Consider the following 72,089-nt stretch of genomic DNA (forward strand, 5'->3'; position numbering starts at 1 on the left):
GGCTGTGTGTGGTGTGGCTAGTGATGTTGTGTCCTTTGCCTCTCCTGTCAGCTGGGGTATGTGTCCCTTCTCTCCTGGAGTATTGCAAAGGATTGTGGTCAGGGAAGGGGCTGGTTTTATACTCAGCTATGTGGGTGTGCCCAATTGGGGTGTTGCTGTCAGGTGTGTTGTCCTGGAATTTGTATTTTTCTTTTTGCCATGTGGTTGTGTCATTGGGTTGTGTTTTGTGTATTGGGGGGCATGGCTAGTTTTCTGTGTGCACTTTTTGGCTTTCTTGTGGGTTTTTTGCTTCGTCGGCCATATTTTTTACGGATTGTCCGCCTCGGTGGCTGTGCTTCAACTCTTCCACTGGCTCTCCCATTCATCCCATTGCGCGACCGCGGCGGTCGGAGACAGTGGTACGTACCGCGGGACCGTCGGGGATATCCTAATTTCCGGTCTGCTATACTTGCGGCGGGTTGGTGTTTTTCCGCCTCGAATCCGACTGCGGCGGACGGATTTTGGCAATATCCGCCCGCTACGGGCAGTCTTTATTGGCCTTGTTCCACGTGGTCAGTTTTTTGGGGCGGTTGATCTTAATTTGGCTGCCGGTTTTCCCACGGTGCCGGCGGGCGGTTGTTTTCCGCTTCCATGGCGGTCGGGGTGCTTTTCCGCCCGCCATCCTGATGGCCCTCATAATGTTCAAGGTGTCATGATAGTGTGCCTACGAAGTTGAAATGTAAGCAAATGCAGTTTCAAGAAATACTATCCTGCACTAACACGTACACAAATGTATGCTAAAAGTCATAGTGTTGCAGAAAGAAGGCAACTTAAGAAACGTGAGCATGAAGATGGCGTTGTTTCTAGCTGGGCCACGTGACAGACTGACCAACTCACCATTGCACACCATATAAGACTAAATGTATGATAAATGTATGATAATTTGCAGCATAATGTTGTGGTCAAATTGTGCAGATAAAGCTGTGAATGGTGCATTACAGGGCACACTAAGTACATTTGACTTCTGTGCAATTAATTCTAGGTCCAGGACACTCAGGACACAATTGTAGGGTACCAGAAAATCACTAACACAAACCTCTATTGAAAGATGGCTTACTTGAGGACCCATGGGTTTCAGATCTTGAATATCACAAACGCTGGTGACCTTTTAGGCTGACAGTTGAAAAAGTATTGTATTGATGGTGGTGTACTTGGTTGTCTGGGGGTAAAATCGTGGTGTACCGTGTAGTTGGTGATGCATAGTGCTGCATAGATTTAAAGAAAGGTAAGCCACTATTGCTTTCGAGCTGGTAGAATGCTCTTGTTTGTGAAACAGCTGTATTTCTTGAGTTATGGAAGGTAAGTTTCCACCACTGATCTTGGTTCCGGCATGACAGATGGATTTCCCTGAAGAAAATGTTGACAATTCAGATCCTGGAGAGAAACTCAGAAGACTGCCAGTGAGAACCTAGTATAAGGAAATGGTAAGGTTTTTCCATTGGGTCCTTGAATATTGAAATGGTAGAGATCAACATGTCTAGGTAAATTATTGCAGTAGAGAGATATTGTTTGTGTAGGTACAACGCAATGAAACTGTGCATAGGAATGCTCTAGTACTGGTGTGAAGGAGACAATAGTTTATGCTGTTGTTACAGTATCAATTACTACAGCACTGCACTAACAGATGAACAATACTCATTTGTGCATGGAGTTGGCCCCTGTCTTAAATAGTGACATATGAGAAATTTTCCAAATCAATGTTGAATCAAGCAATTCAAAGAATTAACGGTATCAAACGACAGTGTCCTTAAAAATTCTATCTTGGAAGGCACTCAAAATCTCATAAAACCAATTATTCCCTACAGTAATCAAGCGTGGGCTCATCAAAATAAGAAATTGGAACATCTTAAGTAATAATTCTGCCTTAAACTCATTCTGCTTGGAGATAAGAATGGTGCCTCATACTAGAAAATGGAACATTAAGGAGATGTGTTGAAAGCGGAAAGGCATGCAATGCAATCAATATAGAGAACATTGAAGGAGCCGTATGAAAGGTAGGTACCCTTTTTCTGGGGTGAAGCAATTTTAGAGACATGATTTAAGGCGAAGAAATGCCACACACTTCTACTGGTAAAAAAACACCCAGGAAGATGCAACTCGCATTTTCTTAGCTAATCAAATGCCCATGTTTCAGGATCTTTGTACCCAGACCTCAGGAAAATTGAGTGGACTGTTGCTGCCCATTATGTCAGGATTGCTCCACATCCCCAAGCCTACCTTAAGAATCCTGCACCTGATACATTTCAGAGAGGCAATTTTGTCCATTTTCCCCAGGCATTCTAAAGAGTTGTGCACCCCAAGCATATATTTAAAGGGGATCAGGAAGAGCCTTGATGAAGTTGCCTATCTAAAGATCTGGGACTTATACATATCAAAACTCTTTAGTCAGTTCTGAAAGTGACCTAATTTGTGAATGCTCGCACACATCTACTACCGTGGATATTCGGATAGCATCCCATTGTGAAAAGCCCTCATGTTTTCTCACATGTGTCAGCCAGATACCATTCTACAAAGGGGTTACCTGTGTCACCCAGCGATCCTAGCCTGCACAACGATATGCCCTGTAACAGCAATCAATCACAACATTGGTGGCCTGCAGGCGCCGTCCGTGCAGGTAAGCACGGTGGGGCGGAGAGGGAGTGGGGCGAGGGTGGGTGGGTTTATAGGCATAATACAACGGGTTCGTAAACATAAAATAAATAAATAAATAAAATCACTTATCTTGTACTTTCCGCATCTCAGAGTCGGCCACACAGCCCAAGCCCCCCATACTTATAGAGAGCCTGGATCAGCCATTGATCTGTCCACCTGGGGTATCTAGTAAACATGAGTAAATTGTCTGGGGGGCGTGGCCAGCTGCTGACTGGAATGGGCGCAGCTTGAGACAGCTCTGACCGGCCACCGCCGATTGCCCCGTCAATCCAACTGATTATCCGAGGTGCACCACCAGTCTAGACTGCAGAAGCAAGGGCGAGACCAGCGGTATCCATATGAGCAGTGAACTGGCAGAAGAAAGCCCCCGGTAGGAAAGTTAAGATGGTGGTCTGGCAGAGACCCCAACGCGGCGCAGAGCGTAGCCGGCCGGAAGTGCAGGCACGTCGGCTGGGGCACTGATGCAAGTCCGCGGTCTGCCGGGCCTTGCCTAGGAGCCCACTGACAGTGGAAGACGGTGCAAGACTGTGTGATCTGTGGGACTTTGAGGCAGGGAAGGCGCCCTGGGAGTGGTGGGATTGAATTACCTTTTGAAGTGCCGGAGGTGAAGGGGAGGTGAGGCCTCAATATCACTACCAGACCGCCCCCCCACTCGCGAGCAACCCCTGAATCACCGGGGGTCTTGGAGCTCTTTCGCCCCCCACTCGCTGGAAAACCGAGTCTGGTCAGGCACTGTTGAGGGGGCGGTTGGTGGACTTGAGTAGTCCCTGGCCTCGAGACAAGCTCCATAGCAGAGATAAGGAAGGCTGGAGACGCTGCTCAAGATGCCGGCGAAGTGTGGTGTGACATCACCAGCACCACTGTGAATTAAAAGAGGGCTTGGAGACAGAAGCTGAGTGGAACGTGGTGGTGGTGGAGAGACCCCGACATGCCACAGGTGATTGTTTTGCACCTGGTAGGCGGCTGGTGCTTACTTGCTTTCCCACCGACCTCTCCCCCTCTTACTAACGACAAGCAGCAGCATCCAGTGATGACTACAAAGGAACACGGGACAGCCCTTCAAACCAAAATGGAGAAATATGCCCAGCCGAGGGTAGAGGCCCACACTGGGGAGGGAGATACCAATACTTCCCCTAATCAAGTGCAGAGGGCGAACAAAGAGCGCTCTCCGACCCTTCACGACGTCATGGCTGCAATTCAAAAAGTGAAAACCACTCTGGAGAGCAAGATAGATACAGTCTCTGTGGAGGTGAACTTGCTTGATGCGAGCAGACCTGCATAAGATGGGAGCCATGGTTAAAGAAAACAAAGACTCTATTGCTGTGCTCCAAACTGTGACCAACACTCTACGAGCGCAAGTTGGTGAATTGAGGAAGCTAACGAAAATATTAGAGAACAGAATGGAAGATGCAGAGGGACGTTCTAGACGTAACAACGTTCACATTCTTGGTGTTCCCGAAAAAGCAGAGGGCCCGGCAGTTGACCTGTTTGTGGAAGAGTTGATCCTTCAACATCTCCAGCCCAAAAGACTATCGAAATATTTCTTGGTGGAGCACGCCCACTGGATACCGGGAAAGGCGCCACGGCTGGGCAACCCCCCTCATCCAATCATAGCCAGAATTTTTAACTTCAGGGACAGGGACGTGACTCTTCAGGTGGCTTCCTCGGCACCGCCAGTGAAGTGGGAAAACAGCACGATTACGTTCTTTCTGCACTTTAAACTTTGGGTTCAAAAAATGAGATGATCATTCCTGGAGGTGAAGAAAGCTCTAAGGGAGAAGGAGCTAAAATACGCAATGCTGTTCCCAGCGAGACTAAGTTGTGGTGGACAACAAAACTTGTTTTTTTGATACCCTGGAGGAAGTCTGGTCCTGGCTGGAGGGATGGTGAACGGTCGGCAGAGGAAACAGATCGTGGTAAAGTGTTTAAGTGAAGACGGGGCCAAACTGAGGAGGACTAACAAAGACGTTTCTGTATGAGGCTTAGGGAGACAAGTATGCTTTGGAGATAGACTGCCTGCAGTGAAATACAAACTGGTTTTGCCAAAGAAGATAACTGTGGACAAAGGAACAATGAGTAATATAGTGATCAGGTGAATGTAGAAGCTCAGGTAGTTCATTTGGCCTTGGGTCTTCAAATGAGACTTTCCAGGGCTGTGGTAGACGCATTGATCCTACAGTGAGCAAACTTTCATCCAGGTGGTAATGTAAACTGGTGGTGTGTGTATGAGACTGAATGGGGAAGGGGATGGTTCATGGCCTGGGCTGTGGCCTCTGCTCCTCAAGGGTTTAAAATGCGTTTTGGGGTTAGAAGCACCCTGCATAGTTGTGGTGGCGGGCATTTTGAACCCATAGTGCAGGGAGGCAGGGAGGGGGGAGAAGTTGAGAACATGGATTGTTTTGGGTGTAAGAGTATTTGTCATCTACAAAAATTGTAGTGCCAACAAGCGAGGTTTGACAATTTGCGGACTAAACTGTGGCCCCATATATTAGCAGGTCCACACATCATGGGACTGACCTAATATGAAGCTATGTCTGTAAAGGTTTCGGGAGAATCTCGGAATGAACACGAGCACGCAGCTGGCCCTCAGAAACTGTACGTTGTGGTCCCGCAGGGGACAAATAAAGGGTTGAAGGTGATGTCCTGGAACATCAATGGGATGTGAGACAGAATAAAAAGGGGAATAGTCCTCCAATATTTCAAAAGGCATGCACCAGACGTGGTCCTTCTACAGGAGACACACATTCAGGGCACACAAAAAGCGGCGCTCTACCGATGGGGCTATAAGTTAATTGCACACTCTGGGTACACTAGGGGCTCTCGAGGAGTCGGTATAATGATACGCACTTCCTTTCCCTTTACGAATCCAAGGGTAACACATGACCCCCAGGGTAAGATGGTTGCGGTTACACGTGGCTGGGAGGGACACGTCTTGAATACAATCTATCTGTATATCCCCCCAAACAACAAGCCTTGGTTCTGCCAGAACTGGGGGCTCTCCTTTTGAATCTCCCGGAGGGGGTGATGGTCAACAGAGGTGACTGTAACGCGTTCCTGACACCAGACCGTCTTCCACCACGACCGCAAGGCCTGGCAGGCACGGCACTAGCTGACTTTGTGTCTGCCATGGGCCTACACGATATTTGGAGGGGCATCATTCAAATTCATGCCGGTACACATATCTCTCGGGGGCGCATGGTAGCATGTCAGGTATAGATTACTTTTTCACACAGACCCAGCAGGCACCCCAGTTTAGAAAAGTTTATAATTTGGCCCGGGGAATATCAGATCATTCTCCAATTTGCGTCCATTATGAAGTGTCCAAGCTCAGGCTGAAACGTATAGAAAGGATTAATCCCTGGTACTTTTGAATCCCCGCAATTAGATCCAACATGTATGAGGCAACTGATCTCTACATAACAGAAAACACTGGCACGGCGGATTTGGCCTGCACACTTTGGGAGGCTTATAAGGCAGTAATCAGGGGGTAGGGAATCTCTCTCATAGCGGGTGAAAAAAAGCAGAAGCGTGCACAACTGGAGGATATAGAATGAAGTATCCTGGCCCTGGAGGCATGCCTGATCAGTAATAATGACATGGGAATTAGGCATCAGTTGAGTTTGAAGAAAACGGAGTTTAAGACGGTAGCTGAAGATGCCGCGAAAGCCAGATATCGTGCGACGCAGCAAAACCTCTATGAAGTGAGAGACAAAGCAGGCAAATTGCTGGCATGGTTGAATAGGAAATCGGAGGCCTCTAGATGGGTTCAGGAAGTGAAAAGGGGGGATGGAACCACTGTTCAGGGTGGGAGTCAGATAGCAGAGGCATTTGCAGATTATTACGAGCATCTATATGCTTCAGATTCCAGCACTACCACTGGGGCCTCACGGGAGCTACTGGCTACGCTTAGATTGCCGGGCCTCTGGTAAAGCCGGAGGCCCTAACGGGCGTCAGATTGTACTATATAAAATTACATCTACTAAAGTGACACCTCTGTTAAATAAAATGTTTAACGAAAGCTGTAACAAAGGAATACTTCCAGAGACCAGCGAATATCGCAGTGATCCCAAAATTAGGTAAGGCCCCAAATGACTGTGGCTCATATAGATCCATTTCGCTATTGAATGCCGAGCCTAAAATCCTGGCCAAGCTTTTGCCTAACCGTCTACTCCCGGTGATATATTCTCTGGTCCACTCTGACCAATCAGGCTTCATGCCGACACGTAACACTACTCTTAATCATAGGAGATTGCACGGGGTGATCGGCAGAGCAGCGGCCATAGAGGAAGATGCGTTGGTAGTGTCACTGGACGCACGCATGGCGTTCGCCACGATGGAATGGCACTTTTTGTTCGCAGTACTGGAGAGACTGGGTTTCGGACCCAAATTTTCAAGCTGGATCAAGCTCTTGTATGCGAAGTCCATAGCACAGGTCTCAGTAAATGGGTGTGGGTCTAGAGTGTTTGAACTTTGGAGCGGGACGCGACAGGAGTGTCCGCTTTCCCCCTGTTGTTTGCGTAGGTCCTGGAACCTTTGGTGGCCTGGATTTGGGAAGATCCCATGATTTGTTGGTTATGATGGACCACGGAGTGGGAGGATGAAATCTCTCTGTATGCAGATGATGTCTTTTTTTATGTAGCACACTCAAGAGTCACATTCCACAGGATGCTCAATATGGGAGGCCAGCCTGTACTCCCCAGGGGATGTCAACTCTCAATAGATACAAAGGGATTTCGCTAATTGGGCATATACATCACTAAAGATCATAAGAGCTTCTTTGAGCAAAATTTGGCCCCTCTGTTGCACCGTCTGCAATGTGACATCCAACACTGCGATCGTTACCATTCTCCCTCCTGGGTAGTGCGGCACTTTTTAAAATGATGGCCTTGCCCACATTCCTCTATGTTCTCCATAACACGCTCTATCCAGTGTCAATGCAGTATTTTCAGCAAATAGATGCAGCAATACGACAGCTGTTGTGGGATGGAGAAGCGGCCCGAGTCTCATTAATAAAATTGACCAGAGGATGGTATGATGGGGTATTTCACTTCCCTCACTTATGGGGTGATTATAATGGTGGGCGGATAGCCACTGCGGGGCCGGCGGTGGCGATCCGCCCCCATCCCGACATGATTTACCCCCGCCATACCATCATTTCTTCCGGTCAGAAATCATTACGATTGCCGGCCGGGCAGAGCTGGGGCATAATATGGTGGCGGTGCCTGGAAGGTACCGCCATCCATATTATGATGCCGGGTTGACAAGGCCTTTCCATGGCGGCGATGCCGCCATGGAAAGGCTGGCAGGGATGTGTTTCGGGGGCCCGTTGCGGGCCCCCAGGGGGATTAGGGGGTGGGTGGAGCACTTGGGGGGTACCCATGGTACCCCCTGCATTCCCATGCACAAGTTGGCAGGCACCGCGCGGTGCCTGCCACGTTGTGCATGGCAATGCACAACACACCGTTTCACCATTGCGGCGGGTGCTGCTTACAGCAGCACCCGCCGCAATGCTAGAAATGCGGAATGTGACTGCCAGGGTCGCAGCCACATCCTAATTAGCGGAGCGGGACTGCCGTATGGCGGACGGTCCCAGCACCGCTAGGCAGTTGACACTACTACTGGGCGGACCAGCTCACAGTCATTAAACACTAAGGGCCATATGTAGGTAGCTAAATACCAGTCGGTAACGGCCGAAATTCGGTAAATATCTAGTTACCGACCGGTATTTAGGCAATTGAGATGTAGGAGTCCAAAAAGAAGGATTCAGTAAATATGAATCGGTAAATACCGATTCATCTTTACCGAATCCTAAATTACCGATTCATAATTACCGAATTCATATTTACGGATTCGGAAAATATGAAATGGTAAAACAATACAAGAGATGTAGGTAAAGTCGGTATTACCGAATTCCATGAAATTCGGTATTTAAGAGTCGGTAATTAACACTGAGTGAAAGCAAGTGGCAATCAGCCACAGTGCATATAAGCAATCCCAAAATGCAACAGCGTGAACACCATGGCGGCTCTGTATGTGATTACAAGGCGCCTACGTCTACAGGCAGCAGGTCTGAGGATTTGGAGATGGGAGGAACGCATTTACAGACAGCGCATCACACTCTTTCAACAGACTGAGGCTGAGATACATGAAAGGTAGAGGCTACACCCCCAAACCATCATGGACCTGATAAGGGACCTGCACCCACTCCTGGACCATCCAACAACAAGGGCGCATGCCATACCACCACATGTGCAGGTGCTCTGTAGCCTACATCTACTCGCATCTGGCAGTTACCAGGGGGTGATAGCTGCGGTAGGCGGGGTATTCCAGAGTTGCCTGTCCCGTTTCTTCAGGAAGTTCCTGGATGCCATGATGCAGAGAATGCAACACTACATTAGCTTCCCAAACACACAGGCTGAACTGCAGAAAACAAAGACCGACTTTTACCAGATGGCACAGTTCCCGCATGTCATAGGCTGTATCGATGGCACACACATTCCAATCTGCCCACCAGCAGCCACTGAGCACATCTACAGGAACAGAAAGTCCACCCACTCCATAAATGTGCAGGTAATCTGCGATGCAGGCAACATAATCACTGATATCGTAGCTAAGTTCCCTGGGAGCACCCACGACTCCTTCATCTTCCAGAGCAGTGGGATCTACACACGACTGGTTGCCGGAGAATTTGGAGAAGGATACCTGCTAGGTAAATCACAGTGACACTCCCTAATACTTATCGCAAATGAATGTGTATTGAGGCATGTGACTAATGGTACTCTCTTACTCACCTAGGCGACAGTGCATATGCCGTGCGGTCATTCATCCTCACTCCCTACCTACACCCATCAACCCTGAGTGAAAGACGATATAATGTGGCACACAAATCAACACGCAACGTGGTGGAGCACACGTTTGGACTATTGAAAAGCAGGTTCCGCTGCCTCCACAAAAGCGGAGGCGCACGCCAGTACACACCCATCATCTGCTGCAAGATCATTGCCACTTGTGCAATGCTGCACAACCTTGCCACGAAGACAGGTACAGAGGTGTAAATAACAGATTTTGAGGACAATGATGATGAGTCTGCAGAGCCAGAGCCCAACACAGCAGGAGTGGCAACAGCAACAGATGGGAGAGAGAGACGGGCAGAGATCACATGCAACTATTTCTAAGTAAGTAAGGGGACACAGCGAGTAGTTGTATGTCATGACGTAGTTTTAATCATGCGGCACTACGCCACAACACAACGGCTGAACTGGCCTATCAATTTTGTGAAATCAATAGTTGTAAGTCAAGGGTTACTTCACCCAACTGTGTCCTGCATTTGTGTGCAGCATCAGTGTCTGCGCCCACGCACTACAGTGATGGATGCCAGTGATTGAGTATCCTCACTGGCTGTGGGACCAGTGGCAGCCCCATGCCGTCTGTTGCTCCTCCGTGTGGCTGTGACAGGGGGGGTAATGCTGCTCCTACTGGTGGCGTCCTCGCTGCCCCAGCATCCACAGCACCAGTTGTGGCAGACTGGCTTGTAAGCAGCACCTCAAGTGCACTGGTCACTCTCACCATCCCCCTTGACACGTCATTGCTGCAGTGCGCAAGCCCCTCCTGCATTGCCACGGAGCGCCTGCAGAGCAGCGAAGTGGCAGTCGCCAGGCGGTTCACTGACCTTGTGTGGTGATCTTTTTTCTGCCTCTCCCTTCGCTGTGCTGCTCTGTCCTCATCCATCTTTGTGCACAGCAGCATGACGGACTGGGACATGTCCCGCATGCCCGCAGCCATATCCCTCATGCCCTCAGCCATTGCGCTTATGCCCCTGTCAATGTTGCCCATTGTGTCATTGAGGCCCTTCATTTGGCGCTGTACTGACAAGATTGCCGTGCCTTGTAGGCGCTGCACCTTGACCATGGTGGCCTCCAGCCCTAAGAATACCCGATGGCTCTCACCCTGTGGAGGTGGACTGCGCACCCGAGCCCTGCGGCGACGTCTGGCACCTGTGTGTGCTCCCTCAGAGGCGGAGGGCACACCGGCATGGCAACCATCCAGTGGCACACTGGATCTTTCCGCCGCCCTTGAGTCTTCTGATGAGGACTCTGACACATGTAATCTGGCAACAGCACGCCTCCTTGACCTGAACAATGCAGGTGGTGTCGATGCGGGTGAGGCCAGCAGGAGTGGTGATGCTGGATGTGGTGGCAAGGCTGGCTGTGGTGGCGTGGCTGGCTGTGGTGGTGAGGCTGGCTGTGGTGCTGTTGTCTGCCCAGCACTCATGGTGGCCTTCTCTGAGCTGTCCTTATGGGGTGCCATCTCTCCCTTCTCCTGTGCAGTCCTGCGCGAAGTATCGCCTGTGGACAGAAATTCAACATCAGGTCAGTGTACCTGCAGCCCTGCATTGCTATCATCATAATACATTTCTAAAACACTCTCTCATTGTCCTATGCCTGCTTATCGCTAATGTGTGTAACATGCCTGGTTGTTCTGTGCAATTCTTGTCCTGTTTGGCCTTTCACAGACTACATATCCCATAATGCATTGCTGGTATGCACTAACACCTGTACTGGAGTGGGATTCTCATTGCCCAATTGGGGATTTGGGATAGGGGTAGGGGGGGGGGGGCACAATGCTGTGCATGCGTCTTACCTTGTTTGGTGGCGGCTCTGGCAGAGCTGTCTGCATCCCCAATCCCCACGACACTTTCGGACTCAATTGTAGACTCCACGAGCTCCTCAAGTTCTGTCAGGGCAGGTGCCCTGTTCCTTCCTCCTCCTGTCCGGCTGGCCTCTTTCTTCAGTTCAGCCATCTTCCTCTTTGTGATGATACGGATGTCGTACCACCGCTTCTTCAGCACATCAATGTCCCGGGGGGTCACTCCCATGGCATTTACCTGCGCCTGGATTCCCAGCCAGATCTTTCTTTTCTCAGATTCAGCCACTTGCAGGGACTGCTTTCCGAAAAGCTTATGGTGCTGCTTCACCACCTCCTCCACAAGTACCTGCAGTTCCTTTGGGCTGAATTTTAGTTTCCTCTTCCTTTCCCCTCCATCTCTCTCTGTGTCCTGGCTGGCCATTGTGTCAGTTTCTTGTGCAAATTCAGGCACTGGCTCTGTAGCTCTCCTCTGCACTCCCAGCCTCTCTAGAGTCTGCTGATTGTGTGCACCTGCCTGGGTGTGGCCACTTCCTGGTTGGGTGGGGTTGGTTTTGCACAGGATTGGCTGATTCCTCAAGTGATGTAAATTTGAAATACCGATTCGGTAAAATCCGATTCGGTAATTACCGATTCGGTAAATACCAATTCGGTATTTACCGATTCGGTAAATACCGGTTCGGAACTCCGGTCGGTATTGTGGAATCGGTATTCATTTACTGAATTTTACCGATTCGGTAATTGTTACCGAACTATTTGGTACATAGCAAATACCGATTTCTAAACACCGAATCGGTAAAATTCGGAATTTAGGAATCGGTATTTCTGGCCTACCTACATATGGCCCTGAGTATATAAATCCCAGAGTGAGCCTGTATACAGGATGGACCGTCACAACATGCAACCGGGAGGATACTTTTGGGCGCTGTATGAGGAAGGCGTGATGGATTCCTTTTACCCCTGACCTCTACTACACTCCAAATTTGGTGGGAAGGTTCAAAAGCACTGGGTTGGTGGGATAGAATTTCTTTGATGACTCCCCTGTGGGATTTGAGAAGATTAGACCTTCTGGGGTTTAGGGTGAGTTTTACTAGATGGTAAATGATTGGGATTTCAAAAATGGGCGACCTCTGGGAGGGAGGGGACATTAAAACCTTTCTGGCTCTGCAGAAGGAATATCAGATGCCACAATCTGAAACTTTTATATATCTTCAAATCACACACACACTATGAGCGGCAACACCCAAAGGGACTGTACTGCCAGAGGCCTCCCCAATGGAGGACAGGTTATTAGATGGCTATCTTGACACAAAAGCGATATCATTGGTTTACCGGAAACTTATAAATAATCCTCCATACTCCTTGACATCACTGTGGAGTAGGTGGGAGAGAGACCTGGGTGTGTTGGACAATGAGGAGTGGGTGGAAGCCTTGGCCTCACCCAGGGAAGGGTGCACAGACAGAATATTGAGTTTAAAATTTCGACAATATTGTGATACAGAAAAATTGACAGGAAGAATATCATGATCAAGAATATCAATTTGCAGTCAAGAAATATCGTTTTTGAAAACATCAAAGTTGTTAATATCGTTTGCAAAAATATAGTTGTTTAAAATATCAATGTTTTAATTAGTGTTATGTATTTTAAAAGTATGTGATCTATTTTTTTGTATGAGAATTTGTTTTGTTTTTTAACATATGTGTTACCTTTTTAGTAGCTATTAATTGTATCTTAATTAAATTTTAAGTTTTTAAGTTCTGTAGCGGGTTGTGGGTTTATAGGGGAATATGGTGGGAAGTAATTTAATTATAATATATTATATTATATTTTTATGTATTAGTATTTATTTAATTTAGATTTTATAGTGTTAATTGTGGGAAATAATTTATTATGAATTATTTATTAATTAGTCGTTAATTATTTTTAATTAATTAATTGGCAATTATGTTAATTGTATAAATTTTTTCGGAGCCGGTTGTGGGTTTATAGGGGAATAGCGTGGGAAGTAATATAATTATAATAAATTAAATATAATTCTTCATGTTTTAGTATTTATTTAATTTAGATTTTATAGTGTTAATTGTGGGAATTACTTTATTATTAATTATTAATTAATTGGCTGTTAATTATTATTAATTAATTAATTGGCAATTATGTTAATTGTGTCATTTTTTTAGGAGCCGGTTGTGGGTTTATTGGGGAATAGGGTGGGAAGTAATTTAATTATAATAAATGTATCAATATTTTCAATGTATTAATAGTTATTTAATTTATGTTTTATAGTGCTAATTTTGGTAGTTATTTTACTATTACATATTTTTTTATTGGTTGTTAATTATTATTAATTAATTAATTTGTAATTAACTATGTTAAATGTGTCATTTATTTAGGAATGGGTGGTGAGGTTTATAGGATAATAGGGTGGGAAGTAATTTATTTATAATTAATTAATAATTGTTTGTTAATTAATGCTAAACAATTAATGAAAATTAAAATATGGCAATTTTGTAATTAATGTTTGATGTAAGTTGTGGGGTTTATAGTGGTAAAGGGGTGGAAGTAAATTATTTTACATTAATTAATAAGTTGTAGTTAATTGATATTAATTTATTAATGTAAATGGGGTAAAGGGTGGAAAGTAATTTGTATTTAATTAATAATTAGTTGATTATTAATAATAATTCATCAATTGAAAAATATTTATGGTAAGTATTTATTGTTATTTTGTGTGTGTGCGTTTTGTTTTTATAGGGGCAACATTTGGGGAGTTAATACATTTTTATTTGTTTAAAAAAAATATATGAATAATATTTGTTTAATTGATAACAATGTGGGTTGTGAATGTTGTGGTGTTATAGGGTAGGAAATAAAAAATATTACATTTATGTAATACATAATGTTTTTGTTTATAAAAAACTTCTATTACAAAATAGTTTTGTGTTTTTAAATAATTTTTGATTAAAAAAAAAATTATCTTTCTAGGTATTTGTTAGATCTTTTTAACATTAAAATCTGTTTATATCTGTATATATGTTTTATTTTTTAGCTTTTTTAAATTGTTTGTGTCGTTGTTTTTAATTTTGAACTGACTTCAGTGGAAGTATTAATTTTTAACCCTCTACTATCCAACACTTTCCCTACTGTTGCACCCACTGGAGGGGAATAGCAATTTTTACCTCTCCGCTATCCAACATTTTCCCTACTGTTGCACCCACTGGAGTGGGAATATTAAGTTTTACCCCTTAGCTATCCAACATTTTCTTTACTATTGTACTTACTGGAGTGGGAACATTAAGTTTTACCCCTCCGCTATCCACCACTGTCTCTACTGTTGCACTCAATGGAGTGCGAATAGTCATTTTTTCCCCTCCATTATCCAGCACTTTCCCTACTGTTGCACCCATTGGAGTGGGAATATTAAGTTTTACCCCTCCTGTATCTAACACTTTCCCTACTGTTTCACTCACTGGAGTGGGAAAAGTAAGTTGTACCCCTCCGCTATCCAACATTTTCTTAACTGTTGCACTCACTGGAGTGGGAATAGTAATTTTTACCCCTACGTTATCCAACACTTTCCCTACTGTTGCACTCAATGGAGTGCAGAATTTAATTTTAAAGACTATTAAATATTGTAATGTTTTAATTTATAATATACGTTTTTTTATTAGATATTGGTGCCGATTCCGATCCTGTAAAACCCGGGTACGAACCATCGTACGGAGCGTTTTCTCCGTCCGACTCGTACCCGGGAAAACCACCTTACAAACCCGCAAGTACGATTCCGTACGAATCGTACAAAACACCGACCGGCTAAAATATACCCACAAGGCTAAAATATACCCACAATTCCGATCCGGGACACCGCATTCGTGATGTCCGGACGGAGTCAGGCAGCGTTTTACGAACCAGCAAGTACGATTCGTGCCTACGTCACTCCGCACGTAGCATTTTTTACGGGAGCCAAAAACTGCCCGGAAATTGAGGAGGACGCGAGGAAGGAGCACCTGTACGCGACGGACAGCCATGGACCCCATCCTACGTGTCATCCCGGACCTCATAGCCTATGACCTGGTGCACAGGAACCAACGCAGACACCGCAGAAGGTCAGAACAACACCCAGGGGCAAAGGTGGGGGGCAGGGGCAGGAAACATAACCCCCACCCAAGGCAAAATGTATACATGCCCTGTACATACCGTACCTCCAGGGACTGGTCACTTCGGGGGGGGGGCGTGTCCACCAAGGCCTGCGTCCCGCCACAACGGAAGTGAACGCGTCCCGTCACCACAACAATTGTGGTACGCACTGGACCCACGCCTTAAGAGCGTGGGTACGGGTCGTACCACGCCTACCCCTACGTCACCCCAACATTGGGGGTACGGCCCGTACCCAGGCCTTAGGAGCGTGTGTACGGGTCGTACCACGCCTACCCCTACGCCACCCCAACAATGGTGGTACGGCCCGTACCCATGTTCTGTAGGCCTGGGTACGGGCCGTACCCCTACGGCACCCCAACAATGGTGGTACGGCCCGTACCCATGCTCTTCAGGCCTGGGTACGGGCCGTACCACCATTCTTGGGGTGATGCAGGGGTACGCGTGGTGCGACCGTACCCACGCTCTGAAGGCCTGGGTATGGGCCGTACCCCTACGTCACCCCAACAATGGTGGTACGGCCCGTACCCAGGCCTGAAGAGCGTGGATATGGGTCGCACCACGTGTACCCCTACGTCACCCCAAGAATGGTGGTACGGCCCGTACCCAGGCCTGAAGAGCGTGGGTACGGGCCGTACCACCATTGTTGGGGTGACGTAGGGGTAGGCGTGGTACGGCCCGTACCCACGCTCTTAAGGCCTGGGTATGGGCCGTACCCCTACGTCACCCCAACATTGGGGGTACGGCCCATACCCAGGCCTGAAGAGCGTGGCTACGGGCCATACCACAATTGATGGGGTGACGTAGGGGTAGGCGTGGTACAACCCCTACCCACGCTCTTAAGGCCTGGGTACGGGCCATACCCCTACATCACCCCAACAATGGTGGTACGGCACGTACCCACGTTCTGTAGGCCTGGGTACGGGCCGTACCCCTACGTCACCCCAACATTGGCGGTACGGCCCGTAACCAGGCCTGAAGAGCGTGGGTACGGGCTGTACCACCATTGTTGGGGTGACGTAGGGGTAGGCGTGGTACGACCCGTACCCACGCTCTTAAGGCCTGGGTACGGGTCGTACCCCTACGGCACCCCAACATTTGGGGTACGGCCCGTACCCAGGCCTGAAGAGCGTGTGGGCGGGTGGGTGGGTGTCGTGCTACGATCCACATCAGTGGACAGAGACATAGGGGTGGGTGCCTATCACTCCCAGCAGTGCCCAGACATATGAGGGGTGGGTGCCTATCACTCCCAGCAGTGCCCAGACATATGAGGGGTGGGTGCCTATCACTCCCAGCAGTGCCCAGACATATGAGGGGTGGGTGCAGAGGACCCCCAGCAGTGCCCAGACATATGAGGGGTGGGTGCCTATCACTCTCAGCAGTGCCCAGACATATGAGGGGTGGGTGCAGAGGACCCCCAGCAGTGCCCAGACATATGAGGGGTGGGTGCCTATCACTCCCAGCAGTGCCCAGACATATGAGGGGTGGGTGCAGAGGACCCCCAGCAGTGCCCAGACATATGAGGGGTGGGTGCAGAGAACCCCCAGCAGTGCCCAGACATATGAGGGGTGGGTGCCTATCACTCCCAGCAGTGCCCAGACATATGAGGGGTGGGTGCCTATCACTCCCAGCAGTGCCCAGACATATGAGGGGTGGGTGCAGAGGACTCCCAGCAGTGCCCAGACATATGCGGGGTGGGTGCCTATCACTCCCAGCAGTGCCCAGACATATGAGGGGTGGGTGCAGAGGACCCCCAGCAGTGCCCAGACATATGAGGGGTGGGTGCCTATCACTCTCAGCAGTGCCCAGACATATGAGGGGTGGGTGCAGAGGACCCCCAGCAGTGCCCAGACATATGAGGGGTGGGTGCCTATCACTCTCAGCAGTGCCCAGACAAATGAGGGGTGGGTGCACAGGACTCCCAGCAGTGCCCAGACATATGAGGGGTGGGTGCAGAGGACCCCCAGCAGTGCCCAGACATATGAGGGATGGGTGCAGAGGACTCCCAGCAGTGCCCAGACAAATGAGGGGTGGGTGCAGAGGCCTCCCAGCAGTGGACAGAGACATGGGGGTGTGTACATCATCCTCCCATTAGCAAAACTCCATGGGTACATGAAGGCATCCACAATGTGCGACTATGTTGATAGTGCCATGACAACACATCACTGACAGCAGTGTCCCACTACCATGAGGATGGATGTCCTTCCCCCACTGCATGACACACCACATGTGGGTGTGATGACAAATTACACATGCATACCCACCCCTGGTGGTGGCAGCACAATACACACACTGAGATCATGCAACAAGACTGTATCCTCATGTTAAACCCCACTCAACTAAGAGAGCCTAAGGGAACACACACGGTCTGTCGTACTTTAATATTCGGGACCGCGTAGGGGACAGGGCCCTACCCCTGTCTATCTAGGTATTAGCGAACCGCAAATGGTAAATGCGGCATGTACGAGTGCTTTATATATCGTTCTAGCTATGAATGCACTGTGTACACGTTATTCAGCTTCACTACGCGGGTTCCATTTTGGAAGCAGTGGCCATCTTGTCATTGCCCTCACATAGGCTATGATGGAATTAATACTGGCCTCACAGTACATGGGCTTTCCCTCTGACTTCTCTGTGACCTGGGCAGCTGGCTCTGCTGCCCCGGGTCAAACCGGTCTCACGAGCTCCCCTTCCTCCTTCCACCTGTGATTAGCATCAGGGCTTGACCCGTCATAAAACCCTTTCATTCTATACAAACCTCCAGCTAATCTCTTCCACACCTGCTTGTTCCTGCTTTATGACTTGTTTCCCAAAACAGGAGATGCTCATGTTTATTGGGGGGTCTCTTTACATCAAATGTGGGATCTGAACCTACTGTGTAAATCATTGTGGGCTGGCCGAACTGGAATGTGGGATGGTCATCATGACTCTGCTTTTTCGTTTGTAATGTATACCTTTATATGACCATATCGTAAACCAAGGAATGTGTGCCTGGAGCATGATATTTTGTACTTAAGGAGAAGTCCGTTCCTATGATTTTCAGCAGTCTCCTGAGAACATACACGCTGTTGTACTTCTAGGATACCTGTCATTGGTCTGCAGCCAATAAACGATTCTTTGACTTCACCCAGAAGACTCTGTGTTTCTGTTGGTCCGGAACAGGGTGAACCCAGAAGTCATAGGGTTTAGAGTTTAGACCCTGCACCGCTGGGTCTAAATTACCCAGTACTTCAGTTTGGCGCCCAACTCGGGACGATTTCAGCGGTACCAGTCCAAGCCAGAGGTTCGTGAGGAGCTTCGTGTGGAAATTCCGGAGGAAGGCCGCCACTTCATCGACCCCTGCATGTCGACGTGGTCCGAAAGTCTTTTCTGCGAGGTTCTCCGTGTCCCGACGGCTACGAAGGACTGCTGCCCTGATTAATCGACCTGTTTTGGACCCTTGACGAGTTTGAGAGAGCGAAACAATCGAGAGAGTCTTCTGGTGACGCCATCGATCAGCAATATTCAGTTAAGTATAAGTGGAGCGTCTCCCATTTGTTTTGGTATCCTTCGGGATCATTTGGATTGGTACTTTGGAGTTTGCAAACGCCAAAACCAGAGGACTCGTGTATTCACGAGGCTATCGTAATCGATAATCCTTTGACGTTTGGATCTAGACTAGTGAGCGAAGATGCCTGGTTCTGGACTATTTGGTAGATTATTCTGTTTGGGTTGTGGAAAAGATTTCCAGCTAGAGGAATCATGTCCGGTTCCTCCGGTTGGAACTCCAACTTATGAGCTCTATGTAAAACATGGCGTAGGCCCCATTGCATATAACGAAGTGTGGATCCACTACACCAGGAAAGATGGTGTTTTAAAATGGCCCCAAAATGGTAGTTTTGATACTGATATTTTAGATAATCTGGAAATTAAATTGTTTAAGAAGAAAGCCCGGCCGGCGATGTTTGACTCTTTCCGCTTATGGCGAAAGGAAGCCAAACAGAAGGAAATTAAGTTAGCGAAAAAGAATAAGAGAGAGAGAGGTATGTCAGTAATGCAAGCAGCTGTACAATTTAAAGACAATGAAGAGGAGCAAATGAATGAGCAATTGCACAGGCAGCGTAAGTTAGGGATTGACAAATGTTACCCAGCTTTGCCACATTCTAAGCAGAATGAGTCAGAAGAAAAGGAGAAAGATCCCCTGATGTCACATTTGTTGAGTTCGCCACCCCCGTATGCTCAAACTGCCACGGCGCCTCCCCAGCTTGTAAATATGCCGCCTCCAGTGCATATACTGCAAGCCTTGCCGCAACCGCCAGTTGCTTTGCAGCCAGTTCCTATCCCTGTAGCGCAGCCCTCTCAAGCGCCGCCAGTTGTGCTTCCAACTGCCCCCGCACTTCCTGCGACTTTGCCTAATCCAGTAACTGCCTCCCCTAACACTCTTCCTTCCACCACTCCAGTACCTGTCTCTACATCCTCTTTTCTTCCCTCTGTTTTTCCCCCTGTTCTCGCCTCTGCTTCTCCTTCAGCGCGACAGCGCTTAGCTAATGTGGTTACTACATTAATGTCTCCTCTCTTTGGGTCATCTGGTGCAACTCCTGGTGTACAGCGTAAGCAGTTGCGCAGCCAATTGCCTAACCCCGATGAGAAAAAGGTAATAGATCACATGGCGCGTAGATGGATCGTTTTTCCTTCACTGTATGATGTGGAATCAGTTGTCAACATTTTCCATCAATGGGATGCCCCTAAACAGAGATATGTGTTTGAGAAAATGTGCGAAATTCTCTGTGAAGAATTGGAGGATAGTGGTAGAAATCCAAACCCGCAGGAATTGTGTAGAGTGAGGTTCGATTTTGGAACTGGTATAATTGTGGACCGCGAAGTAGATAAAGCAGTTGCGGTTGTATTGTCCTTTAGGAATGACGATTGCCAACAGTCATTGTTTGAACAAGAGGTCCTTGTGGGGAAAAAGGCAAAAGCGCGACAATACCCTATGAGAGAAGTTCCCCCGGTATGGAAGGAAGCGGTTGCAGCTGTCGGTGGTAACCCCGCTGTGGCAGCGCATTTCCAGCGTGTTTGGGTGCATGTTCCATGGAAGCGCTCTGAGGTGTTAGCACTTAAGCAGTCCTTGCCTGATCCCCGTAAAAACCCAGCAGGTTATTATAAAGAGTTGTCACAGACGGCAGGGTCATGCATTATGAATCTGGCCGATATAGACATGTTGTTTGGCAATGTTGTTCCACAGCCTCTATGGGGATCAATTCGTAATGTAGATCACAATGCAGAACTAGGGGATACATGGACTAACATTGTTGCTGCTGATGCTAGACAAACTGGTGGTGCGAAACCAGAACCTTTAGTAGCTGAATTGCCTGGTAGAATCATCACGTATATGAAGACAATAATGCCTGCGATGCGCGTAAATTGGGACAAGTTATCTGCATGCAAGCAGAAGAAAGATGAGACAGTGTCAGACTTCTTTACTAGGTTTGAAGAAACGTTTATTGACCACAGTGGGCAGGATATGAGTACTGAGGGTGGCCAACGGCTGTTTGTGGATAAGTTTGTGCAGAATTTACTTCCTGACCTGTGTAAAAAGTTAAAAGATTCAGAAAGTTCTTGGGCTGTTTCTTCTTCAGCGCAAATACTGGCTACTGCACAGTATTATGAAAATAGAGATAAAGACGAGAAAGATAGAACGGAGAAGAAAACGAAGGAACTAAAGACAAAGGTCCTTTTACAGCAGGCCTATCCGCCACGTGGAGGTGGTAATAATTATAGGCAACCCCAAGGTGTCTATCACCAACCCCAACAGTTTCAGACAAACCAGCAAATGAACGGGTATTACCAACCACGTGTCCCTGTAGGTCCCGACCAATGTTCATACTGTAAAGAGGAAGGTCATTTTAAATACAGTTGCCCTAAATTAATGCAGCGGAACGGTAATATGTATGGCGCAAGAGGTAGGGGTGGTGAGCAAGCTCCTAGAGGCCGAGGGCGTGGAAGTGTTCCCCAGAACGCGCGTCCTCTGCCGCCTCAAAGTACCATCAATAGCTTTGATCAGCAAGCTAACGCGACTAGTAATACGGCACAGTATTATAATAATGATTATTATGCAGAGGACGGTGATGCAGAGAGTAATGATTACTAGGACAGCCATAGACAGAGAGAGGGAGTTGTTTCAGTGCCAGTGGATCAGAGTGGACCGTATGTTGAGGTGACTACAGCAAATGTAACGGAGCCTTTTCTGCTAGACACTGGTGCTGCAAAGAGTTCAATCATGCATTCAAAACTCCCTGGCGCACCTTTGTCTGGCGATATAAATGTTTCAGTAGGTTTTTCTGGCGCCCCGGTTAGGAACCCGATTTCCAGTCCCATGTCACTTTCTGTTGGACCTTGCGAGCTGAAAGCACCCCTGATTCTGACAACAGGTTGTGGTGAGAATTTGCTAGGATTAGATTTGTTGAAAAGATTGCACGCTACACTGTATTGTTCTCCTTCAGGAGTACAACTTACATTAGGCAAGAAAGTGGTTTCCCCAATGTATTTGTCTAAAAACACGATGCCACCTGAATTGTCGTCCCTTCCGGATGCCCTTTGGGCTACTGGTCCCAATGATGTGGGCCTCTTGGAAATACCGCCATATGTGGTGACTTTAAAGGCTAATGTCAGACTGCCACGTATTCCCCAGTACAAGATCTCTAATGAAGGGCAGAAAGCATTGTTAGACATTGTCAGCGACTTGATTAATAAGGGTGTGATAGAAGAGACAAGAGGCAACGTTTGCAATAGTCCGATTTTACCTGTCTTAAAACGAACGGATCCTTCACAGCCACCTGTTTACAGATTTGTGATTGATCTTAGAGAGGTTAATAAGATTGTTGTGCCACAGTTTCCGGTTGTCCCCGATATAACTGCCTTGTTAACGATGATTCCAGCCTCTGCTGCATGGTTTTCAGTGATCGATTTGAAGAATGCTTTCTTTAGCATCCCAATTGCAGAAGAGAGCAGAGATATTTTTGGTTTTAGTCTGGGAGGCCGAAGCTTCCGCTTCAAACGCGCTCCCCAGGGCTACTGTGAGAGTCCATCAATATACAGTCAAGCTTTGAAAGCGCAGCTTGATGCACTTGTTTTACCTAGTGGCGCTATCCTGATTCAATACGTGGACGATTTATTGATCGCCGCGGATACTGAGAAGATCTGTAAAGAAGCCACATTGTCACTGTTGCGCCATTTATCTGCATTCCATCACAAAGTGTCTCTCTCTAAGCTGCAATATTGTCGACAAGAAGTGACCTACTTAGGTCATCTCTTATCGAAGGAGGGAAGGAAACTGACCCCAGAAAGAATTCAAGCCATTGCACAGTTGAGTGTGCCAAAAACACAGAGAGAAGTGCGTGCTTTCTTGGGCATCACTTCATACTGTAGGCATTGGATCCCTAGTTTTTCTTTATTGGCAAAACCTTTGTTAGCCTTAACATGCAAAGACACACCGAATCCTATCCCATGGTCTGAAGAGTGCCAGAAAAGTTTTGTGGAATTGCGTAATGCATTATGTTCAGCACCTGTGTTGGGTACTCCCGACTACAGTAAGCCTTTTACATTGTATGTTCACGAGAAAGATGGATGTGCGTTGTCAGTGTTAACACAGCCTTTTGGCGACAGACCGCGCCCATGCGCATATTTCTCATCAACCTTGGACCCTGTAGCGAGGGCATTGCCAAGCTGTCTGAGAGCGACAGCTGCTGCAGCGATGTCTATCCGACAATCTGCTGGTTTGGTAATGGACAACACATTGATTGTCATGGTTCCACACGCTGTAGACACATTATTAAATAGAACTAAGACACAACACTTGACTAGTGCACGATTATCGGGCTACGAACTTACACTGTTAGCAAATCACATACACATAAAAAGATGCAATACGCTGAATCCAGCCACATTGTTGCCAATTCCAGCAGACTCAGATGAGATTGAGCAACATGACTGTCTGTTCAGAACAGAAGAAGAGACGAAAGGGAGAGTAGATCTAAAAGATACTCCCCTGACTGAGTGTGATGGCACTTTATGGGTAGATGGTTCATGTTTTAAGCTCCCTAATGGTGACACGACTGCTGCATATGCTATCACGACTTTGCACACGGTCGTGGAAACTGCACGAGTGCCACATAATTCGGCCCAAGCAGCAGAATTAATCGCCCTCACGAGAGCATGTGTGTTGTCTGAAGGAATGAGAGTGAACATATACACAGATAGCCAGTACGCCTTTGGCGTGGCTCATAATTTTGGGCGTTTGTGGAAAGAGCGTGGGTTCCTGACGTCGCATGGAGCTAAAATTCAGAATGGCAAGTTGGTGAATGATCTCCTTGAGTCACTGACCCTACCGTTGCAAGTTGCGATCATGAAATGCAGTGCGCACAGGAAAGTCACAGATGATGTTGGACGTGGGAATGCGTTTGCTGATGAGACCGCGAAAGAAACTGCACAGAATGTGAAGACTAGAATGTATGTTGCAGGTCCCGCAAGATGGGTTAATGATGTTGGAATGTGTGAGAACACAATAGAGAGTGTGAAGTCGCTTCAAGCTGAAACCACAGAGGAAGAGTTAAGCAAGTGAAGAGAAAGTATGGGTAAGTTGGATGAGAATGGTTGTTGGATTGATCTGACAGAACATAGGCGATGGTTGTTGCCTGATGCATATGTGCTTCCAGTGGTTACTATGGCACATGGAATGGCACATATCAGTACGAAAGGTATATGCAAGTTGTTGGCTCCAGTATGGCAGAATGCTGGGATTCCCAAGTGTGCAGAGAACGTGGTCAAGAATTGCATAGTATGTTTGAAGTATAACCCTGGTAGGGGAACCCCAACTCCGGCTGGTCACTTTGCACCCCCATCATGTCCATTTGAAGTTTTGCAGCTGGACTTTATTCACATGGAAAGATGCAACAACCTGAAATATGTACTGGTGGTTGTTTGTGCTTTCTCAAAATGGATTGAGGCTTATCCTCTGAAAGATAACACTGCCCTATCCACAGCCAAAGCCCTTGTGAAAGAGTTTTTCCCTAGGTTTGGGATGCCAAGAATGGTGTGGTGTGATAACGGAAGTGAGTTTGTGGGTAAAGTAATGAAGAATGTATGTGAAGGGCTAGGGATAAAGCAGAAGTTCCACGCTGCAAATCACCCCCAATCAGCTGGATTAGTAGAACGCTACAATGGAGCCTTAAAGCTCAAGCTGGCTAAAATCCAGGCGAGCACCGGTCTTAAATGGCCTGACGCTCTGCCCCTAGCACTCCTGTCCACCAGAATGACCATACACTCACGAGTGGGACTTAGCCCTTACGAGGTCGTCTTTGGCCGCCCGGCTAATGTATGGGGCGTGCCAAGACCGGCGAAATTTAGCGAAATAGAACATCCAGTACTGCTCGATTACCTGTATGATTTGACTGTTAAACTGCGTGTTTTGCACCAACAGGTACATGATACTCTTCCCCAAGCCTCTGAACCTCCTGGACACCCTATCAACCCTGGTACGTGGGTGCTAGTCCGAAATTTCCAGCGCAAGAGCAACGACGAGCCTCGCTGGATCGGCCCTCATCTTGTTCTTCTTTCAACAAGATCAGCAGTGCGAGTGAAAGGGAAGAAGCACTGGATTCATGGTACCCACTGCAAAGTAGTCCCCTTGCCTCTGCCATATGACCAGTGGGTCAAGGAGGGTATCGCCGACTCAGAGACAGACATTGTACCTCGCTTCGTACCATTCAGTGACGCACGCATAAGAGGCACAGTTTCAGACCAAGAGAGTGACAATATTCTGCAGAAAGCTGTGCCACCATCAAATCGATTGGACACCACTGAGCCTGAACTTTTGTTTCAAGACCAAACAGCACCTGGCCGTCTCCGCTATAATTTGAGACCTAGGCCCATGGACAAATAAAGATTTCCTCATTATTTCCCTTTTGACATTTTTTGCTCTCCCATCTGAAGGACTTTCTTGATTTTTGTTTTTCGAACCACCATCCGGGTTCTGCCGCAGGGTCGCGGTGCCAAGACTTTGGGGTACAGGCCGAAGACGCTAGGTCGACGGTTCTGGTTGGTCTAGGGCGTTTCCCTGGACTGACAGGCGTACTCTTTAGCAGAAGAAACTCATCCACCGCGAGCGGCCCGAGTAGAGGATGGAGTTTTTTAAGATGGAGAGACCGATTGAGGAAATGAACTTTAACGCAAGGATGTGCAGAACTGTAAAAAGTAAATGTTTTGTCTTTTTGTGCCTTTTTACACTGTGTAGCATAATAATGTTTATTGTAGGATTTGTGTTTTTCTCCGCTCAAAAGCCCATTGAACCCACTCAACAGCCTATATCTCTTTCTACTGCCTCCTCTCACTCTTTTCACCCTTTGCCTGAGCACGAACAGACCAGACGATCAGAGTTCGTAAATAACTCGTTTATCCAACTCTTGCACCAGCACCAACTAGTAATGAATACGACCAATTGCTGGGTGTGTGGGTTAATGCCCCATACCATCAACAAGGGTATTCCCTACCTGGTGCTGCCGTACAGTTACAATGGATCGTCATGGGCATTCCAAACCATGTTTCTCTATGCTCTAGATACATACTCCCCTCGCCAACCGCGTTCCATCAGACCTATCACCAATAATAAGGCTTTGATGAAAGGAGTTGCCGATATGAGTAGGGATATTAATGCATACTCCTCTATTCCCAAAGAAGAGTTGAGACCTTATGTAGGATGGAACGCGACGGGGTATAGTATTAGTCTGGGTGAAAGACAGCGAAAAATCTCATCTCCAATCTGGGTCGTACCCCACATGGGTCGGTTCTGCTTACAGGGTAATGGTCAGAATCCTAGAGCTCAACTGGGAAGAAGTGACTGTACTGAAACGTACACCTTCCCGTCACAGTTTTCCCCTGCGTTTTTGGCTGCTAAGGGCACATATTTCATCTGTCATGACCGAGCATATACATGGCTGCCCCCTGATTTCTCGGGCACATGTTATATTGCGAACTTGCTACCGCCGACATTTACTGCTGCCTCTGACTATCACAAGACCAGAGTTGTGAGAGGTGTGATTAGTAAGGAGGATACTGCCGGTCAAGAAGCAGGAGACTTCTTCTTGGGTTTCCTGCCGTTTTGGGGACCTATGGTCAATAGTAGGAACCTGAGACAGCTGACTCGTGTGGTTGAATCCACTGTCAATGTAACGGCTGGTGCCCTTAGTAATCTGACAGCTGAGCTCCAAGCGGATCGCCTTATGACTCTGCAGAACCGCATGGTTCTAGACGTTATTCTTGCAGACCGCGGTGGGGTATGCAAGGTCATCCAATCCAGTTGCTGCATTTTCATACCAGATAATGCTCCAACAGTGTATCAAGCCATCTCCAAACTCCATAAAATATCTGAAGCCATACACGTGGATAAGGGAGATTGGTCACTGGTGGGGTGGTTCTGGGAGTTGATATCTGCCTGGGGTTGGAAAGTTCTGATGGTCGTTGGAATGATCTTAGCCATTCTTTTCCTGTTCTGTCTGTGTATACAGTGTGCTCCCGCGATATGTGGTCTCTGCACTACCTTATGTGTAAGGAAACCTGTATCGAGGGATGAGCTAAGTAATAGGATGATGCTACAGCAACATCTCCATGACTTCGTGAACATTGACCTAGACTCGGATTAAGATGAGTATAGTGATTGCCTATGTAAGGGCAAAAGGAGGGTCTGTCGTACTTTAATATTCGGGACCGCGTAGGGGACAGGGCCCTACCCCTGTCTATCTAGGTATTAGCGAACCGCAAATGGTAAATGCGGCATGTACGAGTGCTTTATATATCGTTCTAGCTATGAATGCACTGTGTACACGTTATTCAGCTTCACTACGCGGGTTCCATTTTGGAAGCAGTGGCCATCTTGTCATTGCCCTCACATAGGCTATGATGGAATTAATACTGGCCTCACAGTACATGGGCTTTCCCTCTGACTTCTCTGTGACCTGGGCAGCTGGCTCTGCTGCCCCGGGTCAAACCGGTCTCACGAGCTCCCCTTCCTCCTTCCACCTGTGATTAGCATCAGGGCTTGACCCGTCATAAAACCCTTTCATTCTATACAAACCTCCAGCTAAGCTCTTCCACACCTGCTTGTTCCTGCTTTATGACTTGTTTCCCAAAACAGGAGATGCTCATGTTTATTGGGGGGTCTCTTTACATCAAACGTGGGATCTGAACCTACTGTGTAAATCATTGTGGGCTGGCCGAACTGGAATGTGGGATGGTCATCATGACTCTGCTTTTTCGTTTGTAATGTATACCTTTATATGACCATATCGTAAACCAAGGAATGTGTGCCTGGAGCATGATATTTTGTACTTAAGGAGAAGTCCGTTCCTATGATTTTCAGCAGTCTCCTGAGAACATACACGCTGTTGTACTTCTAGGATACCTGTCATTGGTCTGCAGCCAATAAACGATTCTTTGACTTCACCCAGAAGACTCTGTGTTTCTGTTGGTCCGGAACAGGGTGAACCCAGAAGTCATAGGGTGTGTGCCCCTGCACCGCTGGGTCTAAATTACCCAGTACTTCAGTTCACCCACATTCCAGGACTGATAGGAATGTACAGGTGCTGGGGCTGCCAACAAGTTGTTGCCTCCCATGGAGGGAAAAGGGTGGAGTACCCACAGATACAATGCCCACAATTGTCAGTCAGGTGCCCAAATACCCTGCAGAACAAGTAACACATGTGTGCTAGGCTGGGAGTACACACATGCATAGTGCAGAAAAGGGACCATGTCCACATTAAGCCATGGCAACATACTCCATACACAAGTACAGTGACTACCAAGGATGGCACAGTCGATGCAGGCGGAGACATTGCTGAGCAGGCATGGGCAAAGTTGAAGGGATCCCTCACACAGCAAGGAAATGTAGACACAGGTCAGCACAACAATTGGGAAACACCCTGCAGGGAAGAAGTCAGGTGCCACAGAGGAAGGAACACTCCTTGGTACAATGTCACCATACAGTAAGAGCTTACATGACCAAAGATTATTTGCAGAGACCTTGTGATGGCACGCAGATACCAGGGTCCTCCCCATGAGCAGCACACTACAACATTTCCCAGACACCTAACACATTATCACCACCCCAACTCAGGGAGCAGCAGCACCAACAGCAATACCAGAAAAGCATTCGTGTGCAAATGAAAAACAAAATGCTTTATTCAGCATAAAAAAAGATTGGATTTGAAATGTACACTATATACAAGGCCCATAGGCCAGTCCATATACGAATTCCGGGGGGGGGGGGGACACATTGGGACGCGTCTCCCCTAGCTTGCCTGCACAGTTCAGAGTTCCTTTTCATCCACGGGGGGGGCATCATGTGGGGGGGAAGGACCAGGCACCGCAGGGACAGGAAGGGCAAGGGTAGGTGTTGTGGGTGCAGGGACGGACAACTCCACCACAGGGGGTGGGGCAGTGCCAAAGGTGGTGGATAGGATGGCGCTGCACATGGTTGCAAGGTCTCCCAGTGTCTCCCCTGCACTCGAAGGAACAACAGGCCCCAAGGAGGGGGGGGTCGGAGGGATGGGTTGCAGCACTACTGGGGGAGGGTGTGGACAGGGGGGAGTCTCAACTGCCCTGCCTGGGGACTTCCTCGACCGCTTGCGGGGTGGTGTCACACTGGGGCTGAGGGACTGACTGGCCATGAAGGACTCTGTCCGACTGTTGGGCAGGGGAGCTAAGGGGAGTGGTTTTGGAGGAAGTGGGTCGTGAGGACTGTGGACTCCCACTGTGGCTGCGTGGCTGCCGTTTGCCCCCAGACCCAGTGGGTGTGCCTACTTCCCCCTGTGTGTGCGTGACGGGAGGTGTGCGCTTGGCCTTCCCTGTTGGTGTGCTACCTGTGTCTGGTGGGGTGCGTGCATGGGGATGTCTGGGTGTGCTTGGGACAGGCATGGGAGTGGGAAGTGTGGATGGTGCAGGGGTAGGGGGGACGGAGCGCTGCAGGAGACCCACTGCTGCCGTCAGTGACGAGTCCATGGACCTCAGCAACATCCGTTGGTCAGACATCGCTGCTGACATGCCCTCCATGTACGACACCATCTGTGTCAGCAGTCTGGTGTGGCCATGGAGGACATTAAGCAGCGATGTCTGACCAACCTGCAACTGTCGCAGGATGTCCACAGACTCGGCATTGACGGCAGCAGGGGAGACAGGGGCAGGGGGTGCGGTGCCTGGCACGAAGGAGACATGTGGTCGCCTAGCACGGACAGAAGGGACCCGAGCAGGTGGGAGGGCGGTGATGGGAATGGAGGGGGCGGCGAGAGATGTACTGCTGCTTCCAGCTGTGGGAGCAGCCTCTGCCCCTTCTGGGAGCTCAGCCTCGGACCTGTCAGCGTCATAGTCGGTATTGGGACTGGACAGGTCCTCCGCCTGACTCCCCTCGCCCTCCGTGCCACTTGCTGCGCCAGACTCCCCAGCACTGGTGGCACCGGTGCTGGATCCCTCCTCCACGTCCGTGCCGGTGTCTCCCTCGGTGTCCCCCGACGATGCTGTGGGCAAGGTGAAGAGACAGGAAATAATCAGACACCTGTATACATATGACACATGAGTTCAAACTACATAGGTCACAGTGCATAGCATGAAAAGCATCATGAGTAACATCTACAATACTACGCACATATGTAGGCCCTGCACTACACAGTTGGTTGACCCACCATGCCACTTTGAAACAATGGAGAGCATGACACAACAGCAAAGAACTTGATAGCGAATTATACAGAGAAGCTAGTGTCTGTGGACAGTCGAGCACAGCATCTGGACCACACACCGTTGTCAAAAATGGATGAGCAGGAACCATGTCTTTTAACTTTTGACACATGCTGTAAAGCACAAACATTAAACCCTGCACAACATGACTGGGTCAATACTTGTTGAGTGTCTGTTCCGACTATCATCACACACAGGCCAGACCTGGCAAGGAGACATAAGCTTTGGACATGTAGGCCTTGCCCGCACAAACCCCCCCCTACCTGAGACAATGTGATTGAGACAGAGGAAGGACTTACAGCTCTTAATCAGGGATCACAAAAATGGGCTCCATTAAATCCTAATTGCACTCTAACTACCCCTCTTGGGGCTGACCACACATATTACTGACAAATAACCATCATCAGATAGTTGTACACAGACGCACAGGCACTGGCCAGTGTGAGGATACACAAGCCACATTGGGTCACCCTGTACAGTGTACACATGTAGCACACTTTACGTAAATACAAATGAGGCCAGGGCACAATGCCACAGAGGCCAACCTATGTTGAAGACACAGAGAATGTCCACAGTGTTGGATGACACACATGATTCCTAGGAAAAGGTGTCTCAGGGGACTGTAGTGGCCACACTGCTCCATGGTCCTGGATAGATCTGACTGCAACAGGAGCAACCGTCCCCGCACTATGCATATCTCCCCCTCATGCACATCATGTCTGAGGCCACAACATCGGTCATGCATGCTGCAAGGCAGTTCCTTTTAAGCCTCACACTCCTATGTTGAGACTATGCATCAGTGCCAACAATCATGGACCCCCAAATGACTGAACTGGACAGGGCACAGGCAAGGTCCCAACACATGTTACAGACCACCCCCACACATGATGCTGCAAGCATTGGGCACTTGGATTAACTGCCTGCCAAGATTACCTTGTGCAAGAGTGACTACACACAGACCAGGGAACACATGTCAAGGAGGGGAAGGGAGGAAGAACAGGACCGGTTGACTTTGGGGAACAGGATATGCACTGCACATATAAACCCTGGCAGTGTATCCAGGCGACTGAGCACTTCCAAAAGCTGGTGACACACAACAAACACACATGTACCTACCCCCTTCCTGCTGCTGCTTCTCCTGTAACCGCCTATCCATGTCAGGGAAGACCACCGCCAGGACACGCTTCATTTGGTGGGTCAGGCCCCGGCGCCCGCCGTGTTTGCATGGAGGTGAGTCCCCCAGCAGGACTCGGGCGATCCTCCTGGTCCAGCACCGGATATTCTGCCAGCGTTTCCTCACCAGGGCCAGGCACCGACTGCGACCCTCCACCGACCTCACGGCCCTGACGGCCCGCTTCCATATCTCCCCCTTGGCGTAGGCGGCTACCTGTGAGGATGACAAAGTGAGACAACATCAATACACCTGCTCCATGTCACAGAGACACACATTAGAACAATTGGGCTTGTTTGAACAGGGCATAGTATGCAGCCAACTCATTGCACCTTTGTCATAGGGACATTATCTTCTGGGGAAGGCCAAATGCACTACGTGGCATTTAAAGTACACAGGTGGCATGAGGGGTGCGACAGAATCAATGATCATGGCTCACACTGTGCATCACAAGCAGCACCAGGATTATGGACAGCACCTCAAAGCAGTCACATGCCCCAGGCCACTGACGCAACCTCAGCGGAGTACACAGACACACACAGGCACAGGACAATCACCTGCCATTGGCAACTGTGGGTACAAACATCACTCTGCACATGTGCCACTTGACTGGGGGGAGTCACAGGTGAGGGGCTAGCTCAGCACGTCAGACACACAGCACGGCTCCCTGCTCACATCAGATGGGTAGGGCATATACATCCTCCATGCAGCTGGGGTGCAACACTCCACATAGACACTCACCCACATGACAGGGGACTTACACACACACCAATGTCCAGGGGCCGTACACATCATTTGGACACTATCACCACAGGTACACTCAACTCACACACATCTGTGGGTACAGTCACCTGTCACACTGGGGGGACCGCAGAATCACATCAGGACAATAGAAACAACATTCCCAAGAGGATTAGCCAGGCTGAATGTGGCATGCACCATGCAGTGATTGTCACAGTAAGCACAATGCAAGTGAGGAGTGCAGATATGAACCACATCAGGCTCTGCATGGGAGACATAAGGCATTCCCCCCCCGGGACCCACCATGAACAACATTGCATGTCTGTCACACCTGGACACAATGCCAGAAGTGACAGACACAAAAAAGGGGCACAGTCACAGCTAGTGGAGTCAGCACTCACCTGCTCCCCTGGTCTCCCATACAGGCAGGGGTACTGTGGGAGGATGACGTCCAGCAACGCCTCATTCTCCTCTTGGGTGAAAGGCTGGGCCCTCTCCACAGACCTGGACATGGTGCCAGAGGAATCACAAGCAGCAGCAGTGGTGTGGAATGAAAGGTTGTGCAGGCAAGTGCTCTCTCATGGGTCCTGGCTGCCTTATATCTCCCTTTCTGGGCTGTTTCATTTACAGGAGTACAGAGTGATTGGTCAATCTCATTTGCATCCTACGTTTCCTCCAATCGCTTTAAACCTACCCCAGTGAGGGCCTTTGCATGGTTCAAAATTTGAGCATGATGCCAAGTCAACAACCACTTTGCAACATAGTATTTTGAACTGGAAACTCGGTCTCCATGACAACCAGCATGCAATTAGGCCCTTATACTTGACCCTCATGTGTCCCCTATGTATTTTCACCATCCACACACAGGTACGGTGCATTCCACACGTACCCCTAGGGCACCACTACTCCAGTGATATGGTCCGTACACGCATGTGTAGGGCCCGTATCCCTTTGGTAGGGTTGCCGTATGCGTACGCCATTGTGATACGGGCCGTACACGCATGTGTGGGGCCTGTAGCACTATGGCGTACGCCTACGGCAACACTACCATAGTGCTACGGGCCCTAGACATGCGGGTACGGCCCGTAGCACTAGGGTAGTGTTGGCGTAGGCGTACGCCATAGTGCTACGGGCCGTACATACGCGGCTACGAGCCGTATCTCTATGGTGTACGCCTACGCCAACACTACCCTAGTGCTACGGGCCCTACCTGCATGTGTAGGGCCCGTAGCACTATGGTAGTGTTGCCGTAGGCGTACGCCATAGAGATACGGGCCGTACATACACAGGTACGAGCCATATCTCTATGGCGTACGCCTACGCCAACACTACCATGGGGATAGGACCAGTGTGTACACGTACATGTGTACGGTCCTTGCACACACGCGTACTCCTACCCAAACCCCATATTGTGATACGACCGTACACACGCCCTCAGAGCATGTGTACGGTGCGTTTCACAGCTTACACTGGTGATAGGAGGCGCACAGGAAAGGAATGGAGGTGTATGACTCGCACAAGGATGGACATCAAGTCATTGTCAGTGCAGTGCATCATGTGTAGGGTCTAGGTGTGTCAGGCAGTGAGCTGGCACATGTCTCCTCATGTTTTAACCCAATAGTTGTGTGATGACCTGTGTACACATGTCATGTGTGATGGGGCACCATGTGGCGCACTTCCCCTTCACACCTTTTACATGTGTGCATGTAGTTCAAACTTGTCAAGCACTGCATCACTGGCATGGCACAGTCCCCAACACCCACAACTGTCCCCTGATGCCAGGTACATGGATGATGACACCTGACATCTCACTACCAGCATGCCACGATGTGACTATGTCATGTGTGTGTCATGTGTTCCCATGATCTTGCTGTTGATGTTCCTCGACCGCTTGCGGGGTGGTGTCACACTGGGGCTGAGGGACTGACTGGCCATGAAGGACTCTGTCCGACTGTTGGGCAGGGGGAGCTAAGGGGAGTGGTTTTGGAGGAAGTGGGTCGTGAGGACTGCGGACTCCCACTGTGGCTGCATGGCTGCCGTTTGCCCCCAGACCCAGTGGGTGTGCCTACTTCCCCCTGTGTGTGCGTGAATGGAGGTGTGCGCTTGGCCTTCCCTGTTGGTGTGCTACCTGTGTCTGGTGGGGTGCGTGCATGGGGATGTCTGGGTGTGCTTGGGACAGGCATGGGAGTGGGAAGTGTGGATGGTGCAGGGGTGGGGGGGACGGAGCGCTGCAGGAGACCCACTGCTGCCGTCAGTGACGAGTCCATGGACCTCAGCAACATCCGTTGGTCAGACATCGCTGCTGACATGCCCTCCATGTACGACACCATCTGTGCCAGCAGTCTGGTGTGGCCATGGAGGTCCATGGACTCGTCACTGACGGCAGCAGTGGGTCTCCTGCAGCGCTCTGTCCCCCCCCTACCCCTGCACCATCCACAATTCCCACTCCCATGCCTGTTCCAAGCACACCCAGACATCCCCATGCATGTCTGACCAACCTGCAACTGCCTGCCGCAGGATGTCCACAGACTCGGCATTGACGGCAGCAGGGGAGACAGGGGCAGGGGATGCGGTGCCTGTCACGAAGGAGACATGTGGTCGCCTAGCACCGACAGAAGGGACCCGAGCAGGTGGGAGGGCGGTGATGGGAATGGAGGGGGCGGCGAGAGATGTACTGCTGCTTTCAGCTGTGGGAGCAGCCTCCGCCCCTTCTGGGAGCTCAGCCTCGGACCCGTCAGCGTCATAGTCGGTATTGGGACTGGACAGGTCCTCCGCCTGACTCCCCTCGCCCTCCGTGCCACTTGCTGCGCCAGACTCCCCAGCACTGGTGGCACCGGTGCTGGATCCCTCCTCCACGTCCGTACCGGTGTCTCCCTCGGTGTCCCCCGACGATGCTGTGGGCAAGGTGAAGAGACAGGAAATAATCAGACACCTGTATACATATGACACATGAGTCCAAACTACATAGGTCACAGTGCATAGCATGAAAAGCATCATGAGTAACATCTACAATACTACGCACATATGTAGGCCCTGCACTACACAGTTGGTTGACCCACCATGCCACTTTGAAACAATGGAGAGCATGACACAACAGCAAAGAACTTGATATCGAATTATACAGAGAAGCTAGTGTCTGTGGACAGTCGAGCACAGCATCTGGACCACACACCGTTGTCAAAAATGGATGAGCAGGAACCATGTCTTTTAACTTTTGACACATGCTGTAAAGCACAAACATTAAACCCTGCACAACATGACTGGGTCAATACTTGTTGAGTGTCTGTTCCGACTATCATCACACACAGGCCAGACCTGGCAAGGAGACATAAGCTTTGGACATGTAGGCCTTGCCCGCACAAACCCCCCCCTACCTGAGACAATGTGATTGAGACAGAGGAAGGACTTACAGCTCTTAATCAGGGATCACAAAAATGGGCTCCATTAAATCCTAATTGCTCTCTAACTACCCTCGTGGGGCTGACCACACATATTACTAACAAATAACCATCATCAGATAGTTGTACACAGACGCACAGGCACTGGCCAGTGTGAGGATACACAAGCCACATTGGGTCACCCTGTACAGTGTACACATGTAGCACACTTTACGTAAATACAAATGAGGCCAGGGCACAATGCCACAGAGGCCAACCTATGCTGAAGACACAGAGAATGTCCACAGTGTTGGATGACACACATGATTCCTAGGAAAAGGTGTCTCAGGGGACTGTAGTGGCCACACTGCTCCATGGTCCTGGATAGATCTGACTGCAACAGGAGCAACCGTCCCCGCACTATGCATATCTCCCCCTCATGCACATCATGTCTGAGGCCACAACATCGGTCATGCATGCTGCAAGGCAGTTCCTTTTAAGCCTCACACTCCTATGTTGAGACTATGCATCAGTGCCAACAATCATGGACCCCCAAATGACTGAACTGGACAGGGCACAGGCAAGGTCCCAACACATGTTACAGACCACCCCCACACATGATGCTGCAAGCATTGGGCACTTGGATTAACTGCCTGCCAAGATTACCTTGTGCAAGAGTGACTACACACAGACCAGGGAACACATGTCAAGGAGGGGAAGGGAGGACCGGTTGACTTTGGGGAACAGGATATGCACTGCACATATAAACCCTGGCAGTGTATCCAGGCGACTGAGCACTTCCAAAAGCTGGTGACACACAACAAACACACATGTACCTACCCCCTTCCTGCTGCTGCTTCTCCTATAACCGCCTATCCATGTCAGGGAAGACCACCGCCAGGACACGCTTCATTTGGTGGGTCAGGCCCCGGCGCCCGCCGTGTTTGCATGGAGGTGAGTCCCCCAGCAGGACCCGGGCGATCCTCCTGGTCCAGCACCGGATATCCTGCCAGCGTTTCCTCACCAGGGCCAGGCACCGACTGCAACCCTCCACCAACCTCACGGCCCTGACGGCCCGCTTCCATATCTCCTCCTTGGCGTAGGCGGCTACCTGTGAGGATGACAAAGTGAGACAACATCAATACACCTTCTCCATGTCACAGTGACACACATTAGAACAATAGGGCTTGTTTGAACAGGGCATAGTATGCAGCCAACTCATTGCACCTTTGTCATAGGGACATTATCCTCTGGGGAAGGCCAAATGCACTACATGGCATTTAAAGTACACAGGTGGCATGAGGGGTGCGACAGAATCAATGATCATGGCTCACACTGTGCATCACAAGCAACACCAGGATTATGGACAGCACCTCAAAGCAGTCACATGCCCCAGGCCGCTGACGCAACCTCAGCGGAGTACACAGACACACACAGGCACAGGACAATCACCTGCCATTGGCAACTGCGGGTACAAACATCACTCTGCACATGTGCCACTTGACTGGGGGGAGTCACAGGTGTGGGGCTAGCTCAGCACGTCAGACACACAGCACGGCTCCCTGCTCACATCAGATGGGTAGGGCATATACATCCTCCATGCAGCTGGGGTGCAGCACTCCACATAGACACTCACCCACATGACAGGGGACTTACACACACACCAATGTCCAGGGGCCGTACACTTCATTTGGACACTATCACCACAGGTACACTCAACTCACACACATCTGTGGGTAGAGTCACCTGTCACACTGGGGGGACCACAGAATCATATCAGGACTATAGAAACAACATTCCCAAGAGGATTAGCCAGGCTGAATGTAGCATGCACCATGCAGTGATTGTCACAGTAAGCACAATGCAAGTGAGGAGTGCAGATATGAACCACATCAGGCTCTGCATGGGAGACATAAGGCATTCCCCCCCCGGGACCCACCATGAACAACATTGCATGTCTGTCACACCTGGACACAATGCCAGAAGTGACAGACACAAAAAAGGGGCACAGTCACAGCTAGTGGAGTCAGCACTCACCTGCTCCCCTGGTCTCCCATACAGGCAGGGGTACTGTGGGAGGATGACGTCCAGCAACGCCTCATTCTCCTGAGGAAATATGAATTTTGTGATCAGTTATGTCCCCTATCGTAGACCCCAACGGCTCCATGTACATGCTATACGTACATGTATGTTCCCTCCTGCTCCAGTTTTGAAGACGCAAATATATGTGCGTCCACCGTCAACATGTCCTCTTTCAGATCCACCATGAATGGGTCAGATATTCCTTTCCTAAGTATGAAAGGCCACCGACTTTATGTGGTTCACTTTCCACATTTTACAGATTCAGGCGAGTAGGCCCGAATTCTGTCATCAAGCCTTTTCCTGTCTTCTGCCTCTGAAAGCTCCAGTCTGAGCCTGCATCTGTGACCATGAACTTTGTCTTACTCCCTGCGCGGCTAACGGTGCCTGATCCAGCCCGTCGCCTGCCAAGAAACTGTATTTCACCTTCAAGATTATCTCCTCCGCCCCTCATCCGATGCATTCCTGTCTAGCAGTTTAGGTAAACATTCCTCCAGCTACCGTGCAAAGGGGCCAGGCCTCGCTGTCCTCATGCAAGTAATTCATAGCCCTGTTACCATGGAATATTCCTACCCCCTCGCATCTAGTGTAGACACTTAGACGCTTGTACACGCACTAACAGCCAGTATAGTCAGTATAGAATAAGATTCTATCCTAAGAGACCTCTCTTTTTGGATAACACAGTTCTTTAAACATAGGATATTAGATATGATTTGGGATTAGGTTGACATAACCCCAGACTTCTGTCTCCACATGTAGAGCTAAATGTCAAGTCCCTTTCTCCCTCTAGTTGCACGTCAATTACACGTCATGCGGCTGCGCACGCATCTCTGCCAACTATTTCTGCTGACATTGCAGGATTCTCTTATGGATCCACCCACTTGTAACATCATGTATAATGACGTTGTCTAGTTACGCCTATTCTAGTTACGCATGCATAGTTTATTTTGTCTTATCAGTTGATACGCCTACTGCATCTGTTTTACTGTAATGCCTTTTCTATAAAAATGATTACCTGTCAATAATATATGCCCTTCCTTCCTGAACTTTCGTGGTGATGGAATAGAACGCCAACAATTCGAATTGTATTCCTTTGTAAAGGAATAAAGCCTTTTTAAAACCTCTAATACCACGGATTCTGCCTCTCATTTTACTGAGTTATTCTTAATAGACTTTACCGCATAAAAAATAGTACCGGTAACGAAATATTTACCACATAAATTGGCGCCCGAACAGGGACACTTTCTCATCTCACGCGCCGGCGGTGCGTTGCAGGCCCGGTCTCCTGCCACAGCTGAACGGACAAAAACGCGTACCCGCAGGATTTCCTGTATCTCCCTCCGGCCAAGCGGGGACGACTGAGGCTGCGATCAACACCCAGACGAGGCGGTGAGAAGTGCGAAGTATCCCGACCAGAGCCTAGCGGAGAGAGCAAGATCCGAGGTATACAGAGACCCGCCAGGTTCCGAAGTTCCGAGTCCAGTCCGGTCCAGTCCAGTTTCAGTTCCGTTCCGAGGCCTTCCGTTCCGAGCTACCCGGTGAGTACCATTACCGGGGAGGCATTTAACGTGCACATAGTCTGTGCCGGTCAAGACGGGTTTGGGTACACAAATCCGGTCTGCACTGTTTTAGCAGTGTATCTGTACTGTTTAGCAGTATATATAGTATGTTTTGCATATAAATAAGTATTATCTAGTGTCAGTATTATGTCAGTAACTAGTTTTCTATTAGTTATCATTGTTCGTAAAACTGTTAAGTGTTAAATGTTTTGAAATACGTTCTATATATTGTGGTGTGAATGACTGTTCATTATTGTGTTTTCTTGTATAAAGTGTGTTCTAGTAATAAGGTTTAAAAATGCCGCTCTTCTCGAAACTAAGACAGATCAAAACTAGAAAAGGTGTACTGGAAGAAGCTGTTCCCATCCCACCTAGGGACACTCCAGGGTACTTTATGTATCATAAGCATGGCCTAGATGCCGTATTATTTCTTGATTTATGGGTGGACTACACCAAAGAATTACCAGAAAGTCAGAGATGGCCCGCAGCGGGGACCTGGGATGCAGATTGCATCATGAGAGTAGAAGAAGAATTATGGAAAAAGAAAGCCAGACAGTCGCAGAAAGATGCCATTGAATTATGGCGTAAAGAATCATATAGACGCACGGAAAAAGCACTCAGACAGGAAGAGAAAGGTAGAGAGAATTCAAATAAAACCCGAGAAAATCTATTACTTGAGGAAGGTACCCGAGTAAAATCAGAACAAGTAGACAGACAAAGAAACGCCCTTATGAATGGTATGTATCCACTTCTGGCCGAAGGGTTGCCTAAGGCTACTCCGGAAATACCAAAAGACTTGCCACCTCCATTGTTTCCAATAAAAGCACATCCCAAGGGGCATCCTAGAACCGCAGAAGATGTTTTCCTTTCCTCTTATTTAGATGACGCAGCTCCCGAGTATGCTAATACCGCACCACATAGACCGCTTGCCGATGATGCTCATCGCCAAGATTCTCCGTCTGTACCTCCACAACAACCAGCTCTGACACACATTCCGACAAACACAACTGTTTCTACAGCTTTTCCCGCAACGACGGTTGCTGTCTCGCCTTCAACAAATCCTTTCACGTCCAGCACCCCAGATGGTGCTACAGGAGGTACGACAGACATTTTTTCTACGCCACCCAGAGGAAATAAATTTTCCCTCAGAGAATTAGCACACCAACGTACGCCCAAACTAGCAACCCCTGACATGCTCAAGGAACTTCTAGTAGATTGTAGATATGATCCTGTGCCCGGTAAACGGGACGAAATGCTGCTGTCATCATTACGTATTCGACGAGCTGCAATATATTTAACGAAGCTACCAGGAATGGCTACACATTTAGAAAATATATATCACTTTGTCCAGTCAGGACGAGGTCCTGAAAGTATTAGCAGAGCCATGGAGTACCAGAAAGCGGAGGTACAGGGACAACTGTTACGTTTCCTCATAAACTGTGTAATCAGAAATCAAGACCGGCCTGGGGTAAATCCGGAAGAAATGCAAAAATTTGTCACTTGGGGCCAGAATATATCAGATGGGAGACATGATAAACAGTTATGTATAGTAGCTATGTACCGAAAGATCCGCAAAGAAGTAGAACGAATACACGAAGAAAGATTAGAGATAGACGCCGCTGACCTAAACAGAGAGGAGGAGGAGCAAGAATCAGACCAAGTAGATACAATAGCTTATGTAGGTAGAGGAAGATCCCATAATATTACCAGAGGTTTTAACGACCCAATACGCCCAATACGTCCAGAATGTCATAGACATCTTCCAAACCCTATGCTAAACACGAAATCCCCTGAACACTTATTCCAAGCCGCTGATAAATTACTCCGAGATCGAAGGGGGTACCACGTGCTCGATTCCATGGACGAACAAGAATTAGCCAGGTCAGCAATACAATGGGCTGACAGTCCCGGCGAATACAATGACGAAGTACTTGCACACACGTTTCTGAATCTAGACCCATATGAACAGCGTTTAGCTAGTATATACATGATTCAACACCTCCTTATATTATATAAAGGCCAACACTCCGATCCAGGACCCTTACCTGACATATTGACAGAACTACTCACGAATATATGGAGAGGATCAGGTACTGATTTGATTAAGGAAATTCTAGAATGCCGAAATCAATATTTAAATTTCGTATGCCCAGAACACGTTCCAGTTCCCATTATCGGAAGAAAGATGTATCACATAGATAGACAGAATCCGTTACGCGAAGTACACCCAATCAGAGGTGTCGGTGATAATTTTACACGCGTGTTTGTATACACGCCTATAACTAAACTGGAATTATTAGAAATGAAGAAAGTAGTACCTAGCCATGACAAGGACCCAGCAGGTTTCCACCGTGAGATAAAAGACATGTTACTAATGGGAGAGTATACCTACCCCGACATTATGAAAATATTGAAAGTCCTATTACCTGCCGGTGTTTATGAGAAACTCAAAGAAAAGGAATGGGAAGTGGGAGACCAAAAAATAGATTGGACAGCATTAGAAAACGAAGAAAAGGCCCGAGCTGCAGGAGCAGGGCTTGGGGAAAAGACTACAGCACTAGCAGGATTACTAATACAGGTACTACCACGTTTATTAACTACGAAAAAGGAAGACTGGGGTGCAATCTCAGCCTGTAAACAAAAACCAGATGAAGACACTAGTGATTTCTATTCCCGATTTGAAAAATGTTTTAGTATAAATAGTGGCATAAAAGCCAGTAGTGAGTCATATCCACATCTGTTTGTGACAAAATTAGTTGAAAATTCTCTGCTACAAGTCAAGAATAGAGTATTGAAATTCGAAAGTACCTGGCAAGGTAATACCCCATCATAGATGCTACAGATGTTACAATATCACCACAATAGAATTAGAGAAGAACAAGAACACGAACAAAGACGTATGAAAGATACAAAAAATGAAAATACTTGTTGCACAATCAGTTCCAGCCGATAGTCATCAAAAGGGTGATTCCGCAGGTCCTGCGAAAGGGACATGCAACTATTGTAAACAACAAGGTCATTATATACACGATTGTCCAGTCCTGAAACATAATATTGCCACAGGTAGAACACATGAGAGACCACGTCCACCTAGACAGGATCAGAATCAACAACAAATCCCTCAGAATACACAACCTAGGTTAGCTCCGCAACAATTAGCTCCGCAACAGGCAGCTCCACAACAGATCGTAGCACCACCACAAGCGCAGCCTGTCGCTGCAACTCAAGCAACAACACAACAAATGTATCAGTATGCACAAACAGATTATCCCGATTATCAGCGATACTCATGAGATAGCCTGGAGAGGGAAGTTGGCTTACCCCTTATTGAGGTTCCTGTAGACCAAGAGGGACCTTATGTACATAGTGAACTATTAGGGGAAGACAGAAAGTTTTTACTTGATACAGGGGCAAGCAGAACAACTATAAGACGCAGTGAAGTTCCAGGGGCACCCCTCTCAGGCTCACAAAATATTTCCCTTGGATTCTCAGGAAAACCTATAATAAATGACGTAACACAACCTCTTCCACTTACAGTCGGTCCATTAACACGTACTACAGATTTATTGCTTACTAAATCATGTCCAGAAAACTTGTTAGGTATAAAAACATTGAAAGCTCTAGGAGCCATAATATGTTGCTCTCCGGAAGGAGTACGACTATTTTTACGTGACTTTAAAGGTCACTACGTATCCAGAGACATGGATCACCGACTGCAGAATTTACCTACACATTTATGGGCACAAGGCCCCACTGATGTTGGTTGCATGAACATTACACCATATCGAGTCACACTAAAGACAGGAGTGGTACTACCACGAATGCGACAATACAAGTTACCACCAGATGCTGTAACGGCCTTACTGCAAATCATTGACGAGCTCATTGCACAAGGAGTGGTTGTCGAAACCGACTCCAATGTATGTAATTCTCCGATAATTCCGATTCTTAAAAGAACGGATCCAAAAGCTCCGCCAGTATACCGATTAGTTATTGATCTGCGCGAATTAAATAAATGCATTGTACCACAATACCCCGTGGTCCCAGACATCTCTTCATTACTCACAGCTATTGACTCAGAAGCAACGTTTTTCACTGTAATTGATCTCAAGAATGCTTTCTTTAGTGTCCCAATTGATCCAGGAAGTCAGTATTTATTCGGTTTTAGTTTAAATGGACGAAGTTTTAAATTCACACGCGCACCTCAAGGATTTACAGAAAGCCCCAGCATCTATAGCCAAGCATTAAAACGAGAACTTGACAGTATCCACATGCCAGTTAACACTGCCTTGCTTCAATATGTCGATGATCTGCTGATCACCGCCCGAAGCGAACCTGAATGTGAAAAAGCGTCACTGACGGTTTTAAAATTTCTGGCCGACAAGGGGCACAAGGTGTCCCCTTCCAAGCTGCAATTCTGTGTCCAGCGAGTTGTTTACCTTGGGCACTCGCTGTCCAAGGAGGGAAGGCAGCTTACACCCGATCGCATCCAGTTAATTGTTAACATGCCACCACCCAAGACACAAAAGGAGGTGCGGGCTTTTATAGGCCTCACTTCATACTGTAGGCAGTGGATCCCTCAATATGCATTTCTAGCAAAACCACTCATCCAGTTGACAACACAGGAGGCAGCCACATCGACTGTCCTCCCTTGGACTCCAGAACATACACATGCCTTTGAAAGCTTAAAGAAAGCTTTATGTCAAGCACCTGTCCTAGCAACACCATGTTACAGTAAACAGTTTACACTCTTTGTTACAGAACGCGAAGGTACTGCTTTGTCAGTACTCACTCAGGAACAAGCAGGATCACACAAACCATATGCTTATTTCTCTAGTACATTAGATCCAGTAGCTCAGGCACTTCCAGCGTGCCTGAAATCAGTGGCAGCAACAGCTTTAGCAATCAGACAAAGCGATGCCATAGTGTTAGGACATCAATTGACAGTACAAGTACCACACGCAGTAGAGGTTCTCTTGAACCGCACACAAACACAACACTTGACTATAGCAAGACTCACCGGTTACGAATTAACATTGTTTCAGCCACACATAGAAATCAGACGTTGCAATACGTTAAATCCTGCCACACTGTTACCAGTAGGCGGAACAGATCCATTGGCACATGATTGTGTCGAAGTCATTACTATCACGACGAAACCCAGACAAGACTTGACAGATATCCCTTTGTCAGATCCAGACTTGACATTATATGTAGATGGGTCATGTATGAGAACAAGTACAGGAGAGTTAGTGGCCGCTTACGCAGTCACAACAGACACTGAAGTCATTGAAACAAATTGTATTAACACTTTGTCAGCTCAAGCAGCAGAGCTCATCGCTCTGACACAAGCCTGTATTCAAGCCACAAATAAAAAAGTCAACATATACACAGATTCACGTTATGCATTCGGAGTCGTCCATGACTTCGGCGTACTGTGGCGAGAGAGAGGTTATTTAACTTCTCACGGTGCCCACATCCAACACGGACCCCTCATTCAAGCCCTATTAGACGCCATTCATTTACCTACTGCAATATCGATTATGAAATGCAAAGCCCACACAAAAGTTACCGATATCATTTCTCAGGGTAATGACCTAGCTGACAGAACAGCTAAACAGACTGCTCAGAATCAGACTCACACAACTGACATGACAAAGACAATAGTCCTGACACCAACACATTGCATGACAATTAAGGATCCCGCCCTTGATGTAATTGACATACAGACACATGCTACACCAGAAGAAATAAAGAAATGGACTGAATTAGGAGGGATCCAAACAGATCAAGGATGGATGACGAAGGAAAAATCTATATGGTTTCTTCCCGACTCAATGGTCCAAGTCATCATTAACACAATACATAGTCCAGCGCACCTAGGAGAAAAAGCTATGCTAGACAGCATTCAACACATTTGGTTCAACAAACACTTGCGAGCCGCAGCGAAACAAAAAGTTCGTACCTGTATGATATGTTGTCAGTTTAATCCAGGTAAAAGCACCCCCGTAGAACAGGGTGGATTTCAAACTCCCGATCATGCTTTTGAAGTCCTCCAGATGGATTATATCCAGATGGATCGATGTCGAGGGTTCAAATATGTTCTCGTAGTTGTCTGTGCTCTTTCCCGTTGGACAGAAGCATACCCGGTTTCAGATTACACTGCCCCGACTACTGCCAAACAGTTAGTTCGAGAATTCTTCCCACGATACGGTTTACCACGTGTTGTCTACTCAGATAACGGCCAGCCGTTCTCATCCGAACTAATGAAACACGTTTCCCTTCTATTAGGATACCAATGGAAATTCCACTGTGTCCGACATCCCGAGGCGGCAGGTCTCGTGGAACGCCATAATCAAACTCTGAAAATTAGATTGTCCAAAATATGTAGAGAGAAAGGAGTCGATTGGATAGTAGCCTTACCAGTTGTGCTCTTTTACATGAGAATGGTAGCACATTCTCGAACAGGGCTATCTCCGTATGAGGTGATCTTCGGTAGACCACCAAATATGTGGGGGACGCCTATACCTCGTAAAATCACTGATGTTGACTGTAATATGCTGACAGATTACCTGGCTTCCTTGATGTCTGCACTACAATCTTGTCGTTCACAGGTATCCGCAGCTTTTCCCGACAATACTGAGGTGAAGCCCCATGACGTGGTTCCTGGTGACCTGGTTTTGGTCAGGAATTTCGATCGAAAGACCCAACTGGATCCTAGGTGGAAGTCACCGAAGTTGGTTCTACTTACCACAAGGACAGCTGTGAAAATCGAGGGAAGGAAAGGGTGGTTGCACTCGAGTCATATCAAGAAATGTTATGGACTACCATCCAGCGTAGAGACTCAACCCTGTATTCCCTCACAAACAGACTCAAAGCTCCCTTTGGCTGAATTAACGAAACCAGAACTGTATAAACTAAAATTGAGGTCCAGTAAGTCAGACAATTTGATTGTTTAAGTCCTCTCCAAGGTGAATCGGTTGAATTTGTCCCTGACATGTATCCTCTGGATCGGAATAGAGAAAGAAATAATCAAATGCTGCTCAAGAAGCATGCGTATTGTAAATCATTTCGTAGTCATTGTACAGTAACATTATTAATTTTGTTTTTTCTAAGTCTTCTGATCATCATTGTCAGCATCCTATTGCACATGTATTACCCTATTCCTAAGCGTGCTTATAATATAACTGCAGAACATTCTTTTAGTGAATTACCTCCACATGAATTGTCCTATAGATTTGCGCTGCGCAATAACACATTCATTAGTATGCTACATCATTCTCATCAAACCAGCAATGCCACAAATTGTTGGATATGTGGCCGACTCCCTCCCTATCAGAACTATAAGGGAGTCTTGCCCCTCTTTCCCTATCCGTTCACACACAATGGCTCCTGTGGAGCATGGTTTAGTTTGATTAATTCCCTAGATTCAAATTCCGCAGTTTATCAAGACAACTGGGTATGGGGAAACCTGAACTTAGTTTTGCTTAAAGTCTGCTACCCTAACAAGGAGGGACTTCCCAAAAGAACAGGAACTGATCTAGAAAATGAAGTATATGGATTAGGTAATTTTACGCTTAACCTCATGATCCTGAACGTTGAATCTGAAGCTACACCAATCTTGCCCGCCATGTCCGTATTCCCAGTAAAAGGGGAACTATGTATAAGAAAGAATGGCTCCATACACATGGGCCATAGTAAATGCACCACTGTAATAAAATTCAGTGATCAAGGCAAGTCTACATTTAGAGCTTCTCGTCATTCCTATTTTATATGTGGCCAGACCGCATATATACGCCTACCTTTAGATTGGGATGGTACCTGTTACATAGCATTCCTTCTACCACCTGTTTTCCTAGCTCCTCCTGATTATCATAGAAATACCCATTTAGTACACAATAGACAGCAGAGAGATCTCCCAATTGTTGATTACACTGAAACAGCATGGGAAAAATACACAGATTTCAATAAAGGTTTCTTTCCCTATATAGGTACAGTCACTAATAGTAAGCTGATACATAGATTAACCAGAACCCTTGAAGCAGTAGTGAACGAAACTATTTCCGCCTTAGGCAATTTAACGGAAGAGCAGTCTGCTATGCGGATCGTTGTGCTTCAAAATTGTCTTGTCCTTGACGTCATCCTGGCCGATAGGGGCGGAGCTTGTAGGGTCATCGGATCAAGTTGTTGCATTTTCATACCAGAAAATTTGCCGTCAGTATATAAAGCCATAACCCGACTTCATAAGATTGTAAGCCAGATACACCAGAGTCCAGGCACCTGGACTTGGTCCGGTTGGTTCTGGGGCGTGTTGTCAGCCTGGGGATGGAGAATGCTCTCCTTCCTAGGTATTGGCTTTCTCATACTATTCAGTTGCTGCTTATGTCTACAATGTGGGCCAGCGATTTGTGGTCTGTGTGCCACCTCGTGTATTCCACATCCAAGTTTTCGTTCGAGATCCCGGAAGAAGAAAGAAGAACAAATGATGCTATATGAACAGATCGATGGATTGATGAAGATCGATATCTCCTAAGGGTCCGAAGGGGACAAGGAGGGAATGAGGAAATATGAATTTTGTGATCAGTTATGTCCCCTATCGTAGACCCCAACGGCTCCATGTACATGCTATACGACATGTATGTTCCCTCCTGCTCCAGTTTTGAAGACGCAAATATATGTGCGTCCACCGTCAACATGTCCTCTTTCAGATCCACCATGAATGGGTCAGATATTCCTTTCCTAAGTATGAAAGGCCACCGACTTTATGTGGTTCACTTTCCACATTTTACAGATTCAGGCGAGTAGGCCCGAATTCTGTCATCAAGCCTTTTCCTGTCTTCTGCCTCTGAAAGCTCCAGTCTGAGCCTGCATCTGTGACCATGAACTTTGTCTTACTCCCTGCGCGGCTAACGGTGCCTGATCCAGCCCGTCGCCTGCCAAGAAACTGTATTTCACCTTCAAGATTATCTCCTCCGCCCCTCATCCGATGCATTCCTGTCTAGCAGTTTAGGTAAACATTCCTCCAGCTACCGTGCAAAGGGGCCAGGCCTCGCTGTCCTCATGCAAGTAATTCATAGCCCTGTTACCATGGAATATTCCTACCCCCTCGCATCTAGTGTAGACACTTAGACGCTTGTACACGCACTAACAGCCAGTATAGTCAGTATAGAATAAGATTCTATCCTAAGAGACCTCTCTTTTTGGATAACACAGTTCTTTAAACATAGGATATTAGATATGATTTGGGATTAGGTTGACATAACCCCAGACTTCTGTCTCCACATGTAGAGCTAAATGTCAAGTCCCTTTCTCCCTCTAGTTGCACGTCAATTACACGTCATGCGGCTGCGCACGCATCTCTGCCAACTATTTCTGCTGACATTGCAGGATTCTCTTATGGATCCACCCACTTGTAACATCATGTATAATGACGTTGTCTAGTTACGCCTATTCTAGTTACGCATGCATAGTTTATTTTGTCTTATCAGTTGATACGCCTACTGCATCTGTTTTACTGTAATGCCTTTTCTATAAAAATGATTACCTGTCAATAATATATGCCCTTCCTTCCTGAACTTTCGTGGTGATGGAATAGAACGCCAACAATTCGAATTGTATTCCTTTGTAAAGGAATAAAGCCTTTTTAAAACCTCTAATACCACGGATTCTGCCTCTCATTTTACTGAGTTATTCTTAATAGACTTTACCGCATAAAAAATAGTACCGGTAACGAAATATTTACCACACTCCTCTTGGGTGAAAGGCTGGGCCCTCTCCACAGACCTGAACATGGTGCCAGAGGAATCACAAGCAGCAGCAGTGGTGTGGAATGAAAGGTTGTGCAGGCAAGTGCTCTCTCATGGGCCCTGGCTGCCTTATATCTCCCTTGCTGGGCTGTTTCATTTACAGGAGTACAGAGTGATTGGTCAATCTCATTTGCATCCTACGTTTCCTCCAATCGCTTTAAACCTACCCCAGTGAGGGCCTTTGCATGGTTCAAAATTTGAGCATGATGCCAAGTCAACAACCACTTTGCAACATAGTATTTTGAACTGGAAACTCGGTCTCCATGACAACCAGCATGCAATTAGGCCCTTATACTTGTCCCTCATGTGTCCCCTATGTAATTTCACCATCCACAAACAGGTACGGTGCATTCCACACGTACCCCTAGGGCACCACTACTCCAGTGATACGGTCCGTACACGCGTGTGTAGGGCCCGTATCACTTTGGTAGGGTTGCCGTAGGCGTAAGCCATTGTGATACGGGCCGTACACGCGTGTGTGGGGCCTGTAGCACTATGGCGTACGCCTACGGCAACACTAACATAGTGCTACGGGCCCTACATACGCGGGTACAGCCCATAGCACTAGGGTAGTGTTGGCGTAGGCGTACGTCATAGTGCTACGGGCCGTACATACGTGGGTACGAGCCGTATCTCTATGGCGTACGCCTACGCCAACACTACCCTAGTGCTACGGGCCGTACCCGCATGTGTGGGGCCCGTAGCACTATGGTAGTGTTGCCGTAGGCGTACGCCATAGTGCTACGGGCCGTACATACGCGGGTACGGCCCGTATCTCTATGGCGTACGCCTACGCCAACACTACCCTAGTGCTACGGGCCGTACCCGCATGTGTAGGGCCTGTAGCACTATGGTAGTGTTGCTGTAGGCGTACGCCATAGAGATACGGGCCGTACATACGCAGGTACGAGCCATATCTCTATGGGGTACGCCTACGCCAACACTACCATGGGGATAGGACCAGTGTGTACACGTACGTGTGTACGGTCCTTGCACACACGCGTACTCCTACCCAAACCCCATATTGTGATACGACCGTACACACGCCCTCAGAGCATGTGTACGGTGCGTTTCACAGCTTACACTGGTGATAGGAGGCGCACAGGAAAGGAATGGAGGTGTATGACTCGCACAAGGATGGACATCAAGTCATTGTCAGTGCAGTGCATCATGTGTAGGGCCTAGGTGTGTCAGGCAGTGAGCTGGCACATGTCTCCTCATGTTTTAACCCAATAGTTGTGTGATGACCTGTGTACACATGTCATGTGTGATGGGGCACCATGTGGCGCACTTCCCCTTCACACCTTTTACATGTGTGCATGTAGTTCAAACTTGTCAAGCACTGCATCACTGGCATGGCACAGTCCCCAACACCCACAACTGTCCCCTGATGCCAGGTACATGGATGATGACACCTGACATCTCACTACCAGCGTGCCACGATGTGACTATGTCATGTGTGTGTCATGTGTTCCCATGATCTTGCTGTTGGTGTTCCGTCAACGGCATCTGCTGTAGCTGCATCCAACATGTGTCTGTGTGTAGATGCCCATGTCACACTATTACGCACACCAGGACACATGTGGAATAACACGTGACGTGTGTCTGTATGCATCTAACAGGGACTTGCGAGCTTAGGACATATCTGCGTAGTCTCAATGTCTGTGTGATCATATTTGACATGCACCCCTTCATGGCAAGGTGTGTGGTCTGTCCTTTTTCCATGACATGTGCATCTAGCTTGCTGGCAGCTGTCTGTATGAGATGACATCCTTCAAATGCACATATGTGGATGTATGTCACTCCTGTAATGTGTCTGGCTGTTCACTCACACTGGCCCACAGCTACTTTCATGCCATGTCATGTAGACCTTGACAATCCATGTTTGTAGCTGGCTCTTGGTAGGAGTATCACCTGGCTAGCATACGTGTGCAGGATGTATTGCACAGACCAGACTCTGTTTGTGGCATATGTGTATTAGCTGTTGAGCATGTGCTCAGTTCATTGACATTGGTGTAGTAATGTACTCAATCTTCGTTATTCCTTCCAATTTTCTGCAGGGCACCGCCTCTCCCCCGACCAATGCCAGACTTGGCTGCCATGAGGGAACGTGACTGCATACACCGCTACAGATTCCCCCAACGGTTAATTGTGGACCTGACAAACAGGCTGGCACCACACCTCCAATCGTGACACAGTTATCCGACTGCGCTGACCCCCAAGATGAAGGTGATGTCAGCCCTACATTTCTTTGCCACCGGTACGTTTCAATTGACCATAGCTGATGTGGGTGGCATGTCTCAGACCATGTTCAGCCGTGTCCTGCATGATGTTTTAGAAGCCATGTTGGAGCACCTGGATGAATTCATCCATTTTCCAACTCGTGAGCAGTTGTCAGGTATCAAGGGTGAGTTCTATGCCCTGGGAGGGATGCCCCATGTAATTGGGTCCATTGATGGGACACATGTGGCTTTGGTACCACCACAGGCACAGAAGGTAGCCTTCCGTAACCGTAAACATTACCACTCCATTAATGCCCTTGTGGTGTGTCTTGCTAACATGGTGATTTCCCATGTCTGTGCACGTTTTCCAGGGTCAGCACACGATGCCTACATCATGAGGCGTAGCAGGGTGCCAGAAATGATGCTGCAGCTGCACAACGAACGAGCATGTCTTGTTGGTGAGTAGACTCTGTTTGTCCAGTATTCAGCGGTATCGTAGTATGTGACGGCATCTCCTGACCCACTTCTTTACATGATGTTTCCATGTAGGGGACTCTGGCTATCCCAACATGCCATGGCTGGTGACGCCTCTCCGCAACCCGAGAACAGCTGCAGATCACCGTTACAACAACGCCCATGGGCAGACCAGGCGAGTGATTGAGAGGATGTTTGGCCTCCTGAAGAGTCGATTCCGGTGCCTCCACAAGACCGGCGGGTCCCTCCCATATGCACCGGTGAAGGTCTGCAAAATCTTCCTCGTGTGCTGCATGCTGCACAACATGGCAGTGGAGAAATCTGTGCCACTCATCCTGGATCCCGATGAGCAGGAACATCCACCCGTGGAGGATGACGGCCTGGGTCACGAGGCAAGTGAGGAGGAGGAGGAGGAGGAGGAGGAGGAGGAGGAGGAGGAGGAGGAGGACATCCGGAGTCAGCTCATACGCAACCTCTTCTCATAATGGTGAGTCCCTGGGTCTGAGTGTGCACGCTTGGAGCCTTGTGTAGCATGTGTTGCAATGTGTGTGTCCAGCTGACTGTATGCTAAGTGACTTTGAGGTGTGTGCTGATGTGTCACTCGAGTGCTGATGTCATTCCACACATTTTAGCTGACACACTCAATTGACAACTAGCATGGTGTCAACCTTATTTATGTAGAGTACATGACCATGCATGCAGATGATTATGTTTTTCCTGACTTTTTGTGTGTCTCTCATCCCCAGGTAGTTGTGCATGCTGTCTGCTCGTGGCATCGCTGTGCTCCTGCTATTCCTCATGTGTAATGCAACGTGTGCTGAATCAGCGTTACATGCACGGACATGGTGAAAATTCTCCTTTGGGTAAGGATTGCAGCAGGGCTTTTTGGGTGTGGTAGTTGTTTGTAATGTGTGGGCACTGCTCCTGTGCAGGTTTTGTTACCATGCATACATGTCGACTCACAATGGGGCACATGACATGTGGCATGACTCACATGAATTGACACACTTCGTGACAGTCATCTGTTATGGGATTGTGGTTTGTGATGAAGGCATCAATGTGTGTACAACTTCCCTCGGAAACATACGGGAGGCTACGGGTGGACATATTGCGGTACATCCCCATATGATGCTCACTGGGGAATTGCAGCCGCTCCGTGTGCAGCAGGGGATGTTTGGCTCAACCTCTTCACTTGTGTGCCAGTACAATGGATTTACAGCATCTGTGGTGCAAAGGGGATGTCCGGTGTAGGTCCCACATGTTAATCCAATAGACCTGTGAGTCTGTTAATGTTGATGCTTTTGCATAGGTGTGAGCCTGAGCAATAAAGGTGTTCCTCAGCCTCCAAGGTGCCTCATCTCTGTCAATGCAGGTCTTTTGCCACTGTGCATGCGGCATCTCTGGCATGGTTGTCAAGGATTGTGCATATGAGTCTATGTGTAGATTAGCAACCTGCATGCTGTTCTTCATGTATTTGATTCTCTATTGTGCATGATGTCCATGGCTGTGTATGTGTTTTGGCATGTTAGTCCCCCCCACGGGCCGTCAACACCTTCTGGGGTGTGTTTCCTGTGCGAAGCTCGGCCTTCAGTTTCATGATCCGGTGTCAGTCATCTTTGGTGATTGTGCATCCTTTGTCTCTGGGTGTGCCATTGCAAACCGGTAACTCCTTCCTTGACATACACCTGTTGCAGTAGTCCTTTCTGACATCCTAGTCTTTGTGTGGATATTGTGGCATAATTCCCAGGACATGCCGCCTGCTGTTGCAGCCACTGCAGCAAGGGCACACGTAGTTTCCAGATTTGGCAACACACACACATCAAAGGTGCTCCTCCCTTCCTCCCTCAACACATTCATTTGGCTGTCTTCAGCTTGTCTGTGCCACAGTTGTGGCCACGCGGTACCAAAGGCTGGACCGTCTGCACATGCAACGTGCACATTGCACGACACTCAGGTCCTTGCATGACCCACATCACACTACAGTGTGATGTTGCAGCCACCCTCCAAGCAAGGTCCATCCACATATCTCCCGCCTGCTCTCAGGCATGCACTGAGCGCACACACAACACCTTTGCATGAAGAGTGTGCAACTCCGACTGCCTACACAGCGCTGCCACACCTTCCAGGACCTGTCACACCCACCAGGTCATGTCCCTCCTACTCCCCACCGGATCTGTACCCCTGCAAGGCCATGGGAGTGGGACTCAAGGCTTCGGCATGTAGTATGCTTTCGTCGTGAGGCACATGGCACAGGTATCATCTTTCAGCGTGTCAATCTACAATGTGTCCAGGACCCCCCTATCCACCATCACATGCGCACACGACCTCATCATCAACTCGTATGCCATTGACAGCCAGGCGCTCCTCACCCTCACCAAGGACGCAGACATTTCCAGTTCCAATATTCAAGATTGCATGGGATCCATAGATGAATGGCAGAACAGCAGCCACCTGAAGCTGGACTTGTACAGGACTGAGGTCAACATCTGAGTATTGTCCCCTTACAGCTGGCGCAACTGCTTGTGTCCCACCCACAGAAGCCCCGCACAGGCACCCAGTGTCCACGCACACAAGATGTTGTGCATCATGGATTGCTTGCTCTAATTTGCCATGGTAATCACCAGCATCTGTACCTCACACTGCAACACTCTCAGCATTATGCACATGATCCCCAGATAGATCCACTCCAAGGTAAGACGGACCATCCCCCAGGTCCACGACAACATCCGTGTCAAATACTGCCCTGCCCTCTACGGAACAGCCAAATCCAAAATCCAGGGACACTTGTCCACATCCAGGCTGCATCTGCACACCTCAGCGTCAACATCCCACGCCCCAGCCACATCACCGTCCAGCAGAGATAGCTGCAATGGATCACTGTGTGCTGCAGGATGACCTTCAGACTCCTCACCCACACTCAGGAGGCAGGCCACAACCCTGACCCCAAACCAACCTTGTACCACTGTCATCCGAGACCCGTAGTGCCATCTCCGTGCATCCAACCTTGACCTGGCCACCATTCTTCTGATCCACCGTACTCCTGCATGCAGGACATAGTTCTCCCACCTGGGAACACATACCTGGGACTCCCTCCCCGGGAACCTCCAAATGAGACATGACCTCTATGCCTTAATGTTACTCTTCCAAATAGGTGTGTCCTCACAGTTTCCCTAGCACCCTCTCAGCAGCTTGAGGCCATCACAGGTGAGTATTGTGCTCCATGTCTGCATTGAATGATACATTGTGACCCATGTGTGTCCTGTACCAGACAACAATCCCAGGGTATGGATGTGTGGAGTTAGTTCAACACTCAGGCATAGTTTGACATTTACACACACATATGTTGGTGAATAATGCCAAATGACAGCAACATCTCATGACAAAATAAAGTATTTATTTTTGGTGGGGTAAGTCTTTTGGTGGATGAAGTAAGGTGCTCTACCAGGTGCATTGAATCCAAAGTTCACAGGGGGAGATGGCATCCTTGTCAGTTGGAGTCATCAGAGTCCAGACCACAGTGTTGGTCATCATTGGTCAGACTGTGACCAGCAAGTCCATGTAGCAGAGAATGTCATTGGGTGAGGTGGTGCTGTTGCGCCAGAGGGCCAGGTGCCAGGCCAGGTGACCTGGGAGATGTGGATGGTCCGCTGACTCTCACGGTCTTTTTCATGGATGACCCACCTTCCTGGGGGGACCCTCAGATGCAGGACTTGACGATGCTTGTGATGCTCCGCCGGATGAATCCTCCTCCTCCTCCCTCCCTGTGGCTGGTGGTGGTCTTCACCTGGTGGCAGAGGGAGGGTTGCCCATGTTGTCGGCGATCCGACGGTGTGAACGGCTCATGTCCGTTTGCACCGCCAGGAGCTCAGCCAGTCTTGCCTCCATCTGTCCTTGGTGTTGTTGTTGACTGGCATGTTGCTCGGCCTGCAGGTTCTTCATCTCGTCGAGGGTCCCCTTGATGTCTGAGAGGCTCGACACAACCTGGCTGATGCCCCTGGTGTCACGCCGGAATGTGTCCAGGATGTGGCGCATGTGTGCCATACTGGTTCCCTCAGCTGGCTGGTCAGGTTCTCGCCTCCGCCTGCCTCCACTCCCACCACCCCTGCCCACACGAGCCTGGCCTGCCGTTGTGGGCACATCAGGTCTACGGGACCCCTGAGGGATGGCATTAGCGCGGTCGTCTGCCTCCTCCTGGGTGCCCGGAGAACCTTGTCCCTCCTGGTCAGACTGGCTGTGTTGTTCAGTGCGAGCAGGGCTCCTGGCTGTCTCCTGGGATGTGGCAGGAATGGGGGTGGGGGTTGTCACAGATGTAACTGACGCAGGTGCTGCAGGGGCTTGGGCACCAGAGGGGCCAGGTTGGTCGGGGTCATCCACTGAGTGGTGAGAGTCGTCGCTGCCGGTGGGATCATCTTCACGCTGAGCCTGGGACTGTGATTGTTCCCCCCCATTGTTGGGGGGAGGTCGATGACGTTGCCCTGTGTGTGAGAGAGAGACAATGTTAATGCTGTTTCATGCCACATCCATGTTTCATACAGTCACAGTTCCTCCAGGTGGTTGGATGTGCCTAGCATTCCTCTCAATGTACACTTGGGGATGGGTATGTTGCGGGGGACAGATTGGTATGTGCTCCTGAGTGTTTGCCAGTAGATTTTTGTCTGGTATGCTTATTTGGCTATGGATTGGTCTTGTTGTGTCACATGTCCATTGTGAGAGTGGGTAAATACGTTGCCTGCCCCGGGGGTGTGTGCTTGTGTGAGGGGGGGTGTGTGACCAGGCCTGCTGTTGTGTGTAGTGTGATTTGTCATTGGGTCTCCCAGGTGATGTGTCTGTCCCCTCATGGTGCATGCTGGCATGATAGTGTGTGTGAGTTCCTGTGCTGGGTATGTGAGCTAGTGGAGTTGTTGTTTGAGTGTACAGTGGTCACAGGAGGGCCTTGTGCTGCCTACAGCAGGGCCAAGTGTCAGCTACCTTGTCATTACTTTGCCAGTCCCTGTGCATTGGGCATGGTGCATGGGTATGTACCTAGGCCATATGGGCTGTGGGCATTGGTGTCTGGTTCTTAGTTGCACAATGTGTTGTGTGAGCCCCACCCTCCAAGCATCCCGGACATCCAGTCTTGGGTTTGTGTTTGGTGTGGCCTGGGACATGGCATTGCCTTTATTTGTGAATGGGTCATGGAGATGTTAGTGGCATGAGCGTGGTTTTTGGGTGTGGTTGTGTGCGGTGAGGGCTTGGGGGAAGTTGCGTGCATTTGGTGTATTTGTGGTGTGGATGCCATTACCCCCATGTTACGTGAGTTGTTTGTGTACTCAACAGGCTCTGCGACTCCTTCGACTCCGTGTACTCCCACCGGCGGAAGCGTGGCCATCACCTTCTCCTCCCAGGGATGGTAATGTACGGGTCTGCGGGGCAGCCCACCTCCAGTGATGTTACTCTGGGCGTATTCCTCATTCATTTTCCTCTTGACTGCCCTGCGCAGATCGTACCACCTGACTTGGCATTCATGCCTGGTCCTTCAGATGGGCGCAACAGCATTCACCTTATCAACGATCCTCTGCCACAGGCTGGTTTTTTGGGCTATGCTGGTCTGTCTGACCAATGTTCCAAACAGCTGTGGCTCGACTCTGATGACTTCGTTGACGAGGATGTCCAGCTCTGCCCTTGTGAACTTTGGATTCTTGTCTGTGGGCATGGTGTGGAGTGTGGGTGTGGATGGTTGTGGGTGTGTGGGTGTGAATGTGACGGTGTGTGTGTGAAGGTGAAGAGGGGGTGTTTGTGAAGGAGGTTGTGTGAAGGTGTGTAAGTTAAGGTGTGGTTAAGGTGTGAGTAAGGTGCAGTTGTTTGTCTGTGGTGTCTGTGAGCAGTGGGTTTGTTGCAATGGCTCATGGGTTGTGTGTGTGGGCACTTTTTATTGGTCCATTTGTGGGTGTGGCTGTGTTTGAATTTGTGGTGGATGTGTTATAAGAGGTGGTTGTGATTTAGGGCCTCTGTTTGCCTGTTTGGATGTGCCAGGTCAGTCATAGAGATGTATTTTGTCATGTTGACGTGTTTTGTGGTGTTGTGCGAGGTGAATTGACCCTCCTTGTGCTGTTTTACAGTGTCCTGGTTCTGTACGAGTCTTTTTCGCGTAGGTACGGTCCGTACATACGCGATGCTGGGTGAGGGTGCTGGGGTACGGTGTTGGGGTACGGTGCGTACAGGTGCAGGGCTGTGCTACGGTGTTGGGGTGCGGCGCGTCAGGTACGGGCTGTGCTACGGTGTTGGGGTGCGGCGCGTACAGGTACGGGCTGTGCTACGGTGTTGGGGTATGGTGCGTACAGGTGCGGGGCTGTGCTACGGTGTTGGGGTGCGGCATGTACAGGTGCGGGCTGTGCTACGATGTTGAGGTGTGGTGCGTACAGGTGCGGGCTGTGCTACGGTGTTGGGGTACGGTGCGTACAGGTACGGGGCTGTGCTACGGTGTTGGGGTACGGTGCGTACAGGTACGGGATGGGGCTACGATGTTGGGGTATGGTGCGTACAGGTACGGGGCTGGGCTATGATGTTGGGGTACGGTGCGTACAGGTACAGGGCTGGGCTACGATGTTGGGGTACGGTGCGTACAGGTACAGGGCTGGGGTACGGTGTTGGGGTACGGTGCGTACAGGTATGGGGCTGGGAGACGGGCCTGCGGTGCGGCGCGTCCAGGTGGGGGGCTGGGGTACGGTCCTGGAGTACGGGGCGTACAGGTGCGGGGCTGGGAGACGGGCCTGGGGTGCGGAGCGTACAGGTGCGGGCTGTGCTACGATGTTGGGGTACGGTGTGTACAGGTGCGGGGCTGTGCTACGGTGTTGGGGTACGGTGCATACAGGTACGGGGCTGGGCTATGGTGTTGGGGTATGGTGCATACGGGTACGGGGCTGGGAGACGGGCCTGGTGTGCGGCGCATACAGGTGGGGGGCTGGGGTACGGTCCTGGGGTACGGGGCATACAGGTGCAGGGATGGGAGACGGGCCTGGGGTGCGGCCCGTACAGGTGCGGGGCTGTGCTACGGTGTTGGGGTACAGTGCAGAGGGGGGTACGGTGCTGACATACGGGGGTACGGTGCTGACATGTGCGGGGTGGGGGGGGCTGTACGACTCGTATTCGGGCACAAGTTTACCCGTGTACATGTAGGCTACAGCGTTCGCTCCGTACGGGGCCTTTTAGATGCGGTTGTGTATTCGGACGGGCGGTACGGATCGTACTTGCGCGCTCGGACTTCTGTTTTACGATTTGCACGTAAAAATGTCCGGCTCCCTATCGGACACTTTTCCCGACGCTATTCGGACGTAAATATTTACGGCTCCCTCTCGGACCATTTTCCCGACGCAATTCGTATGTATTTTACACGTACGAATCGTACTTCGCAGTTTGTATGGTACTTGTACGATTCGTACGTGAAAATATACAGATATGATTCGTACGCTATTTTTTTTTCCCGGATCGGAATCGGCACCTTTATGTTATAAGTGTATGTAAATATATATATATATATATATATTTGTAAATTTTTATTTATTTATAAAATTATAAAATAAATTAACATTAACAGTTTATTAATTGTTTTAAAGGGAATAGATATATATATATATATTACATTTTATATATGTATGTTTAAATATTCTTTACATTACATTAATTTTATTATATTTGTTAAAATATATATTAAAGCTAAATATTTTTTAAGTTCATTTTATTATTTAATATTCATTTTTATTTAAATTAAAGAAATGATATTTTTTACATCTATATTTTTTACATCAATTTTTTTGTCCTTCCAATTTTAAATATAGGATGTCAATATTTTTTACATCGATATTTTTGCATTGATATTTGTGTATGGGGATATTTTGGGAATCGACTTTCCATCAGTGAACCGCAGGGAAGTGGCCATGAGACTGCGTTTTAGATTGATACAACTTAAGATTCTTCACTGAGTTTATTATGCATGCACCACACAGGTAAAAATGGGGATACTCACCTCGCCATTGTGCCTGCAGGGTGTGGGCAGGAGGGTACCTTCCTACACCGAATGTGACAGTGTCCATCACTTCACCATTATTGGACAGCACTACTGAGGATTATGTGGGAGGTCTATAAGGTGGAGGAGGAAAAGTCACCACGATGTGTCTGCTAAATATTTGGGGAGATTCCTACCTTGCAAATGCTGAGCGCACGTGGGTAACATTGGGGTTTATGATTGCAAAATCGCAAAGAAATGGAGGGCGCTGGATGCCCCGACACCGAAAGAGTGGGAAATGGATCTGGACTGGTGTATGCAGGTGGAAAGGACGATTTATGAGAGTAGAGAGTGCCCAGAAAAATGGACAAAGATTTGGGGGAAGTCGAACAGTTATCGGGGAATGCTGTATAGCCCAGTTGCCGAACAAAATCAGAAGCGGGAGACAATTTAATTGACTGATATGCTGGGGTAGGGGTGGGGGGACTTTCTGAGTGTTTTTCATGTACTATGATACTACTGTTGTCAATGTATTGGTTGGTACGGGAATTGTCGTAACAACTGCAATATGTATCCGTTAAAGAGATGGCATGTTTTTGATTTGATAATTTATGAATAACATTTTAAAAAGTAAAAAAAAATTAGTAAATTGTCTGCTTATAAGAAAAACTAGTGGTCCCCTCCATTTGACCAATGTAGTACCTGCTCCAGGCCATCCATCCTAGTTCAAGTCCTGAGGCAGGGGACCAGCAGGTTTGCCACCAGTTATGCCCAGCCCACCTTATATTCTGGTGGCCTTGCTTTGCACAATTTTCCATAATAGTTTTTAAATATCAAGGCCTGAGATCATTTCCCCAAGTCTGCATGTTACTCAGACACTGGCCTATTAGGTTCCTCTCTGGAGGCCGCCAGTAAAATAATTTTCCGGTTTGTGTCTCCAAACTCATAGACACGCTGCTAGGAAGCAAACCAGACAGTTTATGCTGCATCTTAGATCAACAGTCTTAGGGACCTGTGAGCAGCCTCTAGCTGGTAGAGAAAAGAGCCCTCCCCGTGTCCTAATATTTCAGCCTCAAGGTCTGTAACAGAATCTTCCCTACACCTGTTTTGATGGCACAGTAATGCTACTTCCACTCTTCCCCTTACAACTCACTTGAAGGCCCTCTAGAGCGCACCTGCTGCTGCAACAGTGCCAGTATGGAGTCGGTATTACAATTTTGTCTCCTTAAGGGAATGGGAGAAGCCACCATCCAGACATTCAACCTTCAACTATGATGTGGAATTTCCTCAGTAGCCACCAGATGGAGCTCCACCAGAGCTTGATCTGACAGCCCCTGCTATGAAGTTAGGTCCGTATCTACACCTTTGTGGGTGTCATGACCTCCACCACCCTGGTGGAGGCCCACCAGCCATACTTAATGATCTCTTTCGCCTGGTGGGCATCTCACTGCTGAGAGGGGAGCCACTGCTATTGCGGTTCTCTTCACAGCATTGAAGTTTACCTAGTAAGGGGTCTATTACAATGGCGGGTGGACTTTGTCCGCCCGCCACCGTAACGGCAAAAGGGACCGCCCGCCATATGTGCGGCGGTCCCGTGATGCAGATTAGGAGGCGCCCGCCACACAGGCAGGTGCATCCAGCATTTTTTACATTGCGGCGGGCGGTGCTTTCAGCAGCACCCGCCGCAATGTAAAAAAGGCATGTTGTGCATTTGCATGCACAAAGTGGCAGGCAACGCGCGATGCCTGCCACGTTGTGCATGCAAATGCAGGGGGGTACCATAGGTACCCCCATGTGCACCCCTCAGCCTCCAACACCCTGGGGGCCCACAACAGGCCCCCACATTCAGACACCGCATGCCTTTCCATGGCAGGAGCGCCACCATGGATAGGCACACCGCCGCCTGCATTATAATAACGATAGTTTACCCCTTTTCCGCTCGGTCGACTCGTCGATGTACCGAAAACCGGCGGACGGGTTCGCCGGGGTCCCCCGCCATCGTAATATGGCGGGGGAGAAATGGTAGGTGGGTGGGGAGGAATGGCGGGCAGATCGCCACCGCCATGCGGGCGGTGCGATCCGCCCGCTATAGTAATAGACCCCTAAGTGTGATGTTTAAAGCTACCTACCGCTCCACAAACTTTTTTTTCTTCAGTGGGCTGGTGCTGACCCACAAGGAGCTTTTTCCATGCGTGTAGGGTTCATTAATCATTTCCCCCGCCAATGCAATTCATGGCAGACACAGGGAGGGAATATGAGTGACAGTCATTCTGATGTAAACAGGGCGGGCAGCCATCAGTGTGACCCAGCAGTCCTGCGGGACACACCGCTGGGTCCATGGTGACTGGCAGCTGAGGGATTTCTTAATAAAGCTGCACTCTGTGTTGTGTTCAAATGTGATTTTGTGTCGAATGCCATAAACCATGGCTAAATATTTGTATTTATCAGGCTGGGAACAGGGTTGCCTTCAGTAAATGCAATTTTCTCAGCGTCTCCATGACTGGTAAGTTGATCGTTCTGAACTGTTGGAAGAATGCATTTTACGCCGTCCTGCAGGCCGGCAATTATACAAAGTACAACCGGTCAGTCATGAAAATGCAGAGAAACTTACTGAAGGCAACCCTGTTACCAAGTACACTAATTACATATATTAAACCATGATAAATATTGGCATTCTTGAACCTGGGAAGCCGTTACAATGATTCAGACCCTTCCTTCTACTACACAAAAGCGTGTAATTGTAACGTTAAAAAAAGGATTTGACTGTTGCGGATGTCTGTGCTTTAATATGAAGGAACGGTATATAGGGATCTTATGCCCTGATGAAGACCTAGTTAAAATGAGTGCTGCGCCACGAAGGTCAAAACACACGTGTCAATATTTACATTCTGAGAAGCTGACTATAAAATTTAGAGACAATTATATTTTACAGAAACTCTTATTTGATGTTGTGAAGTGGATTTTTCCAAGGGCTGGTATTTTTTGGAACCTCAGTAGGGTTGATTGAGGCTCATTATTTGACTAAATGCAGATATGCCATGTCATCTAAACTTCTTAGCATCTACATCCTTCGAACTCTGGGAGATTTTCTCAAGAACGTGTGATAACTACTGCAAAATCAGCTTAATGCAACTTTTCACATCGCAGTTTATGGCGGGAAAATAACACAGTGACAACGTAGTATTCCCAAGCCCGCAGCACCATGCAATAGGCTTACGATCACGCGTCAAATGTCCGTGATAAAGTCAAGGCGACACCGCAAAAAATGCGAAACATGAATGCAAAAAAAGCTGCGATGAGGCCAATAGTGATACAAAAACCAGTGAAAAACAAGCGATAGGCCTGCAATTCCCATGCGTCATGCGGGAAAATGCACCATAAAAGCAGAGTACAAAAACAGTGAGATGACAATGTACGAGCACAACCCCACATCCGTGACGTAGAACAAATGACCATTGTCCCGCATCACATAGGCATCTCCTCACAGTCACAATGTACATTGACATGCAGTCTACATGTAAACTGCACCAATGCAGACACATGCATGGAACACACTGTGAAACCGCATCTCCCCTTCACTTGCAGAGGGACAAGCAACCCCTCCTGCACACAGACGTGTCAATGCCATGATTAATCAATTATGACAGAGTGGAAAAATGTAGGGGCAGTGACTCCCACTTACATACAAGTTGCCCATGTTGTGGGACTTGAGTCACAGGGGACTTCCCTGCATCATGATGGTACATAACTGACCCCAAAAGGAGCCCTGTTGTCACCTGTAGGTCACAAATGGCAGCCAAAATGGAATGACCTTGATACGTGTGAAACGCCGGAAAGTGGGATACCCTACTAACTGTGACACACAGGTCTGGCAGTTAGAATACGTGACACCCCAAACAGCCTCTCTGCACAGAGGTGACACACCCACCATCCATGAACACATCACACATGTCGCACTCACACTTGTCTGAGTGATGTGCCTGTACAGATGAGTGACATGCACTTAGTGAATGTAATTTTGGAATGCATTTATTTGCACATGCTGTGCCTGTGGTTATTCTGTACTGTCCCATGATTGCCAAGGACAGTCACAATGTGACGTGCTCATCTGAAGAAATTTGCAATGATGCTGTCCTTGTGGGCTATTCCTGCTGTGGCTGCAGTGGGGTGTGGTCCACCTGCCTCATCTTCATCATCATCATCATCCGGTGCCTCCGGAACTGGTATCCATAGTGCCTTGCTGCGTACACATATGTTGTGCAACACACAACATGCAACGATCATCTTGCACAAGATGTCCAGGCACCTGAAACGTGACTTCAACACGCCAAGGTGCCGATTCCGATCTGGTAAAACCCGGATACGAATGGTCGCACGGAGCGTATTCTCCGTACGACTCGTACCCGGGAAATGCACCTTACAAACCAGCAAGTACGATTCATACAGAAATACCATTTCAGTACGATTTGTAAAAAACTACATGCGACGAAAAAATACCCACAATTCCGATCCGGGACAACGCGTACGTGACGTCCGGATGGAGTCAGGCAGCGTTCTACGGACCAGCAAGTACGATTCGTGCCTACGTCACTCCGCACGGATCATTTTTTACGGCAGCCAAAAACTCCCGGGAAAGTGAGGACGAAGCGAAGAAGGAGCTGCGAGACACGACGGACAGCCATGGACCCCATCTTACGTGTCATCCCGGCCCTCCTAGCCTACGACCTGGTGCACAGAAACCGACGCAGATGCCGCAGAAGGTCAGCACAACACCCAGGGGCAATGGGGGGGGGGGGCGAGGGGCAGGAAACATAACCTCCACCAAATTTGTAAAATACCATATACTTTCCTAACATTACCTCCAGGGTCTGGTCACTTCGGGGGGCGTGTCCACCAATCCCCGCGTACGCGTACCCTTCACCACTACAATGGTGGTACAGCCCGTAACCACGCCCTCAGAGCGTGGGTACGGCCCGTACCACCATTGGAGTGGTGATGTAGGGGTACGCGTGGTACGCGCCGTACCCACGCCCTCAGAGCGTGGGTACGGCCCGTACCACCATTGGAGTGGTGAAGTAGGTGTACGCGTGGTACAGGCCGTACCCACGCTCTGAGGGAGTGGGTACGGCGCGTACCCCTACATCACCACTCCAATGGTGGTACGGGCCGTACCCACGCTCTGAGGGCGTGGGTACGGCCCATACCACCATTGGTGTGGTGATGTAGGGGTACGCGTGGTACGCGCCGTACCCACGCCCTCAGAGCATGGGTACGGCCGTACCACCATTGGAGTGGCGATGTAGGGGTACGCACCGTCCCCACGCCCTCAGAGCGTGGGTACGGCCCGTACCACCATTGGAGTGGTGATGTAGGGGTACGCGTTGTACGCGCCGTACCCACGCCCTCTGAGGGCGTGGGTACGGTGCGTACCCCTACATCACCACTCCAATGGTGGTACGGGTCGTACCCACGCTCTGAGGGCGTGGGTACGGTGCGTATAACGCGTACCCCTACATCACCACTCCAATGGTGGTACGGGCCGTACCCACGCTCTGAGGGCGTGGGTATGGCACGTAACCCTACATCACCACTCCAATGGTGGTACGGGCCGTACCCACGCTCTGAGGGCGTGGGTACAGCCTCTACCATGCATACCCCTACATCACCACTCCAATGGTGGTACGGGTCGTACCCACGCCCTCAGAGCGGGGGTACGGACCGCATCACCCGTACCTCTAGGGTACCAGTACATTAGCGATACAAGGCGTACACACGCCATGAATGTTGGCTTAGGGCCTGGTGCAGCATATAACCAGTATATTGGGGTGTGTACATGGCCAGGACAGCAGTGTACAGCACCAAGGGTGCGGGTGGGTGGGTGGGTGTCTGCCAAGGAGTCCCAGCAGTGGACATAGACATGTGAGGGGTGGGTGCAGAGGACTCCCAGCAGTGGACAGAGACATGTGAGGGGTGGGTGCAGAGGACTCCCAGCAGTGGCCAGAGACATGTGAGGGGTGGGTGCAGAGGACTCCCAGCAGTGGACAGACATATGAGGGGTGGGTGCATATCACTCCCAGCAGTGCACAGAGACATGTGAGGGGTGGGTGCAGAGGACTCCCAGCAGTGGACAGAGACATGTGAGGGGTGGGTGCGGAGGACTCCCAGCAGTGGACAGACATATGAGGGGTGGGTGCATATCACTCCCAGCAGTGGACAGAGACATGTGAGGGGTGGGTGCAGAGGACTCCCAGCAGTGGACAGACATATGAGGGGTGAGTGCATATCACTCCCAGCAGTGGACAGAGACATGTGAGTGGTGGGTGCAGAGGACTCCCAGCAGTAGACAGACACATGTGAGGGGTGGGTGCAGAGGACTCCCAGCAGTGGACAGAGTCATGGGTGTGTGTACATCATGATCAGATGAGCACAACTCCATGGGTGTATGTACGCATCCCTAATGTTCAACTATGTTGATAGTTTCATAACAACACATCACTGACAGCAGTGTCCCACTACCATGAGGATGGATGTCCTGCCCCCACTGCATGACACCACACATGTGGGTGTGAGGACAAATGACACATGCATACCCACCCCTGGCGGATGCAGCACAATACACACACAGAGATCATGCCACAAGACTGTATACTCATGTCAATGCCCACTACACTAAGAGAGCCAAAGGGAACACACACTGTCACGCACATCCCAGGACTGATAGGAATGTACAGGTGCCGGGACAGCCACCAAGATGTTGCCTCTCATGGAAGGAATAGGGTGGACTTCCCACAGATACAATGCCCACAATTGTCAGTCAGGTGCTCAAATACCCTGCAGAACAAGTTCCAAATGTGTGCTAGGCTGGGATAACACACATGCATAGTGTGGAAAATGCTGATTGTCGCCATTAAGGCATGACAACATACTCAATACACAAGTACAGTGACTAGCAAGGATGGCACAGAGGATGCAGCCGGAGACATTGCTGAGCAGGCATGGCCATAGTTGAAGGGATCCGTCATCAACAAAGGAAATTTAGACACAGGTCAGCACTACAAAAGTGCAACTCCCTGCAGGGTAGATGTCAGGTGCCACAGAGGAAGGAACAGTCCTTGGGACTCCAAACACAAATAGCACACACAACCAAATATAACTTGCAGAGACATTGTGATGGCAAGGAGATACCATGGTCCACCCCATTAGCATCAGACGACAACTTTCTCCTGACACATAACACATTACCACCACCCCAACTCCGGGACCATCAGCACCCACATCAATACCTGAAATGCAAATGTGTTCAAACGGAAAACAAAATGCTTTATTCAGCATTAAAAGAAAAAGTAGTTAACGACACTATTAATAAAGGCACATGGCCAGTCCAGATATGAAGTCCTTGGGGGGGGACACATGGCAACGCGTCTCCCCCAGCTTGCCTGTACATTAGAACCCGCAGGTTCCTCGACTGGAGGGGGCATCATGTGGGAAAGGACCAGGCACCGCAGGGACAGGAGGTGGAAGGGTAGGTGTGGTGGGTGCAGAGACGGACGCCTCCACCACAGGGGGTGGGGCAGCGCCAAAGGTGGAGGTCAGCTTGGCGCTGCACACTGCTGCCAGGTCGTCAAGCGTCTCCCCTTCACCCGAAGACAACAAAGCCTCAAAGGAGGGAGGGGTCGGAGTGATGGGGTGCAGCGCTACTGGGGGAGGGGCGGGGCAGGGGGGGCACTCAACTCCCCTACCCGTGGAGTTCCGTTCCCGTTTGCGGGCTGGAGTGACAGAGGGGCTGAGGCCCAGCACAGCCAAGTAGGCCTCTTTCTCTGGAGGTGTGGTAGGGGAGCCGAGGGGGTGCCTTTGGAGGGACTGGTTAGTGCGCCATGTGGCCTCAGACTGTGGCTGCGTGTATGCCTGTGTGCCCCAGACCCAGTGGGTGTGCCCTCATCCCCCTGAGTGTGCGTGCCAGGAGGAGTGCACTTGCCCTTACGTGGTGGTGTGCTGGCTGTGTCTGGTGGGGTGCGTGCTTGTGAATATCTGTGTGTGCTTGGGACAGGTATGGGAGTGGGAAGTGTGGATGGTGCAGTGGTGGGGGGACGAAGCACTGCAGGAGACTCACTGCTGCCGTTAGTGAAGAGTCCATGGACCTCAGCAACATCCATTGGTCAGACATCGCTGATGACATGCCCTCCATGTACGACACCATCTGAGTCATCATTCGGGTCTGGCCATGGAGGACATTCAGCAGCGATGTCTGTCCAACCTGCAACTGTCGCAGAATGTCCACAGACTCTGCAGTGAGGGCAGCAGGGGGGACAGGGGCAGGGGGTGCGGTGCCTGGCACGAAGGAGACACGGTGTTGCCTAGCACGGACAGAAGGGACCCAGAGTAACTGGGAGGGCGGTGATGGGAATGGAGGGGGCGGTGACAGATGTAGTGCTGCTGCCAGGTGTCATAGCAGCCTCCGCCCCCTGGAGGAGTTCAGCATTGGACCCGTCTGCGTCGTAGTCAGTGTTGTCACTAGACAAGTCCTCCGCCTGACTCCCCTCGCCCTCCATGCCACTTGCTCCCGCAGACTCAGCAGCAGTGGTGGCAGCGGTGCTGGATCCCTCCTCCACGTCCGTGCAGGTGTCTCCCTCGGTGTCCTCCGATGATGCTGTGGGCAAGGCGAAGAGACAGAAAATAATCAGTCACCTGTATACAACAGATACATGAGTCACAATTAAAATGTCACAGTGCATATCAGGAAATGCATCAGGAGTAACATCTAGAATAGTCCGCACATATGTAACCCTGCACTCCCCAGTTGGTTGACCCACCATGACACTTGGAAACAATAGGGATCATGACACAACAGCAAATAACTTGATATCGAATTATACTGAGAAGCTAGGGTCTGGGGACAGTTGAGCACAGCAAGAATATTAATCCATGCCACCTCTTGTTCACTGTGAACAAAACAGTATTGGTGCACCCCAGGCCAAATAACACACCTCAATACTGAAGGTGTCCCCACACTCTGAGACCTGCGAGTACTTAGGAAACGATAGCCAAAAACATTGAAAACCCTTGGGACTCACAACACTTTACACAATGTACATGTTTAGAATGTGAGAATGTGCCACTTTGTGAACAGAAGACACATCTGCCTGCATGACAGAAGTCACACAATGATGTGCACACAAAAATACTTTTACAGAGTCATTGTATGAGCTGGCAGCCGAATTCTAAAAAGCCACTATAAATAATAAATGGTGTAGAAGTAAGTACATATACATGGCACCACAGTGGTCTGGATGACTTGACACTCGTAAGCTCGTATCAGCAACAACCAAGGACTTACACACATGCAAACACACTGTGTGAACATGGATATGTATATTCAGAAGACAAGTGGTAATCAAACTGTGCCTTCCAGTGAAATGTGCCTGCGTGTCCACGGAAAGTGTAAAAGTACTTTCTTTTGCACTTCCCTGGGAGACATCTGTCATGCAGGCACATTATTGTCCTTCACAACCAACTAGCAAAAAGAAGCATAGGAAAAATGCAGACATGTTGACAAGTGTAGTGAGTGCCAAGGTACAATACTTATTGACTGAAAACTTGAATCATGCCACCTGTCACATGGCCACCCGTACCATGATGACACAGTTGGCAACACATCTGACCCACTGCCTGTCATGTGGAGTGGCACACATGTCCAAACACAGGACAATGCATTAGCTAATGGGCCTGCAATGTGTCTGGATAAGGAGCACCTGCACTGAGGAGACACCCTCATGGCAAGCAAGAATGTCCACACAGATGTCAGCACACACAGACCAAACTACATAGCATCTCGACCACACACTGGTGGCAAAAATTGATGAGCATGAGCCATGTATTTCCATTTTTGACACATGCTGCAAATCACAAACATTAATCCTAGCAAAACCTGACTGGGTCACTGCATGTTGAGTGTCTGTCCAGACAATTATCACACACAGGTCAGACACGGCAAGGAGACATAAGGTTTGGACATGTATGCCTTGCCCGCACAAACCCCCCATACCTGAGACAATGTGATTGAGACAGATCAAGAAGTGACACCTTTTAATCTGGGTTTACTCCAATGTGCATCACAAATTCCTAAATGTACTCCACATCACCTCGTGAGGCTGCCAACACATATTTGTGACCAACAACCATCAACAGATAGTTGTACATAGACACACAGGCACTGCCCAGTGTGAGGATGCACAAGCTAAATGGGGTCAGCATGTACAATGGGCACATGTAGCACACTTCAGAGAAATACAAATGAGGGCAGGGAACTATGCCACAGAGGCAAAACTATGCTGAACACGCAGAGAATGGGCACAGTGTTGGATGACACACATGATTCAGAGGCAAGGGTGTCTTAAGGGACTGTAGTGGGAACACAGCTCCATTGTCCTGGAAATATCTGACTGTAACCTGAGCTACCATCCCTGCACTATGCATATCTCCCACTCATGCACATCATGTCTGTGGCCACAACATTGTTAATGCATGCTGCAAGTCTGTTCATTTGAAAAATCACACTCCTATGTTGAGACTCAGCATCAGTGCCAACTAACATGGACTCCCAAATGACTGTACAGGACAGGGCACAGGCAAGGTAACAACACATGTCTCAGACCCCCCACCCCCCACATGATGCAGAAAGCAATGTGCACTTGGATTAACAGGCAGCCTAGATGACCATGTGCAATAGTGATTACACACAGACCAGGGAACACATGTCATTTAGGGGAAGGGAGGAGGAACAGCCCCGTTTGACTTTGGGGAACATGATATGCACTGCACAAATTAACCCTCACTGTGTATCCAGGCAACTGAGCACTTACAAAAGCTGGTGACACACAACAAACACACATGTACCTACCCCCTTCCTCCTGCTGCAACTCCTGTAACCGCCTATCCAACTCAGGGAAGACCACCGCCAGGACACGCTTCATCTGTTGGGTCAGTCGTCGGCCCCCGCCGTGCTTGTGTGGAGGTGAGTCCTTGAGCTGCCACCGGGCGATCCTCCGGGTCCAGCACTGGATGTCCTGCCAGCGTTTCCTCACCTGGGCGAGGCGCCGACTGCAACCCTCCACAGATCTCACGGCCCTGACGGCCTGCTTCCATATCTCCCCCTCGGCGTAGGCGGTTACCTGTGAGGATGACAAAGTGAGACAACATCATTCACTACACCTGCTCCATGTCACAGAGACACACATTTGAACATCTTTGATATTTAGAACAGGGCATGTTATGCTGGCAACCAATTGCACCTTTCTCATAGGGACATTAGCCTATGTGGAAGCCCTAAAGCAGGACATGGCATTGAAAGTACACAGGTGGCATGAGGGGTGCAACACATCCATGATCATGGCACACGCTGTGCATCACATGCAACACCAGGCTGATGGACAGCACCTCCAAGCAGTCACATGCCGCAGGCCACTGACGCAACCTCAGCAGAGTACACAGACACACACAGGCACAGATCAATCACCTGCCATTGGCAACAGCAGATACAAGCCTCACTCTGCACATGTGCCACTTGCCTGTGGGGTGTCACAGGTGTGGTGCTAGCTCAGCAAGTCAGACACTCTGTACGGCTTACTTAAACCCCTCAGATGGGTGGAGCTGTTGCCTCCTCCATGCAGCTGGGGTGCAACACTCCACATAGACACTCACCCACATGACAAGGAACATTCACACAAATCAATGTCCAGGGGGCGTACACATCATTTGGACACTCAGCACAGCTCCACTCAACTCACACACATCTGTGGGTACAGTCACCTGTCACACCGAGGGGGGCAGGGAATCAGCTCTGGACAATAGGACAAAATTCGGCATAAGGATTGGGTAGGCTGAATGTGCCATGCACTATGCAGTGAATGTCACAGTAAGCACAATGCAAGTGAGGAGTGCACACAAGAACTACATCATGCTCTGCATGGGAGACATAAGCCATTCCCCCCCCTGGGACCCATGCTAAAAACCATTGCATGTCTGTCACACCTGGACACAATGCCAGAAGTGACAGTCGCAAAAAAGGGGCACAGTCAAAGCTAGTGGAGTCAGCACTCACCTGCTCCCCTGGTCTCCCATACAGGCTGGGGTACTGTGGGAGGATGACATCAAGCAATGCCTCATTCTCCTCATGGCTGAAAGGCTGGGCCCTCTCCACAGTCCCTGCCATGGTCCCAGAGGAATCACAAGCAGTAGCAGTGGTGTCGAGTGTAAGGTAGTGCAGGATGTGCCCTCTCATGGGTTCTGGCTGACTTATATCTGCCTTGCTGGGCTGTTTCATTTACAGGAGTACAGAGTGATTGGTCAGTCTCATTTGCATCCTACTTTTCCTCCAATCCCTTGAAACATACCCCAGTGAGGGCCTTTGCATGGTTCAAAATTTGAGCATGATGTGAA

This window comes from Triturus cristatus, chromosome 3_2, assembly GCF_964204655.1.
Source record: "Triturus cristatus chromosome 3_2, aTriCri1.1, whole genome shotgun sequence".
Taxonomy (NCBI): Eukaryota; Metazoa; Chordata; class Amphibia; order Caudata; family Salamandridae; genus Triturus; species Triturus cristatus.